Source organism: Aegilops tauschii, chromosome 1, assembly GCF_002575655.3.
Source record: "Aegilops tauschii subsp. strangulata cultivar AL8/78 chromosome 1, Aet v6.0, whole genome shotgun sequence".
NCBI classification, from domain to species: domain Eukaryota; kingdom Viridiplantae; phylum Streptophyta; class Magnoliopsida; order Poales; family Poaceae; genus Aegilops; species Aegilops tauschii.
Window position 1 is genome coordinate 361573873 of NC_053035.3, and position 72089 is coordinate 361645961.

At 44.9% G+C, this 72089-nt stretch overlaps 1 long non-coding RNA gene across 1 annotated transcript; it reads right to left on the reverse strand.

Annotated features, from left to right (window-relative positions):
• Positions 1 to 36746: 36746 nt before the first annotated feature.
• LOC141027624 (uncharacterized) lies at positions 36747 to 40328 on the reverse strand. The gene is made up of 2 exons (XR_012189321.1): positions 39980 to 40328; positions 36747 to 38640 (listed from the first exon to the last, which is right to left on the reverse strand). It is a non-coding gene; the product is annotated as an uncharacterized lncRNA (long non-coding RNA).
• Positions 40329 to 72089: the final 31761 nt, after the last annotated feature.

A 72089-nucleotide genomic window follows, 5' to 3' on the forward strand; every position in this document is an offset into this window, starting at 1 on the left:
ATGCAACGGATGCACTAGAGCTATAAGTGTATGAAAGCTCAACAAGAAACTAAGTGGGTGTGCATCCAACTTGCTTGCTCACGAAGACCTAGGGCATTTTGAGGAAGCCCATCATTGTAATATACAAGCCAAGTTCTATAATGAAAAAATCCCACTAGTATATGAAAGTGACAACATAGGAGACTCTCTATCATGAAGATCATGGTGCTACTTTGAAGCACAAGTGTGGTAAAAGGATAGTAGCATTGTCCCTTCTCTCTTTTTCTCTCCCTTTTTTGGGCCTTTCTCTTTTTTTATGGCCTCTTTTTTTCGTCCGGAGTCTCATCCCGACTTGTGGGTAATCATAGTGTCCATCATCCTTTCCTCACTGGGACAATGCTTTAAAAAGGAAGATCATCACACTTTTATTTACTTACAACTCAAGAATTACAACTCGATACTTAGAACAAAATATGACTCTATGTGAATGCCTCCGGTGGTGTACCGGGATGTGCAATGAATCAAGAGTGACATGTATGAAAGAATTATGAAAGTGGCTTTGCCACAAATACAATGTCGACTACATGATCATGCAAAGCAATATGACAATGATGGAGCGTGTCATAATAAACAGGACGGTGGAAAGTTGCATGGCAATATGTCTCGGAATGGCTATGGAAATTCCATAATAGGTAGGTATGGTGGCTGTTTTGAGGAAGGAAAATGATGGGTTTTTGATACCGGCGAAAGTTGCGCGGTATTAGACAGGCTAGCAATGGTGGAAGGGTGAGAGTGCGTATAATCCATGGACTCAACATTAGTCATAAAGAACTCACATACTTATTGCAAAAAATCTATTAGTTATCGAAACGAAGTACTACGCGCATGCTTCTAGGGGAATAGATTGGTAGGAAAAGACCATTGCTCGTCCCCGACTGCCACTCATAAGGAAGACAATCAATAAATAAATCATGCTCCAACTTCATCACATAACAGTTCACCATACGTGCATGTTACGAGAATCACAAACTTTAACACAAGTATTTCTCAATTTCACAACTACTCAACTAGCATAACTCTAATATCACCATCTTCATATCTCAAAACAGTTATCAAGTATCAAACTTCTCATAGTATTCAATGCACTTTATATGAAAGTTTTTATTATATCCATCTTGGATGCCTATCATATTAGGACTAATTTTATAGCCAAAGAAAATTACCATGCTGTTATAAAGGACTCTCAAAATAATATAAGTGAAGCATGAGAGTTCAACAATTTCTATAAAATAAAACCACCACCGTGCTCTAAAAAGATATAAGTGAAGCACTAGAGCAAAATTATCTAGCTCAAAAGATATAAGTGAAGCATATAGAGTATTCTAATAAATTCCGATTCATGTGTGTCTATCCAAAAGGTGTAGCAAGGATGATTGTGGTAAAATAAAAAGCAAAGACTCAAATCATACAAGACGCTCGAAGCAAAACACGTATCATGTGGTGAATAAAAATATAGCCTCAAGTAAAGTTACCGATAGACGAAGACAAAAAGAGGGGATGCCTTCTGGGGCATCCCCAAGCTTAGGCTTTTGGTTTTCTTGAATTTACCTTGGGATTCCTTGGGCATTCCCAAGCTTAGGATCTTTCCACTCCTTGTTCCAAAATCCATCAAATCTTTACCCAAAAACTTGAAAACTTCACAACACAAAACTCAATAGAAAATCTCATGAGCTCCGTTAGTATAAGAAAACAAACCACCACTTTAAGGTACTGTAATGAACTCATTATTTATTTATATTGGTGTTAAACCTACTGTATTCCAACTTCTCTATGGTTCATACCCCCCGATACTAGCCATAGATTCATCAAAATAAGCAAACAACACACGAAAAACAGAATCTGTCAAAAACAGAACAGTCTGTAGCAATCTGGATCAAACGTATACTTCTGGAACTCCAAAAATTCTGAAATAAACTGGTGTACGTGAGAAATTTATCTGTTAACATCTGCAAAAATAATCAACCTAATAGCACTCTCCAGTAAAAAAAATGGCAGCTATTCTCGTGAGCGCTAAAGTTTCTGTTTTTTACAGCAAGATCATAAAAACTTCCCCCAAGTTTTCCCAAATATTCTACTTGGCACAAACACTACTTTAAAACATAAAACCACATCTAAACATAGGCTAGATGAATTATTTATTACTAAACAGAAACAAAAAGCAAGGAACAAAAATAAAATTGGGTTGCCTCCCAACAAGCGCTATCGTTTAACGCGCCTAGCTAGGCATTGAGATTTCGATGATGATCACATGAAAGACAAGAATTGAAGCGCAAAGAAAGCATCATGAAACACGTGACAAACACATCTAAGTCTAACATACTTCCTATGCATAGGCATCTTATAGGCAAACAAATTATCATAGCAAGCAAAAACTAGCATATGCAAGGAAGCGGAAAGAAACAATAGCAATCTCAACATAACGAGAGGTAATTTATTATCATGAAAATTTCTACAACCATATTTTCCTCTCTCATAATAATTACATGTGGGATCATAAGCAAATTCAACAAAATAGCTATCACATAAAATATTTTCAACACGATCCACATGCATGCAAAGTTGACACTCGTCCAAAATAGGGGGATTAACATTAACTAAAGTCATGACCTTTCCAAACCAACTTTTATAAAAAAAATTATAAGATTGAACATTCTCCGAATATGTGGGATCTAAAGTTGAAACTGTTCCAAACCCACTTCAATATTATTGCAAACACTATTATCAATGTCATATTCATCATGGGGCTTAAATAAATTTTCAAGATCATAAGAAGAATCACCCCAATCATGATCATTGCAACAAGTAGTGGACATAGAAAAACTAGCATCCCCAAGCTTAGGGTTTTGCATATTATTAGCACAATTGACATCAAGAGAATTTATAGTAAAATCATTGCAATCATGCTTTTTATTCAAGGAGCTATCGTGAATCTCTTCATAAATTTATTCATCACAATTTTCAGATTCACGAATTTCAAGCAAAACCTCATAAAGATAATCTAGTGCACTCAAATCACTAGAAATTGGTACATCATAATTGGATCTCTTAAAAAGATTAGCAAGGGGATGAGGATCCATAAACTTTTAGCAAGCGAAGATGCAAGTAAAAAGAAGGCACATGGTAACACAAGATCGAACGGAAGGAGGGCGAAGAAAAGGCAAAGGTTTTCGAAAATCGTTTTAGAAGTGGGGGAGAGGAAAACGAGGGGCGAATGGCAAATAATGTAATGCGAGGGAGAAGAGTTTATGATGGGTACTTGGTATGTCTTGACTTGAGTGTAGATCTCCCAGGCAACGGTGCCAGAAATCCTTCTTGCTACCTCTTGAGCATGGGTTGGTTTTTCCCTTGAAGAGGAAAGGGTGATGCAGCAAAGTAGCGTAAGTATTTCCCTCAGTTTTTTGAGAACCAAGGTATCAATCCAGTAGGAGACTACACGCACATCACCTAGTACCTGCACAAACAAATAAGAACCTTGCAACCAACGCGATAAAGGGGTTGTCAATCCCTTCACGACCACTTGCAAAAGTGAGATCTGATAAAGATAATAACATAATATTTTTGGTATTTTTGTTGTATAGATTGGAAAAGTAAAGATTGCAAAATAAACGGCGACAGAAATTGGCTAGTTGACGGGAGAATAATATGATATAAAATAGACCCGGGGGCCATAGGTTTCACTAGTGGCTTCTCTCAAGATAGCATAATTTATGGTGGGTGAACAAATTACTGTCAAGCAATTGATAGAAAAGCACATAGTTATGAGAATATCTAGGCATGATCATAAACATAGGCATCACGCCCGTGACAAGTAGACTGAAATGATTATCTACTACTATTACTCCACACATCGACCGCTATCCAGCATGCATCTAGAGTATTAAGTTCATAAGAGCAGAGTAACGCATTAGGCAAGATGACATGATGTAGAGGGATAAACTCAAGCAATATGATATAAACCCCATCTTTTTATCCTCGATGGCAACAATACAATACATGTCGGTTCCCTTTCTGTCACTGGGATCAAGCACCGCAAGATTGAACCCAAAGCTAAGCACTTCTCCCATTGCAAGAAAGATCAATCTAGTAGGCCAAACTAAACCGATAATTCGAGGAGACTTGCAAAGATATCAAATCATGCATATAAGAATTCAGAGAAGAATCAAATATTGTTCATAGATAATCTTGATCATAAACCCACAATTCATCGGATCTCGACAAACACACCACAAAAGAATTACATCGAATAGATCTCCAAGAGAATCGAGGAGAACTTTGTATTGAGATCCAAAGAGAGAGACGAAGCCATCTAGCTAATAACTATGGACCTGAAGGTCTGAAGTAAACTACTCACACATCATCGGAGAGGCTATGGTGTTGATGTAGAAGCCCTCCGTGATCGAATCCCCCTCCGGCAGATCGCCGGAAAAGGCCCCAAGATGGGATCTCACGGGTATAGAAGGTTGCGGCGGTGGAAAAGTGGTTTCATGGCTCCCCTGATGTTTTCAGGGTATGAGAGTATATATAGGCGCAAGAAGTAGGTCGGCGGAGCCACGAGGGGCCCACGAGGGTGGGGGCGCGCCCTCTTACCTCGTGGCCGCCTCCTTGCTTCCTTGACGTCCACTCCAAGTCTCCTGGATTGCGTTTGTTCCAAAAAAGTGTTGGGGAACGTAGTAATTTCAAAAAAAAATCCTACGCACACGCAAGATCATGGTGATGCATAGCAATGAGAGGGGAGAGTGTGTCCACGTACCCTCGTAGACCGAAAGCGGAAGCGTTAGCACAACACGATTGATGTAGTCGTACGTCTTCAAGATCCGACCGATCAAGTACCAAACGTATGACACCTCCGAGTTCAGCACACGTTCAGCTCGATGACGTCCCTCGAACTCCGATCCAGCCGAGCTTTGAGGGAGAGTTCCGTCAGCACGACGGCGTGGTGACGATGATGATATTCTACCGACACAGGGCTTTGCCTAAGCACCACTACGATATTATCGAGGTGGATTATGGTGGAGGGGGCACCGCATACGGCTAAGAGATCCAAGGGATCAATTTTTGTGTCTAGAGGTGCCCCCCTGCCCCCATATATAAAGGAGCAAGGGGGGAGAGGCAGCCGGCCAGGAGGAGGTGAGGGAGTCCTGGATTAGGGGGTCCTCGGACAGCCGGACTATATACTTTTGCCGGACTGTTGGACTATGAAGATACAAGACTCAAGACTTCGTCCCGTGTCCGGATGGGACTCTCCTTGGCGTGGAAGGCAAGCTTGGCAATACGGATATGTAGATCTCCTCCCTTGTAACCGATTCTGTGTAACCCTAGCCCCCTCCGGTGTCTAAATAAACCGGAGGGTTTAGTCCGTAGGACAACAACAATCATACCATAGGCTAGCTTCTAGGGTTTAGCCTCTATGATCTCGTGGTAGATCAACTCTTGTAATACTCATATCATCAAGATAAATCAAGCAGGAAGTAGGGTATTACCTCCATCGAGAGGGCCCGAACCTGGGTAAACATCGTGTCCCCCGCCTCCCGTTACCATCCGCCTTAGACGCACAGTTCGGGACCCCCTACCCGAGATCCGCTGGTTTTGACACCGACATTGGTGCTTTCATTGAGAGTTCCACTGTGCCGTCACTGTAAGGCTAGATGGCTCCTTCGATCATCGGCAACGATGCGATCCAGGGTGAGGTTTTCCTCCCCGGATAGATCTTCGTATTCGGCGGCTTCGTACTGCGGGTCAACTCGCCTGGCCATCGGGAGCAGATCAAGAGCTACGCCCCTGGCCATCAGGTCAGGTTTGGAAACTTGAACTATACTGCCGACATCCGCGGAGACTTGATCTTCAACGGATTCGAGCCCATGTCAGGTGCGCCGCACAATCACGACGAGCATGACTTAGCTCTACCGTCGGACAGTGTTCGGGAGATCACACCTGCAACTACTCCGGCCCTTAATCCGGAACAAATTGCGCCATCCGAGGATGGGTGGATGGACCCCGCCACGGAGGCCGCACAGCGGCGATAGAGCCAAATACTGACTTCACCTCCTACGAGACCTGTGTTGCCGAACCATTGGATTCGTCCCCGGCCATGGGCTCCGAGCCGCCTGCGTCCGTGCCTATCGAATCCGATTGGGCACCGATCATGGAGTTTACCTCCGCGGATATCTTTCAGCACTCGCCCTTTGGCGACGTGCTAAACTCGTTGAGGTCTCTCTCCCTGTCAAGAGACCCTTGGCCGAACTATGTCCGGCTAGAATGGGATGCGGACGACGAAGAAATTCGCTCCCCACCCACCACCCACTTAATAGCCACTGTCGACGATTTAACCGACATGCTCGATTTCGACTCTGGAGACATCGACGGTATGGACGACGATGCAGGAGAGGAACAGGAACCACCGCCCATAGGGCGCTGGACAACCACTTCATCACATGATATATATATGGTGGATACACCCAAAGAAAACAATGACGAGGAACGGAAGGATGCAGCGAAGGATAGCTCCCTCGAGAAGCAACCAAAGGGACGGCGTAGGCGCCGCTCCAAATCCCACCTCGGCAAGAACAGCGATAACAGCGCAAGAAAAAATAACACCCCGGTCGACTCCAGAGGAAGCGACGACCACATTGACCCAGCGACAGAACAGGATGAACCAGCGGACGTCGAACATAGTACGGAGCCGCTGTCCGATCACGGCGACGCCGAGGATAAAGCTCATCAACCTCTCTCCGGAGAGGAAAATAGTCTGCACGACGATGCACACATCATCCCAGAAAGGCACTTGGAACAAGAAAACCTCCGTAGAAGGCTTATTGCCACCGCGAGGAGCCTGAAGAAGCAGAAGCAAAGGCTTAAGGCCGTGCAGAATACGCTCAACAGTAGATGGAATAAAGTGCTTGACACTGAAGAAAAGTATGGTGGCAGTCGCCACACAAAGAGCTACCCAAAGCGCAAGCTGTTGCCTGAATTCAATGATGAGGCCTTAGAGCCCACACAATCGAAAAATAAAATGGCCGACCGGTCAGATCGACCACCTCGTGGCCGCGATAGGGCGGCTAACGAGGCCGCACATAAGTCAGCACACGATCCAAGCAAGAGCTTGCATCAAAAGGCCGGCGTGACCAGATCCATCTATGGATCTAGGAAGCGCGCTCCAGCACATAATTAAAACCGAACACTACAACCGTCAGAACGCCATGACACATCCAAATACAGGGGTGCCGCACACCCCCTATGTTTCACCGATGAGGTGCTGGATCATGAATTTCCAGAGGGATTTAAACCCGTGAACATAGAGGCGTACGACGGAACGACAGACCCTGGGGTTTGGATTGAGGACTTCATCCTCCACATCCATATGGCTCGCGGAGACGATCTCCACGCCATCAAATACTTGCCCCTCAAGCTGAAAGGACCAGCTCGACACTGGCTGAAGAGCCTCCCCGAAAATTCAATTGGAAGTTGGGAGGAGCTTGAGGATGCCTTTAGGGCTAACTTTCAAGGGACCTATGTCCGACCTCCGGATGCAAACGATCTAAGTCATATAATTCAACAGCCCGGAGAGTCAGCCCGAAAGCTTTGGAACAGATTTCTAACTAAGAAGAACCAAATCATTGACTGCCCAGACGCCGAAGCCTTAGCAGCTTTCAAACACAACGTCCGAGACGAATGGCTCACCAGACACCTCGGCCAAGAAAAACCAAGGACAATGGCGGCCCTAACAAGCCTTATGACCCGCTTTTGCGCGGGCCAAGATAGCTGGCTGGCCCGTAGTAGCACCAGCGACCCAGGCACATCTGAAGTCAGGGATGGTAATGGAAAACCACGACGCAATAAAAGCAAGCGTCAAAATAACGAAGACAACCCAGAAAACACGGCGGTAAACGCCGGATTTAGGGGCTCTCGACCCGGTCAACGGAGAAAGCCTTTCAAAGGCAACACAGATGGACCGTCCAGCCTCAACAAGATTTTGGACAAATTATGTGAGATTCACGGCACCTCCGATAAACCTGCAAATCACACCCACAGAGAATGCTGGGTCTTCAAGCAGGCCGGCAAGTTAAACGCCGAACACAAGGGGAGGGAAACACCAAGTGAAGACGAGGATGAGCCTCGTCAGCAAAACGCCGGGGGACAGAAAAAGTTCCCACCAGAGGTCAAAACAAATCAACACGATTCACGTGACGAAGAGGGGGAGCAAACATGCACTCCGCGACATACGCGTCGTAGAGCCCGTCACCCCTAAGTTCAACCCTTGGTCGGCCTGCCCGATCACTTTTGATTGCAGGGATCACCTGACAAGTATCCGGCACGGAGGATTGGCTGCCTTGGTGCTAGATCCAATTATCGATGGATACCATCTCACCCAAGTCCTCATGGACGGCGGCAGTAGTCTTAACCTGATATATCAGGACACAGTCCGCAAAATGGGGATAGACCCGACAAGAATCAGCCAAAGCAATACTACCTTTAAAGGAGTAATACCAGGCCCAGAGGCCCGCTGTACGGGCTCTCTAGTACTAGAGGTTGTATTCGGTTCTCCCGACAACTTCCAAAGTGAAAAGTTAACCTTCGACACCGCTCCATTCCGAAGCGGCTATCAAGCACTACTCGGAAGAACAGCTTTCGCTTGTTTTAATGCAGTACTGCATTACGCTTCTCTCAAGCTTAAGATGCCCGGTCCATGTGGCATCATCACAGTTGGCGGAAATGTTGAGCGTTCCTTACGTGCGGAAGAATGTGTGGCGGCTTTAGCAGCCGAACACTAAACGGCCTCTCCAACCAGAATAAACGATCGGTCGTCAAGACTGCGGACACGGCTAGATGAGTCCGGCGCATCACTAGCTGTAACAGCTTTGATAAACCTGAGATTGGTTTGATGGATATACCCCCATAGTCGGCACCAGGGGCTTCCCGCATGTAAAAAGGACTACAACTCGGCTCGACCTTACTTATCTTGAATTTTAATGGTTTATTGAGAATAACCATTTTTTCGCACGACAACTTTCACCTAAGTTCTTCTCTTTTACAGATGATGATCATGGTACACCCTTCCAGGATACGGCACAATGGAGACACATGCACAGACGTGCAGCAGGGCCCCGCTCAAAGGTTTCTTTTTAGATTAAGACCCTGTGTAAACCTTTTTTACTATCTCTTGTTGCTTCACATCCTCCGGATACTCAGTATAACCGAGAGGGATGCTGACGTTATTGGCATTTCGCCATGTCAGAATAATGCACGTACCTGGACACTTGGGGTTCATTATCAAGGGCGTTACTCAGCCCGGTATATGTTGTAAAGACCGAATACCTTAGGGAGTGTTCGGCGTCGCGAGTTTGGCCTTATATGCATCAGCTCTGAATCATGTCTTTTGTCAAATGTTGGGTTTGCCCGGCTCCCGCGTTTTGCTACCTTACGTTCTGCTCTATCGGCTAAGGTGGCACCGGGAGAACTACTGTGATTGTGCCCTGGTTCATCCGGACGAGCACCTTAGTAGAGAAAGCGGAAACTGACTATCATGATAAAGCGTGAGACTGGTCAACCACTCGATGACTCATCGGAATCTTCGGGATTCCTCCGCATTAACGAAGGACCGGTTTCCCCGGTCATGTACGTACGCGCATGATACGTCTCCAACGTATCTATAATTTTTGATTGCTCCATGCTATATTATCTACTGTTTTGGACATTATTGGGCTTTATTATTCACTTTTATATTATTTTTGGGACTAACCTATTAACCGGAGGCCCAGCCCAGAATTGCTGTTTTTTGCCTATTTCAGAGTTTCGCAGAAAAGGAATATCAAACGGAGTCCAAACGAAATGAAACCTTCGGGAACGTGATTTTTAGGAAGAATATGATCCAGGAGACTTGGACCCTATGTCAAGAAACAAAAGAGGAGGCCACGAGGTAGGGGGGCGCGCCCTCCACCCTCGTGGGCCCCCTGTTGCTCCACCGACGTACTCCTTCCTCCTATATATGCCTACGTACCCCCAAACGATCAGATACGGAGCCAAAAACTTAATTCCACCGCCGCAACCTTCTGTACCCACGAGATCCCATCTTGGGGCCTGTTCCGGAGCTTCGCCGGAGGGGGCATTGATCACGGAGGGCTTCTACATCATCACTATAGCCCCTCCGATGAAGTGTGAGTAGTTTGCCTCAGACCTTCGGGTCCATAGTTAGTAGCTAGATGGCTTCTTCTCTCTTTTTGGATCTCAATACAATGTTCTCCCCCTCTCTCGTGGAGATCTATTCGATGTAATCTTCTTTTGCGGTGTGTTTGTTGAGACCGATGAATTGTGGGTTTATGATCAAGTTTATCTATGAACAATATTTGAATCTTCTGAATTCTTTTATGTATGATTGGTTATCTTTGCAAGTCTCTTCGAATTATCAGTTTGGTTTGGCCTACTAGATTGATATTTCTTGCAATGGGAGAAGTGCTTAGCTTTGGGTTCAATCTTGCGGTGTCCTTTCCCAGTGATAGTAGGGGCAGCAAGGCACGTATTGTATTATTGCCATCGAGGATAACATGATGGGGGTTTTATCATATTGCATGAATTTATCCCTCTACATCATGTCATCTTGCTTAAGGCGTTACTCTGTTTTCATGAACTTAAATACTCTAGATGCATACTGGATAGCGGTCGATGAGTGGAGTAATAGTAGTAGATGCAGGCAGGAGTCGGTCTACTTGTCTCGGACGTGATGCCTATATACATGATCATACCTAGATATTCTCATAACTATGCTCAATTCTGTCAATTGCTCAACAGTAATTCGTTCACCCACCGTAAAATACTTATGCTCTTGAGAGAAGCCACTAGTGAAACCTATGGCCCCCGGGTCTATCTTCATCATATTAATCTTCCAACACTTAGTTATTTCCTTTGCTTTTTACTTTGCTTTTATTTTACTTTGCATCTTTATCACAAAAATACCAAAAATATTATCCTATCATATCTATCAGATCTCACTCTCGTAAGTGACCGTGAAGGGATTGACAACCCCTTATCGCGTTGGTTGCGAGGATTTATTTGTTTTGTGTAGGTGCGAGGGACTCGCGCGTAGCCTCCTACTGGATTGATACCTTGGTTCTCAAAAACTGAGGGAAATACTTACGCTACTTTGCTGCATCACCCTTTCCTCTTCAAGGGAAAACCAACGCAGTGCTCAAGAGGTAGCAGCGCACCGTATTCGGATAGCCGCAGAAATACCAGGGGCTATATCGTAGCCCCACTGTCAAACTCCTATGGTTAAGTGAAAGTGTTAAAGCAATATAGTTCGATTGCCTCGTTCGCCGTGCTACCACCTCCTTAATGGACCAAGATGTTGGATCAAGTGTGAAGACGCGCTTTTGCGAACACCCCCGCAAAGCCGATGACTGCAAACTTTCAGGATATATATACATAAACGTCCGCACAGGAGGCATAATAATACTTTCAGGCAAAAGTATAAACACAGCCTTTATTATTCAAATAACATTGTTCTTACAATTGGGATACATGTCACTAGAACATGATACTCTTCGAGCACTGGGCCTCTATTAAATGAGTGCCTTCTAAGACTTCTTTGAAATAGTGCTCGGCCGATATCCGGCCTACGGCCGAACTCTGGGTTGCAATAGCGATGGCCTCCATCTCTGCCCAGTATGTCTTGACACGGGCAAGAGCCATCCGCGCACCCTCTATGCACGCCGACCTTTTCACAGCATCGATATGCGGCACAGCACCAAGGAATTGTTGCACTAAGCCAAAATAACTATTCGGCCTTGGTCCTTCCGGCCAAAGATGATCCACGACAGACCTCATGGCAAGCCCGGACAACCTATGGAGCTCGGCCCACCCGGCCATTTGCTCATTTAACAGCAGCGGACGCGCCGGAGCATTGAACTGCGACCAGAACAACTTTTCCACTTCGTGATCTTTTTGATCTTCGAAAAACTTGGTCGCATCAGCAGCACTTGTTGCCAAATCTAGGTACGCGTCCGCAGAACTCCATAATTGATCCAGAAGGGCATACTTAGGATCTCTGAATTTCGTCCGCAACAAAAAGGGCTTCCCAGCCGCGATATCTCCGGCTTGACGTATCTCCTCCTTCGCCGCTCTGATTTTAGAGCGGGCTTCCTTGGCTGCTACCGTGGCCTTCTCCAGGTCCGCCGTCTTCGTTTGGCTTTCCTTTTCAAGAAGCTTATAACGGCCGGCGGCATCTTTCAGCTCAACAGCCATCTTGGCTATTTTCTCTTTGCTCTGGCAATGCGCAGCCTGTTCGGCTCTTAGCTCTTCGACCGCCTTTAGGGCGGCCGCATCACTCTTCCTGGCTTGTTCCTTGGCTCGGGCAAGTTCCGCCCGAAGGGTCTCCACGGCGACAGCTCCATCTGCAGTCACATCATATGACAGATACTAGCATCATGCTCCTCTTAATATGTGTTGATCATAGGAGAATACATACCCCGTGCCTCGTCAAGCCGCTTGTTTACAAGCACGATGTCGGCATCTGCCGCATCAAGTTGCCGCTTCAATTCGGCAAACTCACCAGTTCGGATAGCCACCGGACCCTCAGCCGCCTGCACGTGAAAGCAGCACGGTTATTACCTGGGACTATGATCCTCTATTCGCCGTCTTTTTCGACAGCAACCAGAGTCTCAGGGGCTACTATCTGCATAGGGCACACCTAGCGTGTGCGGTACCGTCAAAAAATATATATTACTTTGCTTACCTCAAAGCCTCTCAGCAGGCCCATAAAAGCTTCATGCAACCCACTTTCGGCGGATTAAATCTTCTCAACTACTGTACCCATTAATGTACGGTGTGCTTCTGAGATAGCCGCTTGCTCCAAAAGATTCCGCAGTGAGTCTGGTCGCGCACCGGACAGTTCCGGACTCTTTTTGTTGATCTCCCTAGGAGCCGAATACTCCGGGCTTTGGGTGGCCGAAGGGTTACCTTCTGGCCTTGGCGGATCTGGAGAAATCCTCCTTGAAGACACCTCAGGGTCGTCCGCTTCATGAGGCGGGGAGGCACGGGGAGGCGTTTCGCTCTCCATCATCTCCGGAAGAAGATCCCCCGAAGACGAACTCTGTCGAGAAGGGCTACGATCCGAACTACAAGACATACGTCTCAGTTATTGTTCTCAGAAATGAAGCAGGGTATATATACTATAAAGTACTTTTCTTTACTTACAGCTCGGTGGAGGGCTGGTCCCCTTGCGGGTACTGTGCGGTAAGGATGCCCTCCGGGGTAGGGCCCTCTGACAAAGGTTTCTTCCCTCGTTTGAAAACCATTGTTTCCAAGTCTTCAGAGGCGGCCCTCTTCCTTCCTTGGGGAGAGGGAATTTTAGATTCTTCTCCCCGGTTATCCTCCTTCGCGGACGCACTAATCCCCCCGGTTTGGACGAATAATGAGTGAGGCTCGCTTTCGGCTTCTTTGTTCCTCCCTTTATCTTCCCCTGATGGCGCTTGATAAGGCGCAAGCTCAAGCATCCTGGCTAGTACAGGATCCGGTGAGCCTTCGGGAAGGGGGGCCGAACACCTGATCATCTTTGCCCTTTTTATCCAGCCCTGATCAGAAGGCGACTTTTCATAATGATGTTGTGGTAAATTAAAAGGCAACGTGTTCGGCCGCGAAATTACTTACTTGGGTGTCTGGACGATTGTAGTTCAGACCCGCATCCTCGGTGGTGTCCGGACACTTTATTCGTGATCCGAAGAACAATCCATACATCTCTTCGAGCGTCGCGCCGAAGAATTGCTGAATAGTTCGCGGTCCTTCCGGGTTGAACTCCCACATACGGAGAGGTTGACGTTGGCATGGCAGGACCCGACGAACTAGCATGACTTGCATTACCTTGACAAGGCTGACATCTCCCTTGAAGAGATCTCGGATGCGGCTCTGCAACGTCGGCACATCATTAGCTGGCCCCTAGTCCAGCCCTTTGTTGACCCATGACGCCAATTGTGGCGGGGGGCCCGGACGGAAGGCGGGGGCAGCTACCCACTTAGCGCTTCGAGGAGCGGTGATGTAAAACCACTCCCGCTGCCATAACTTGGATGTCTCCGGGAAGGAACCCTTTGGCCATGGAGCATCGGCGCCTTTGTTTATTATGGCGCCTCCGCACTCTGCATGTCGCCCCTCAATCATCTTCGGCTTCACATTGAAGGTCTTGAGCCATAAGCCGAAGTGTGGGGTGATGCGGAGGAAGGCTTCACACACAACGATGAACGACGAGATGTGAAGGATGGAATCCGAAGCCAGATCATGGAAATCGATCCCGTAGTAGAACATAAGCCCTCTGACAAATGGACCAAGACTAAAGCCTAGCCCTCGGAGGAAGTGGGAAATAAATATGACACTCTCGTTGGGTTCGGGAGTGGGGACGACCTGCCCTCGAGCAGGCAGCCTGTGAGAGATTTCGGCGGTCAGATACCTGGCTTCTCTTAGCTTCTTGATGTCCTCCTCTGTGACAGAGGAGGGCATCCACCGACCTTGAAGGTTGGATCCGGACATGACTGAAGGTCCGAAGCGCCTAGCCTGAGCCTTGGGTGTTGGAACTCGAGGTGGGGGAAGGATTCGATTGAGTGTGAGAAGAAAAAGACAGGCCTCGGCCCCTTTATAAAGAGGGTGAATATCAAGCGTCCTCCGCGTGGCCGTTTGGAACTTGCTTAAAATCGAGGAGTCATACCAACAGGCCCGATTGAGTTACCCACACCCGTATTGATGAGAATCCCGTGAAAAGAGGGACACGATCTCTGCTTCGACAGGACGTGCCAATAAAACCGCCTCGCAACACGTGCAGTGGCAGGCTCGGAAAAACGGTTCGTCATGACCAGACCACGGCATTACGTCACGTTATGAAAAGCTGTCAGCAGATTAGGTTTGTGGAAATATTATTCTCTCTACGATGGTATGTGGAATTTGTTTTGCAGAGCCGGACACTATCCTCGTGTTCAAAATCTTCTATGGAGTATTCAGAGGAGGAACCCGCCTTGCAATGCCGAAGACAATCTGCGCGCCGGACTCATCGTCATTGAAGCCTGGTTCAGGGGCTACTGAGGGAGTCCGGGATTAGGGGGTCCTCGGACAGCCAGACTATATACTTCTGCTGGACTGTTGGACTATGAAGATACAAGACTCAAGACTTCGTCCCGTATCCGGATGGGACTCTCCTTGGCGTGGAAGGCAAGCTTGGCAATACGGATATGTAGATCTCCTCCCTTGTAACCGACTCTGTGTAACCCTAGCCCCCTCCGGTGTCTATATAAACCGGAGGGTTTAGTCTGTAGGACAACAACAATCATACCATAGGCTAGCTTATAGGGTTTAGCCTCTACGATCTCGTGGTAGATCAACTCTTGTAATACTCATATCATCAAGATCAATCAAGCAGGAAGTAGGGTATTACCTCCATCGAGAGGGCCCGAACCTGGGTAAACATCGTGTCCCCCGCCTCCCGTTACCATCCACCTTAGATGCACAGTTCGGGACCCCCTACCCAAGATCCGCCGGTTTTGACACCGACAGGAGGCGCGCCAGGGAGGAGTCCTACTCCCACCGGGAGTAGGACTCCCTCCTTTCCTAGTTGGAGTAGGAGAAGGGGGAAGGAGGAGGGAGAGAGGAAGGAAAGGGGGGCGCCGCCCCCCCTCCTTGTCCAATTCGGACTAGAGGGGGAGGGGGGCGCGGCCTGCCCTGGCCGCCCCTCCTCTTCCACTAAGGCCCATCTTGGCCCATTAAACCCCCGGCGGGGTTCCGGTAACCCCCGGTACTCCGGTAAAATCCCGATTTCACCCGGAACACCTCCGATATCCAAATATAGGCTTCCAATATATCAATCTTTATGTCTCGACCATTTTGAGACTCCTCGTCCTGTCCGTGATCACATCCGGGATTCCGAACTACCTTCGGTACATCAAAACACATAAACTCATAATATAACCATCATCGAACTTTAAGCGTGCGGACCCTACGGGTTCAAGAATTATGTAGACATGACCTAGACATGTCTCCGGTCAATAACCAATAGCGGAATCTGGATGCTCATATTGGCTCCCACATATTCTACGAAGATCTTTATCGGTCAAACCGCATAACAACATACGTTGTTCCCTTTGTCATCGGTATGTTACTTGCCCGAGATTCGATCGTCGGTATCTCAATACCTAGTTCAATCTCGTTACCGGCAAGTCTCTTTACTCGTTCCGTAATACATCATCCCGCAACTAACTCATTAGTTGCAATGCTTGCAAGGCTTATAGTGATGTGCATTACCGAGTGGGCCCAGAGATACCTCTCCGACAATCGGAGTGACAAATCCTAATCTCGAAATACGCCAACCCAACAAGTACCTTCGGAGACACCTGTAGAGCACCTTTATAATCACCCAGTTATGTTGTGACGTTTGGTAGCACACAAAGTGTTCCTCCGGTAAACGGGAGTTGCATAATCTCATAGTCATAGGAACATGTATAAGTCATGAAGAAAGCAATAGCAGAATACTAAACGATCGAGTGCTAAGCTAACGGAATGGGTCAAGTCAATCACATCATTTTCTAATGATGTGATCCCGTTAATCAAATGACAACTCATGTCAATGGCTAGGAAACATAACCATCTTTGATCAAGGAGCTAGTCAAGTAGAGGCATACTAGTGACACTCTGTTTGTCTATGTATTCACACAAGTGTTATGTTTCCGGTTAATACAATTCTAGCATGAATAATAAACATTTATCATGATATAAGGAAATAAATAATAACTTTATTATTGCCTCTAGGGCATATTTCCTTCAGTCTCCCACTTGCACTAGAGTCAATAATCTAGATTACACAGTAATGATTCTAACACCCATGGAGCCTTGGTGCTGATCATGTTTTGCTCATGGAAGAGGCTTAGTCAACGGGTCTGCAAGATTCAGATCTGTATGTATCTTGCAAATTTCTATGTCTCCCACCTGGACTTGATCCCGGATGGAGTTGAAGCGTCTCTTGGTGTGCTTGGTTCTCTTGTGAAATCTGGATTCCTTTGCCAAGGCAATTGCACCAGTATTGTCACAAAAGATTTTCATTGGACCCGATGCACTAGGTATGACACCTAGATCGGATATGAACTCCTTCATCCAGACTCCTTCATTTGCTGCTTCCGAAGCAGCTATGTACTTCGCTTCACACGTAGATCCCGCCACAACGCTTTGTGTAGAACTGCACCAACTTACAGCTCCACCGTTCAATGTAAACACGTATCCTGTTTGTGATTTAGAATCGTCCGGATCAGTGTCAAAGCTTGCATCGACGTAACCATTTACAACTAGCTCTTTGTCACCTCCATAAACGAGAAACATATCCTTAGTCCTTTTCAGGTATTTCAGGATGTTCTTGACTGCTGTCCAGTGATCCACTCCTGGATTACTTTGGTACCTCCCTGCTAAACTTCTAGCAAGGCACACATCAGGTCTGGTACACAGCATTGCATACACGATAGAGCCTATGGCTGAAGCATAGGGAACATCTTTCATCTTCTCTCTATCTTCTGCAGTGGTCGGGCATTGAGTCTTACTCAACTTCACACCTTGTAACATAGGCAAGAACCCTTTCTTTGCTTGATCCATTTTGAACTTCTTCAAAACTTTGTCAAGGTATGTGCTTTCTGAAAGTCCAATTAAGCGTCTTGATCTATCTCTATAGATCTTGATGCCCAATATATAAGCAGCTTCACCGAGGTCCTTCATTGAAAAACTCTTATTCAAGTATCCCTTTATGCTATCCAGAAATTCTATATCATTTCCAATCAGCAATATGTCATCCACATATAATATCAGAAATGCTACAGAGCTCCCACTCACTTTCTTGTAAATACAGGCTTCTCCAAAAGTCTGTATAAAACCATATGCTTTGATCACACTATCAAAGCGTTTATTCCAACTCCGAGAGGCTTGCACCAGTCCATAAATGGATCGCTGGAGCTTGCACACTTTGTTAGCTCCCTTTGGATCGACAAAACCTTCCGGTTGCATCATATACAACCCTTCTTCCAGAAATCCATTAAGGAATGCAGTTTTGACATCCATTTGCCAAATTTCATAATCATAAAATGCGGCAATTGCTAACATGATTCGGACAGACTTAAGCATCGCTACGGGTGAGAAAGTCTCATCGTAGTCAATCCCTTGAACTTGTAGAAAACCTTTTGCAACAAGTCGAGCTTTATAGACAGTAACATTACCGTCAGCGTCAGTCTTCTTCTTGAAGATCCATTTATTCTCAATGGCTTGCCGATCATCGGGCAAGTCAACCAAAGTCCACACTTCGTTCTCATACATGGATCCCATCTCAGATTTCATGGCATCAAGCCATTTTGCGGAATCTGTGCTCACCATCGCTTCTTCATAGTTCGTAGGTTCGCCATGGTCTAGTAACATAACTTCCAGAACAGGATTACCGTACCACTCTGGTGCGGATCTTACTCCGGTCGACCTACGAGGTTCAGTAACAACTTGATCTGAAGTTTCATGATCATCATCATTAACTTCCTCACTAATTGGTGTAGGTGTCACAGGAACCGGTTTCTGTGATGAACTACTTTCCAATAAGGGAGCAGGTACAGTTACCTCATCAAGTTCTACTTTCCTCCCACTCACTTCTTTCGAGAGAAACTCCTTCTCTAGAAAGGATCCAAATTTAGCAACAAAAGTCTTGCCTTCAGATCTATGATAGAAGGTGTACCCAACAGTTTCCTTTGGGTATCCTATGAAGACACATTTCTCCGATTTGGGTTCGAGCTTATCAGGTTGAAGCTTTTTCACATAAGCATCGCAGCCCCAAACTTTAAGAAACGACAACTTTGGTTTGTTGCCAAACCACAGTTCATAAGGCGTCGTCTCACCGGATTTTGATGGTGCCTTATTTAACGTGAATGCAGCCGCCTCTAAAGCATAACCCCAAAAAGATAGCGGTAAATCAGTAAGAGACATCATAGATCGCACCATATCTAGTAAAGTACGATTACGATGTTCGGACACACCATTAAGCTGTGGTGTTCCGGGTGGCGTGAGTTGTGAAACTATTCCGCATTGTTTCAAATGAAGACCAAACTCGTAACTCAAATATTCTCCTCCACGATCAGATCGTAGAAACTTTATTTTCTTGTTACGATGATTTTCCACTTCACTCTGAAATTCTTTGAACTTTTCAAATGTTTTAGACTTATGTTTCATTAAGTAGATATACCCATATCTGCTTAAATTATCTGTGAAGGTGAGAAAATAACGATACCCGCCGCGAGCCTCAACATTCAACGGACCACATACATCTGTATGTATGATTTCCAACAAATATGTTGCTCGCTCCATAGTTCCAGAGAACGGCGTTTCAGTCATCTTGCTCATGAGGCACGGTTCGCAAGTACCAAGTGATTCATAATCAAGTGGTTCCAAAGGTCCATCAGTATGGAGTTTCTTCATGCGCTTTACACCAATATGACCTAAATGGCAGTGCCACAAATAAGTTGCACTGTCATTATCAACTCTGCATCTTTTGGCTTCAATATTATGAATATGTGTATCACTACTATCGAGATTCAACAAAAATAGACCACTCTTCAATGGTGCATGACCATAAAAGATATTACTCATATAAATAGAACAACCATTATTCTCTGATTTAAATGAATAGCCGTCTCGCATCAAACAAGATCCAGATATAATGTTCATGCTCAACGTTGGCACCAAATAACAATTATTCAGGTCTAAAACTAATCCCGAAGGTAGATGTAGAGGTAGCGTGCCGACCGCGATCACATCGACTTTGGAACCATTTCCCACGCGCATCGTCACCTCGTCCTTAGCCAATCTTCGCTTAATCCGTAGTCCCTGTTTCGAGTTGCAAATATGAGCAACAGAACCAGTATCAAATACCCAGGTGCTACTGCGAGCATTAGTAAGGTACACACCAATAACATGTATATCACATATACCTTTGTTCACCTTGCCATCCTTCTTATCCGCCAAATACTTGGGGCAGTTCTGTTTCCAGTGACTAGTCTGTTTGCAGTAGAAGCACTCAGTCTCAGGCTTAGGTCCAGACTTGGGTTTCTTCTCCTGAGCAGCAACTTGTTTGCTGTTCTTCTTGAAGTTCCCCTTCTTCTTGCCTTTGCCCTTTTTCTTGAAACTGGTGGTCTTGTTGACCATCAACACTTGATGCTCCTTCTTGATTTCTACCTCCGCAGCTTTTAGCATTGCGAAGAGCTCGGGAATCATCTTATCCATCCCTGGCATGTTATAGTTCATCACGAAGCTCTTGTAGCTTGGTGGCAGTGACTGAAGAATTCTTTCAATGACGCTATCATCCCGAAGATTAACTCCTAGTTGAATCAAGTGATTGTTATACCCAGACATTCTGAGTATATGCTCACTGACAGAACTATTCTCCTCCATCTTACAGCTGTAGAACTTATTGGAGACTTCATATCTGTCAATCCGGGCATTTGCTTGAAGTATTAACTTCAACTCCTGGAACATCTCATATGCTCCATGACGTTCAAAACGTCGTTGAAGTCCCAGTTCTAAGCCGTAAAGCATGGCACACTGAACTATCGAGTAGTCATCAGCTTTGCTCTGCCAGACGTTCATAACATCTGGTGCTGCTCCTGCAGCAGGTCTGGCACCTAGCGGTGCTTCCAGGACGTAATTCTTCTGTGCAGCAATGAGGATAATCCTCAAGTTATGGACCCAGTCCGTGTAATTGCTACCATCATCTTTCAATTTTGCTTTCTCAAGGAACACATTAAAATTCAACGAAACAACAGCACGGGCCATCTATCTACAATCAACATAGACAAGCAAAATACTATCAGGTACTAAGTTAATGATAAATTTAAGTTCAATTAATCATATTACTTCAGAACTCCCATTTAGATAGACATCCCTCTAATCCTCTAAGTGATCACGTGATCCAAATCAACTAAACCATGTCCGATCGTCACGTGAGATGGAGTAGTTTCAATGGTGAACATCACTATGTTGATCATATCTACTATATGATTCATGCTCGACCTTTCGGTCTCAGTGTTCCGAGGCCATATCTTCAGATGCTAGGCTCGTCAAGTTTAACCTGAGTATTCCGCGTGTGCAACTGTTTTGCACCCGTTGTATTTGAACGTAGAGCCTATCACACCCGATCATCACGTGGTGTCTCAGCACGAAGAACTTTCGCAACGGTGCATACTCAGGGAGAACACTTATACCTTGATAATTTAGTGAGAGATCATCTTATAATGCTACCGTCAATCAAAGCAAGATAAGATGCATAAAAGATAAACATCACATGCAATCAATATAAGTGATATGATATGGCCATCATCATCTTGTGCTTGTGATCTCCATCTCCGAAGCACCGTCATGATCACCATCGTCACCGGCGCGACACCTTGATCTCCATTGTAGCATTGTTGTCGTCTCGCCAACTTATGCTTCTACGACTATCGCTACCGCTTAGTGATAAAGTAAAGCATTACAGGGCGATTGCATTGCATACAATAAAGCGACAACCATATGGCTCTTGCCAGTTGTCGATAACTCGGTTACAAAACATGATCATCTCATACAATAAAATATAGCATCATGCCTTGACCATATCACATCACAACATGCCCTGCAAAAACAAGTTAGACGTCCTCTACTTTGTTGTTGCAAGTTTTTACATGGCTGCTACGGGCTGAGCAAGAACCGTTCTTACCTACGCATCAAAACCACAACGATAGTTCGTCAAGTTAGTGCTGTTTTAAACTTCTCAAGGACCGGGCGTATCCACACTCGGTTCAACTAAAGTTGGAGAAACTGGCACCCGCCAGCCACCTATGTGCAAAGCACGTCGGTAGAACCAGTCTCGCGTAAGCGTACGCGTAATGTCGGTCCGGGCCGCTTCATCCAACAATACCGCCGAACCAAAGTATGACATGCTGGTAAGCAGTATGACTTGTATCGCCCACAACTCACTTGTGTTCTACTCGTGCATATAACATCTACGCATAAAACCAGGCTCGGATACCACTGTTGGGGAATGTAGTAATTTCAAAAAAATTCCTACGCACAGGCAAGATCATGGTGATGCATAGCAACGAGAGGGGGGAGTGTGTCCACGTACCCTCGTAGACCGAAAGCGGAAGCATTAGCACAACGCGGTTGATGTAGTCGTACGTCTTCACGATCCGACCGATCAAGTACCGAACATACGGCACCTTCGAGTTCAGCACACGTTCAGCTCGATGACGTCCCTCGAACTCCGATCCAGCCGAGCTTTGAGGGAGAGTTCCGTCAGCACGACGGCGTGGTGACGATGATGATATTCTATCGACGCAGGGCTTCGCCTAAGCACCGCTACGATATTATCGAGGTGGATTATGATGGAGGGGGGCACCACACACGGCTAAGAGATCCAAGGGATCAATTGTTGTGTCTAGAGGTGCCTCCCTACCCCGTATATAAAGGAGCAAGGGGGAGAGGCGGCCGGCCAGGAGGAGGCGCACCAGGGAGGAGTCCTACTCCCACCGGGAGTAGGACTCCCTCCTTTCCTAGTTGGAGTAGGAGAAGGGGGAAGGAGGAGGGAGAGAGGAAGGAAAGGGGGCGCCGCCCCCCTCTCCTTGTCCAATTTGGACTAGAGGGGGAGGGGCGCGCGGCCTGCCCTGGCCGCCCCTCCTCTCTTCCACTAAGGCCCATCTTGGCCCATTAAACCCCCGGGGGGTTCCGGTAACCCCCGGTACTCCGGTAAAATCCTGATTTCACCCGGAGCACTTCCGATATCCAAATATAGGCTTCCAATATATCAATCTTTATATCACATCCGGGACTCCGAACTACCTTCGGTACATCAAAACACATAAACTCAGAATATAACCGTCATCGAACTTTAAGCGTGCGGACCCTACGGGTTCGAGAACTATGTAGACATGACCGAGACATGTCTCCGGCCAATAACCAATAGCGGAACCTGGATGCTCATATTGGCTCCCACATATTCTACGAAGATCTTTATCGGTCAAACCGCATAACAACATACGTTGTTCCCTTTGTCATCGGTATGTTACTTGCCCGAGATTCGATCATCGGTATCTCAATACCTAGTTCAATCTCGTTACCGACAAGTCTCTTTACTCGTTCCGTAATACATCATCCCGCAACTAACTCATTAGTTGCAATGCTTGCAAGGCTTATAGTGATGTGCATTACCGAGTGGGCCCAGAGATACCTCTCCGACAATCGGAGTGACAAATCCTAATCTCGAAATACGCCAACCCAACAAGTACCTTCGGAGACACCTGTAGAGCACCTTTATAATCACCCAGTTACGTTGTGACGTTTGGTAGCACACAAAGTGTTCCTCCGGTAAACGGGAGTTGCATAATCTCATAGTCATAGGAACATGTATAAGTCATGAAGAAAGCAATAGCAGACTACTAAACGATCGAGTGCTAAGCTCACGGAATTTGTCAAGTCAATCACATCATTTTCCTAATGATGTGATCCCGTTAATCAAATGACAACTCATGTCAATGGCTAGGAAACATAACCATCTTTGATCAACGAGCTAGTCAAGTAGAGGCATACTAGTGACACTCTGTTTGTCTATGTATTCACACAAGTATCATGTTTCCGGTTAATACAATTCTAGCATGAATAATAAACATTTATCATGATATAAGGAAATAAATAATAACTTTATTATTGCCTCTAGGGAATATTTCCTTCAAAAAATCCTCGCGAAGGTCTCGTTCCGTTTGGATTCCGTTTGATATTCCTTTTCTGCGAAACACTGAAATAGGCAAAAAAAAACTGCAACTGGCACTGGGCCTCCGGTTAATAGGTTAGTCCCAAAATAATATAAAATAGCATATTAAAGCCCATTAAACATCCAAAACAGATAATATAATAGCATGGAACAATAAAAAATTATAGATACGTTGGAGACGTATCAACACCACGCCTGGCAGGTGCTCGTCAAATTCCATTAAGCTTATTTTCGAACTTCATGTTGTTTTTTAGAGTAAGCATGATGGCGGGCACTCGGTGAAGGAGGATGAGTTTTTGTGCAATGGGTGGTTGGCCATATTTGCGGAGTTTGTAGGCAGGAGCGCAAGGGGCGGGATCTTTTGGCAGCATGTGCATGGTTTTTTTCATGCATGAAACCATATTGCGCCCTACGACATGAACATCATCCATAAACGCAATGTGAATTCATTGGGGGCATCGTTGGTACACCATCCAAAACTCCGTCACGAAGTTTTGTGGCGCCATTGAACGGCTCGAGGCACTGTGGTCATTGCGCGCGGTAACCATGGAGGTCGTAAGTTTTGCTTCTCCTTGCTCTGCATGTTGATTTAACTCATTCAATCAATGTTGCTCTACACGTTGTGTAGTCTGCATGCGCCGCCGTGATGTACTACAGGTCAGAGGGCAGGCCATTCACGCACATCCTTTGTTGGATGAAGCTCAAGGGGTAGTATGTGACCATGTGTGGGACAACCTGTGTAGGCTCTTATTATTCTAGTATCGTTGAATCTGATATGTACATGAAAAACTTGTTGAACATCTTGTTATCTCATTGAATTTGAACTATTGTTCTACTAGAGATATTTACGTGTTATCTTCTATAACACTAAGCTCCCTAGTTTTAAAGAGCCCACATTCAATTAAGGTCTCCAATTGGAATTGGGTCACCCAATTTTGACCAGGTCAACAATTTCTCAAAGCTCTCTCATTCAATTATTTTATACTATACACTATGCCTCCTAATTTTTAAGGTGTCATATTTAATTAAGGTATTCTATTTGGAATTGGGTCATCCGATTTTGACCAGGTCAACAATTTCTCAAGGTTTCCCATTCAATTATTTTAATTCACTATGTTCCCTAACTTTGAAGCACTTTCATCCAATTGAGGTATTCAATTTTGGATTTGGTTTATGATTTTAACTAGAACAACAATTTTTCAAATCAATCAGCAGCAACCGACGTATAAAAATATATCAATCCCGTGCACTCTCGCACCACCTAAAAAAAAGAAGCACGATCATATGATATAGCAGCAATATAGTATAAGCAACCACTCACACAGAAATTTTCCCACATAAATATAGGTTGGTTAGCGGATAACATAGAATCACACCACAAAATGCCCACCAAACCAACACATTATAAATAAAAATAAAACACACTCTATCATCAACCCACTTGCCAAACTAAATAGTCCATCACTTTCAAAATATAAGGGATATTTGTTTTTCAGAAAGTCAAATTTCTTAAACTTTGACCAAGTTCAGAGCAAAAATATCGACATCCGCAATATTAAACAAAAAAATATGAAAATTCATTTCATGATGAATCTAAAAATACCGATTTGATATTATAGATTTTGATATATTTCTCTACAAATTTAGTCAAACTTAAAAGATTTGCCTTTTCAAAAAAGTAATACACTTTATATTTTAAAACAAAGTGATTATTTTTTTAAGAAACCCAACAACACTAACGGCGTGGCAAAGCGCGCAAAACCCTTCTAGTTTATGGATGAATTGTGCTATGTTCTATCTGAACTTTGATAAATTCCGTCGTGTTTCAGGAAAATCGTTCGGTTTGTAGAAATCATTTTCAAATGTATGCGGCTGCGGTTGGATGGTCGGCTCCCACAACAGTGTCCATGAACTGGTCCCCACTGGTCCGCAGACGGATGTGGTGTCTAGTTCGGGGTCAACCTTGGAGATGCCCTAACGTCTTGGTTTGGGTTGTGTGGCGGCGGTGATGCCACTCGTTAGAAATAATCTCTCCCACATTCGATCCCCGTCCCGATGGTGGGTCAAGCGACATCGGAGGGGCGTGTGGAGGTGTGTTTCCGTCAGATCACACGAGATTCAGTTGGTGCTGGTCTCTGGTGGATTAGTTTGCATCTGATCTTTGCTTGCCTTCGTTTGGTTGTTTACAGGTTTGATTCTTCCGATTTACAACTATCTTCATTGTCGATGGTTGTTGTTCTGCTGCTCTGGTTCTCTGTGCACGACGACTTCCTGACTGTTTATTACAACAAGATTTACCACACTCTAATGAGGAAGGGGTGATGACGATGGCACGCCTTCGGCTCGATCATACGATTGTAGTCGTCGATAGATGGTCCATGGACCTGATTGTAATTTATGTGACCTTCTTTATACCGTCATGTTTGATTATGACTAGATTGGAAGTTTCTTAAAGAAAAAAGCCTACCGATCATGGAAAAGTATGCACAACTTGAATTGATGGTACGCATAGCATAATGATCGCTGGCAGCACATTAATTGGGGATAACATTGGCACCAATAATAGGTTTCAAAACTGTACCATCGTTTATCCCAACATCTACACGTTCTAACTTGAAAAAAAAGTGATATTTTTCCATAGGCTTTCCCCCAACGTGACGGCCTCCAATACATGGAATAAGTGCGAGTGGACAGACGGGTGTGACCGCCATTGGAATGTTCTCGCTTCCGTAAGTGGTATAGTACCTGAGCGTTCTAGAACCACACGATTCCTTGATGCCTCAGGAGCGAGAGACACATGTCTGGGCACACAAAGATAATAAGAGGGGGTGGATGAAGATCATTATTGGCTAGTCATGGCCAACAGCTACTAAGAAAACTGGCATCTGCCCACGAAAAAGTAACCGAATGATAAGTTCAATCAAAGTCATTGAGGTTATGGCTCTTGTTTTGCTTTTTTCTGAGCAGCAAGAGCTCATTTTCATATACAAGAAGATAATCAACTAGCTACTCATAGTTAGGGAAAAATGGCCAGAAACCGACTATGACTTTTGTTTTTTGGCTAATATAACATCGACCTTAGTTAAGTGCATTGAAGTATTATTGTTTTGACAAATAAAAGTAAATGATAGTATAAAGGAAGTTTTTTTTCTCGCAAAAAAAGAAAAGATAGTATAAAGGAAGTTACGGTCAACGCTTGCAAAAGAGGGCCAAAGGCAACGGATCGACTAGCTTCCGGTCACAAGAGAGTATACTATTGGCCCAGAGAAGAATCTAGCCATAAGTTTTCATGTGACCACTTTTCCCCCAAAATATATCTAGCATATCATTCTCATAAAACAATTTTCGGTCGACGGCGAATCTTCACCTCCCCGACTAAACAAGGCCAATTCGGCACTGTATTTATCTTGACAAGTCATGCGTTGATCCTTTTGTTTGTTCCGCCTTATCATCATGACCATAATTGATTATACAACTCGGGGGGGAGATCGGGCGTGGCCGTTATTTTAAGAGCTGCTACATGTAGGTACGGCGGTGTTCGTGTTGGGAAAAGCCAGCCATAGATAGATTGATTAACAATCATGCCAACGATTGCTTTGGCAGTGATAAACAAAGCGGAAGCCGGAGATTTCCGGGCTATCAGCTAGCATGGAGATTGCATAATGACAGCGATTCTGTCCGGCGATGGCGACCTTGAGATTCTTTCCATTATATTTCGGTGAGAGGGACATGGTGGCTTTGACGCCACAGAGCTGTTGGTTTAGCTGCCTGTACAAGGTAAGGTATTGATGTGGCAGATCTGAAACCTCTCCCCCACCAAACCATCATTTCTTCTATTATCATCTTCACATGTTTTCACCAACAGCAGGATTTTCACATAGGACAAAACAGACCTGTCCTGCTTACTATTCCCTCTGTTCACAAATCTCCTATAGGTACCCTCTGTAAAGAAAAACACACCTGTCCTGCTTACTACTTCCTCTGTTTCACAAATTTCCTTTATATTTCTTTACAGAGGGAGTACTATCTTTATTAGGGCATCTCCGACGCCGACTCATAAACCTCTCGCAATCGTCCGGACCGCGGAAGCCATCCAACACCGAGCTGTATCGGTTCACGGGACGGTCCGGACACGATTTCTCCCGCAAACCGGAGACAAATGTGGAAGAGGTTTGCGGAGTCCGGACACGCGAAACGTCGCTCTCCTTCCCCTAGCCCACCCAAAAGGAAGGCCGAGCCCGCGCTTTTGTAACATCTCACACTGTTTTCGCGCCAAAATCCCCCACTTTTTTCTTCCACTCCCGCCCGCTCTCCTTCCCTCCGCCGCCGACGCATGGAACCGTCGGAGAACCTGCCGAAGATGGAGGCGCGGAGGTGCCGGAGGATCCGAGCATCGCGCTCGCCCGGAAGATCAGCTCGGAGACCCGGCAAAATCGCCGCTTCAAAGCGAAGGACGCAAAGGATGAAAGGATGAGGAAGCGTCTGGCTGCCGGTGGGGCTGGTGGTGGCGGGCGGGGCGGATGGCGAGGCTGTGGTGGACGCCGCCAGACGGGCGCGCCCATAGGATTGATGGCGCAATTATCGTGCAATCCGTCTGCTATCAGATGCTGAAGCAGCAGAAATATCCGTTGGCGGTGGCGCAAGATGAGGACAGGGCGGAGGCGGAGGTGGACATGGACGCGGAGGCTACTTACACGGCGGCGACGACACCTCCTTGATCGGGAAGCATCTTGCTGGGATGGCCGGCCCGGCAGGCAGAAATGCACGGACTGTCGGACTGATGTTCTTTTGGATTCGGACATGTAAAAACTAATCATATTGCCTGCTTTTGGTTGTGATCGAAGATGCGATCCGGCGTGGTGTGATCCGGCGCGTTGTGTGGATTAGCGTAGATTTGAATTTAAATTTGCTGGCGGACAGAATGCGGCTACGGTTGGATGGCTGCCTCCCGCATCTGTGTCCGCGGACTGGTCCCCTGTCTGCTGATGGATGCGGAAGGTTTTTTGCGGGTTGCCGTTGGAGATCTCCTTAAATCATCAAAAATAGAAGTAAAGAATACTAATTTTGTCTTGTGACCAACCATTTTGTTTTGGTTTGATGCTGTTTAGTACGCATTCCCCAGTTCCCATCTTGTACTAATTGCTAATAACTTTGGATTCTTGGCTTTTTGAAGGAGGGCCTAGATCACCGAGATAGAAGTAGCTTTCTGAATTTATATTCTGTCTGCTCTAGGATAGTAGTTATTGGTGGGCACAGCATCTGCAGATTCGTCTAGAAAATCTAACTCGTGAAAAGCAGCTCGCAAATTCCCTGGAGTTAGGCAGGCCCAAAGTTACACGCACAAGTGATCTATCAGTACTAGCAGCTAAGCTAGGTCCGGTCAAACTACGGCCACCACTATCTTTCTTTCACCACTGCCGCTTAGGTTCTGCTGATGGAATCATCAATAATAAACTAGAGCAGACATGCTTGCTTTGTGATGCCAAGAAAGTAACATTCCCTTGCTAATCCCTTGTAGTTTAATCCAAAGGCTGGCGCCCCTCTAGAGGAGAGGATAAAAAGTTGACTGGGAGCTAAGCATTGCCTAGCACTCAAGCCACTCTTATTACTAGTGTAAGTAGTTGGCAATTGTTAATTACTAGTCACCATCATGGCAAGCAGCTGAAAGCTCTTTCATGGACTGCCCAGGCTTTGCTGCTGCCGTTTGCTTGCTTGCTTGCTTGTTTGTTTGTTCCTCTCACACCTCCAAGTGGTCCAGATGTGGGTGGTGATGTACTGATGTGAACAGTGACAGCACTTGGTGGTGGGATTTGAATTAGCTCTCACTTACTTGTGCACATCTGCACTTGCTGAGTTTAACTAAAGCAGTGACAGAGACGGCTATAAATCAATCTGGGACGTGATACACTACACAGATGGTGAATTTTGGGCTCCAGATGTTGATTAGTCTTGTGACCAATGGACATGACTGGAGTGGGTTTTTGCTGAACTGTCTTGTTGTGGAATAAAAAGGAGTATACAAGTGTTGAGGCCAGTCTTCTGGCATGACAGCATCACCTTTGGATGTTTGTTGCTGACTCAAGTTCCCAACCACAATCAGGACCAGAACCAGATAGATAACAACTCCATTTCCCAGACAGTGAACCGCTTTTATTCCCTCATAGAACCATGGGGTGGGTAACAGTGGCGCCAAGATCAATCCCAACCCACTCACAAAAGGCCCCGAGGATGTATCCAAGCTGCAAATCCTTGTGCTGCTGTTTCAACAGGAGATGAACTCAGCCGGGAAAGGGGAGATAGATAGCTTCCAAGACCAAGAGTCCAAGAGAGAGAACAGCTATTATAGACAGTAAGATATGGTTGCATCACATCAAGGCACATGCTTAGATGTCAACTGGATTTTAGTAAGTGCTACTCCAACTTGGGTGTTTTTGTGCATCAGAAACCAGAAGATCTGATCCCTGGTCACGACGCATACCATATGTTTATTGGCAGCACCCATTTTGATTTCAGCCTATATTAGTAGTAGTACAGTTGGTGTCAGGGAAACTTTCTAATGCTGCGTGTCAGCATGTGTGGCGTCAGTGAGCGCACATCCTGATCCAGCTGCTAGCGCTTAGTGGTGTACTGCTGTACTGTTTGTTGTAAGGTCATGCTCCTATTGTCGGTCCAGGATATATATATTCTCCTGGACGGACGCTAATCAACTACTAGTAGCGTTAGAAGAAGAATACTCTAATCACCGTGCCATGCCTCCTCCGTTGGCAGGTTAGCGCTCGACCTACCTGCAGCCTGCAGGTTGAAGGAATTCAGATGTAGGGTCATTTGGGCAGGCAGTCCCAAGGGAAAGTGATTTCGGAGAGGAAATTCAGTTACTTCTAGCTCTGTGGCTTGACTAATTCTGTATAATATACTATGTGGAGTTCATTTCCATACGGAGGGAGTACATATGTAGCAGGACAGAAGGAAGGTTCAGAGGATCTGGAGGGCGGAGGGCACTCATATGCATCCATCATCGTCGCACCCACCCACGCACCAAGATCTTGGAGTAGATCAGGACGTATGCAAAACACAGACAAGAGATGCTTCTTGCTGGGGATACATGAACCGGGAGATGCTGCCATTACATATCTTATTTGGCCCCAGCTCCTCCATCAACACCTATTTTATTGTTCAACGACCAAGATCTCTCTCTCTCTCTCTCTCTCTCTCTCTCTCTCTCTCTCTCTCTCTCTCTCTCTCTCAAACACACACACTGCATGATTAGTTAGTGGCTAATTTAATTTGTTTACAACGAACGAATATGTACACACACACTGATACACCTATCCACGAGGCGAGGAGATAAGTTATACTAGTACGGGGCCCCAATCATGGCTGCCATTCCATTGGTGCAGCCGAGAGAATCTGATTGCGTTTTAAAATGCGCGCCACTTGGTGGCAGTGAGCTCATGCCCTAATGCGATCACGGGGGGAGGTGACTAATCTAATCCTGTAGATATGGGCTCAAACTGTTTTTATATCCGTGGGATGTAGAGAATGTGGTGGGGCTGGCTGAGGTTGAGGTTGAGGTCCGCCCCGAATGTGCTGTACCGTAGGTACACTGGATTCTGGTCTGGGGGGCAGAGCTCGGTTGCAGTTTACTATGTGAGCTTTTTCCTTTTTCTTTTTCTTTTTTGAGACAAGAGACATGAGATTTTCTTAGGGAATGGTGCGAGTGGTTTCGGTTGGGTGGGAAATATACTGTCCGAGTTTAATTATGTCTGGGCTTTCTTTAGCACAATTATGGCTGGGCTGCGAGAGAGGACGGGCTGGCCCGCGGGCGGCGGCCGAATGGGCCTGGCCTATTTCCAAGTCTCCCCGCTTTATCGGTTTCTCCATGGTTTTCCTCTGGTATTTTTGTTATTTGGTTTTAAGGCGTCTTTCTGGTTTCTGTCGGTTTTCAATTGTTTACTTTTATTTTTATGTTTATTGGACGTTTTATGCAAACTTATTTGATCTTTAATATGTTATTATACATTATCCAGACAATATAAATATATATATATATATATATATATATATATATATATATTCGTATATGTATTGTTTTAAAATAATTGGTAATACTCGATGGTCTCACTTAATTATACGTGATAAGTCCAAGCAATTTTTTATGATTAACAAGTCAAAAGAGAAAAGAAATTAAAAAAAAGAAGTCAACAAAGAGGACAACAAGCAATGGGGCCCACGCTAGAAGGGCCCAAGAATACAAAGGCGTGTCTATGTCTCGCTTATTGCGACACAGAAGACTGCCTTGCCTCAGGGAGCCGGTTAGTGGACTAGCCCAGTAACTTTTGTTATGTTGACGTCATTCACGTTTTATTATTAGTATTATTACTACTAGTATTATTATTATTATTATTATTATCATCATCATCATCATCATCATCATCATCATCATCATCATCATTTCATTGTTATTATTATTATCTAAAAATTTGATTAATCATTTATGATTAAATTTAAAAATGGCAAAAATAAATAATAAATTTCATAACATAAGTTTTATCAAATAGTATAAAAATCCGTGATTTTAAAAAGTGAAAGTATTGTACAAAAACTGTTACCTTAGTTTTTTTTAAATTTTTTTGATAGTGTTAAATTTTTTTAACAAAGAAAATATTCATGTATTTCAAGACAAATGTAAATGGCATTATAACATATGTAAGTAGCATTACAAAAAATGTTACTCATATTTTAAAAATATTAAATGTGTATAAAAAATGGTCCTGGTGTGTATGAAAAATGTACAACATGTATGAAGTAAAAGTAGACGTTAAAACATATGTTGCAAAAAAGTTAATCATGTATTTAAAATTTTAAACATGTATGAATAATGTTCCTGGTGTGTAGTAAAAATGTATAACATGTATGATGATAAAGTAAACATTAAATATATATATTAAAAATGTTAACCATGTATAAAAAATGTTACTGATGTATACAAAAAATGTAAAACATGCATGAAAATCTACACATCAAAACACATATTTGAAAAACAAATATTTGGAAAAATCAATATGTCTCGAAATAAAATATTTTGATGTATATGAAAAATCTAGACATTTAAAACATATAATGAAAAATGTTAATCGTGTATTTTGAAAATGTTAAACGTGTTAAAAAAATGTCCCTAATGTATATGAACAATGTATATTGTGCGTGAAAAGGTAGACACGTACTTACAAAGGAACAAGCAAAATTGGCAAGAAAATGAAAAAATAAAAAAAATGAGAACTAAATAAAGAACAAAGAAAACCAAAAGAAATGCGAAAAAGAGAAAACTGAAAACGGAGGAAAATGCAAAAACAACCTAAATGTTGTAGTGTTGAGCCTGCCCGATAGCTCCCGCATGTGGCGATTCCAAATAGGAATCGGTACGGGCGAGACATAGCCTTTGTGTTGGCGGATGGCACATCATGGACAATGGACCTCCCCCCCCCCCCTACTAGTTCTCATGTGCAAATGATATGTAACCCTTGCTGTAATACATATGCGGCACGTCGACTACATAGCACGTATAGTGGTCCGACTATTAGTGGAGCGCAGCTAAGCGATTTAGCGTTTTGTGAAGTTTCCACCACCGGTTTTGGGAAGCTTTTGGTTAGTTTTCTGGACCTTTATTCAGGTGTTTGGACGGTTTTATTTTCTGTTTTCATTTTCTTCTTTATTTTTATTTTAAAAATTTATGAACCTCTTCAAAAAATATGAAAATTTTAAACTTGTGAATAGTATTGAAATTTACAAACATTATTTTAACTTTTTTTTTCAAATGTGTGCAGATTCTTTGAGTCCATGAACATTTTAGCATCCGCCAACATTTTTAAATTTTGTGAGCATTTTTTTTCTGAATTCACAATTTATGAATATTTTTTCAAATTCAAGATCATATTTTAGTTCATGAACATTTTTGGAACCCACGGACTTTTTCAAATCCAGGAATATTTTTTGAATTCATTGACATTTTTTAAATTCTTGAATAGTTTTTAGGTAACTTGATGAGTGCTATTTTTACACTCATTCACCCTTAGTTTAAACCGAGATATTTCATTTAAATCAAGATATTCGCTCCCATATTGCTACCCTTTGATGCAAAGAATTTCACAAATCCTCTCTTTGATGTATTTCCACAGGAAATGGGCTAAAAAGGGAAGAAATCACGTGAGAACATAGGAAGGAGTGGAAATGAAGAAAGAAGCAAACACTAGGAGGCGCACCAATGGCCACAGACCAAAAGACGACATTTCATACAGGCACGTGGACTCCGATGCATCTCATCTACCTGAACAACTTTTATAAAGGGGACCACGCCAAAATGTGAACATGAGGTTGTTGAGTGAAGCCGGAACAGAACCATCTTCATCCCCTCTCACAAACCCTAGTCGCCGCCATTTCCATCTCCGTAACCGCCATCACCACCATAGTCCAACTACTCTAGTTCATACTTGTAATCGTGCATCGCACAAGGCACCCACTGTAAGACATATTTGCAATCAATCAATCTTCAAGATGTGTTCTTCAATATTTTGTTCTTGCGATCTGATCTTCATGTGTGAGTAGCTCGGTAAGGTATGAGTTGAGGCATAGGCCTTGCAACCCTTTGTATTTGTTGTGGGGATCAATGGAAGGGCTTTGAATTAACATCTCGTATGTGTGAAATAAAATTGTTCCGTAGATGTACCTTGTCTTGTCTGCGATCTTCATCCCTGCACGTACCCAGGATCATGGAGATCAAGTAATGGTGAGGTTAAGTGCAAGGAGAACATGAAGTGTTATTCTGAACACCAGCGACAGAAGGGTTTAGTATGGTAAAACGGATCCAATCCTTGAGGATTCATGAGGTGTAGTCATTAAACGGCCAAAGCTCTTGTCTGATTATTTATAATCTTAATTATCAAGGCAATCCCGCGCGCTTCTAAAGATGTCGGTATGCACTTGCATAATAGTACTGAATTGTGCAGCATGACACGCATTAGAGATTATGACCCATATGCTTTGAAGTTATGTCTATTTCCTTTCTCTTGGAGAGAAAAAGCAAAAGAATGGCTTCTAGCTCTACCTAGAGGCAATATAACTTCTTGGGCTGATTCTCGCAGCAAATTTTTATCTAAGTTTTGTCCACCTGCAAAAATTATGCAACTACGTTCTCAGATTACAGGTTTCAAGCAGGAAGAACGTGAGCCACTAGCGCTTGCTTGGGATAGAATGAAAGAAACCACAAGGAACTGTCCTAATCATGGAATGGCAGAATGGTTAATCCTTCATACGTTTTATAATGGTGTAAACATGTCAATAACTATGCTTGCACTACTGCAGGATGCTGCTAATGCGACATTACGATTAGAGACCCTTTGGCGAAACTGTGTGCGATGCATTAATCACAAACGCCGATGTAAAAAAGTCAAAAAAGACGCAAAACGTTTGCGATGGCGGATACATCAAACACGGTTTAGATTTTAGTTGCGTGTGCGATGAGGGGCATACGGTTGATCCATATGAACTGTTTACGATGAGACAGAACAACAGAAACGGGCAGCCATATCAGGGTGTGTGCGATATACGGCATACAGTTCGCTCCGATGAACTGTTTGCTATTAGGGAATGCAACAGAAAAGGTTAGCCAGATCAAGGTGTGTGTGATATACGACATACGGTTCACTCAGGTGAACTGTTTTCGATTAGGGAACACAACAAAAAAGGTCAACTTAACAAGATGTGTGTGTTATGCGTCATACAGTTCACATAGATGAACTGTTTGCGATGAGCCAAAAGAATACAAAGGATTTCTGTAAACAAGATGTGTGTGATACGCGGCAAACAGCCCACTCAGATGAACTATTTGCGATGAGAAAATATAACATAGGCGGTTACTACAGTTATTTCGTGTGTGATTCTGTGTGTACAAAAAACTTAAAAAATGCAAACTAGTTGCTTGCGGTGGCTAGGAGTATCGCACACGATGTGTCTGCGAGTACTCATGTGCGATGATTAGTAAGTTACACATATGTTTTCCTTATGTTAACACGTGTGTGGTAGATAACACGTGACACCACATACGGTAGTCGGGTTGTGTGCTCCACTTAGTCTTCCCGCGCTCCAGGGAAGGCTTCCGCGCTCCAGCGAATGCTTCCCGTGCTCCATATGGGTGAATTGTAAAATCCCCGCCTCTTCCCTCATCGGTTTCCCGCCACCAGCTAATGGCTTGCTGCATATGACCCAGGCAGCAACGCACCATTGCGGCACTGTGCGCAGATCTAGTCCTCACTCATCTACCATTAGTTATTCCAAACATGCCAGGTAACGACCAAAGCTTCGACATCGACCCCTACCTGTGTTACATCTTCAGCGAGGAGAACGAGCCGGAGCAGGTCGGGGAGCAAGAGCTTCATCGGCCGGTGCAGGCACCATGGCCCATCGGCAGCGATACCGCCGTGAAAGTCCTTGGGCGCACAATCGACATATTGCAGAGGAAGTGTGATGAGCAGTTTGCCATCCACCGTGCACAAGATCCAGAGCTGCTAGGCGGCATGATCGACGACCCATCCAAAGAGCCGCCGTCACTGGTGCTCATCGAGAGCTTGATGCCCCGCCAGGAATGGGCACAGGACCTCTGCAACTCAGTTATGAGACAGCCAGTCTGCGGCTTCATCATTGCTGGCGGCGGCCGTGTCAACCTCGATCCCGACGATGTGTTGGCCAGGCTCGAGCGCACCCTTGGCGGAGTTGACGTCACCGACGAAGTAGAACATTGCCAACATGGTATCTTGAGGATGCAGGTGATGGATGCAATTTGCTACCAGGTGTGACGCCCCTGATTAAATCGTACACTAATCATACACGCAAATGTGTACGATCAAGATCAGGGACTCACGGGAAGATATCACAACACAACTCTAGACACAAATAAAATAATACTAGCTTTATATTACAAGCTAGGGGCCTCGAGGGCTTGAATACATAGCTCAATACACAAGAGTCAACAAAAGCAACAATATCTGAGTACAGACATAGGCTAAACAAGGATGCCATAAGAAGGCAAACACACAAAAAAACGATCGAAGAGGCAAGGCCTCCTGCCTGGGACCTCCTAACTACTCCTGGTCGTCGGCAGCCTCCACGTAGTAGTACGCACCCTCGGGGTAGTAGTTGTCGGCGGGGGTGACATCTGGCTCCTGGGATCCATCATCTGGTTGCAACAACCGGAAAGAAGACAAAAAGGGAAAAAGGGGTAGCAAAGCAACCATGAGTACTCATCCAAAGTACTCGCAAGCATCAGATCTATACTAAGTATGCATTGGTATCGAATGGAAGGGTTGTATTTGTGGAATGAACTGCAGAATGCCAGAATAGAGGGGAAGGTCGAGCCTATCGAAGACTAGCATCTTCAAGCAGCTGCAAGTATCTTGCAGCATTCAGAAGAGTAAAGAATAGCAATTTAATTTTTAACAAGCATGTTGTAACATTAATGCCCAGAGATCCTTCCTCGACTCCCTGCGAGGAAGCAATCCCGGAGCGACATATCCATCTCATGTCTCAAGTATCCATTTCTAGTTATAATAGATTAGGATACAAGTCTGAACGTCCGTTACCGTGGACACGACTATTCGAATAGATAATCTTCCTTGCAGGGGTGCACCATGTTTTCAAACACACTTGATTACTCTGGCCGGACACACTTTTCTGAGTCAATGCCCGACCTCGAAAGATCAACACGTTACAGCCCTACCTAGGCTTAGCAGAGAGGTCCCCGCCGGTCTACATCCTAAGCACTCTTGGGTCTTGGGCCCATCGCCGTTTGCACTCCGGGTCGTTGCGTGTAGGGCGGGTCCGGGCTCCACCCCTATAGGATGGTGCCGGCCCAGCCGTGCCGCAATGCTGAACTGAACGTCTGACAAAGCTTTGGCTGATACTACGACGTCGAGGCCCATAACTATTCTCGCGTGGTGGTTAGTGCGTAAAGGCCAAAGACTAATTCAGAACAAATACCGAAACCATTAGTGTATTAGGAGTTTGTGAAGACGAGCAGAGACTCACGATCGATGTGACCCCATCGCCCCGTCTTGTGGACTTACGACAAGGGCCCAGAAGCCCGGCCGTGCCACGTAATTATCTTGCGGGTGCTCTCCGGGCCCGCCCGACTTTCACAAAGGTCTCAAGTAAAGCCAAGGTAACCGTGTGTCCAAACATTAAGGGGGAAACCCCGAGGAATCACCCTTGGTGGATTCCACTCGATGTAATCATCAAGGTGAACATAGGAGGAATCACCCTCAAGGTTCACACATGAGGGGCTGCACGACAGAGTCATATCAGGAGTGGTGAAGGAGGAATCACCCTCGGTGAACACGACCGAATAGCTACACTACAAAGTTATCATCAGGAGTGCGTTACGATGTATCACCCTCGACACTCGATAGTAACTATGCAGAGTCGTACAACTAAGGGGGTTGATGTGTTGGTCTCTGGTCGTCGATCACATTGATCGAGTCATCGATGATGAAGCAGGGGCAACAAGGACAAGGTGGTGGTCACTGATGGATCACCAACCAACCTATACTAAGCAGTTTAGGATAAGCAGGTAGGTAAAAATAACAGGTACAAAAGCAGGCTATGCATCAAAATAGGAGCAATCAATTACAGTAGCAAAATCTAATGCAAGCAAGAGAGAGAATGAAATGGGAGATATCAGGATGATCAAAGGGGGGGCTTGCCTGGAAGCTCCGCTGATAGGGAAGAAGGGTCGTCGTCGACGTAGTCGATCACAGCGGCATCAACATTGGCCTCGGGGTCTACCGGAGAGAAGTGGGGGAAGAAACAGTAAATACAAAGCAAATTGGTGCATTACATGACAGAGCTAACGGTGCTCTAACGCAGTGCTACACAATACCGGCAAAGGGGGAAACATCCGAGAATGTTTTCCCGAAGTTTTGCAGTTTTCGGACAGATTAAACGGAGGGGGACGGTTGCATGTTTGCTATGATAGGGGCATGTGGCAGATGAACAGACCTTGTATTCGGATTTTTCACATTTTTCTGAGCAACGTTCATGTATAAAACGTTTTCATCCGAGTTACGGATTAATTTATATGAATTTCTAAAGTTTTAATAGTATTCTAAAATTAATTTTAATTCGAAAATAAAGATTAATACGCTATCGGTACCCAGCCTTGTGTACACAAATTGTACACAGAGGCTGACAGTGGGCCCTAGTTGACCAGTCAACGTTGACTGGTCAATAGGGGGTGGGCCCCCTGTCATAGGCTGTTTAACTAACAAACAAAATTAATTAGGTTTAAGTTAACTAATTAACCTACTAAGTAATTAATTAAATCATTATTTTAATTATTAAAAAACATTTTTCTTTTACAGGGAGGGCCCCCAGCTGCCAGTGGCACAAAGGCCACTGGAGCGGGCTTAACGGGCGCAGGGGCATGGGCGCCCGCCCGAACGGGACACGGGCGAGGGGATGCGCCAGGGCGCCGGTGCCGGATGCCGGAGGTGGCCACGGGGAGGGTGGTTGCCGGCGGGTGAGGGCGCCGGACCCGGGCGCGGGGCGGTGTGTGGCGCGATGACGACGACGCGTAGGAGCGGCAGCGGCAGGCGGTGAGCAGCGGGCAGCACAACGGGAAGGGGCAGCCCAGGTGCGGCGACCGGAGTCGGCGGGGCGACAGCCGGAGGCTGGAAGCGGGCTGGGGTAGGGGCGGCGGAGTAGCGCGACAGCGGGGCGACAATGGTCGGGAGCGAGCGGCTGCAAGGCGCGCCAGGGCGCGAAGCAGAGGGCGGAGGCGAGGCGCGGTGGCCGGCACGGGGCGCAGGAAGGGCAGCAGGGCGCGGGGCTGGCGCGAGCAGGGCACGGGGGCAAAGGCGACGCGGGGCTGGGCGGTTTCGGGGATTGGCTGGCGCATCGGTGCGGCGTACGGCGAGGCGAGGCGAGGCTCGGCACACACTGCGGGCTGGTGCTACGGCGTACTATGATGTCGATGAGCACGGCCGAGGGCGCAGGTGAGCTCAACGTCGATCGATCGAGGCCGACGAGCAGCGCGGCGGAGACGATCTTCGACCATGGCGGCTAGCTAGCCAGAGGGGCGGAACCGGAGCACGGGGAGGAGGAGGAGGAGCGGAAGCTCACCGGGAAGGCACACGGGGGTCCGGCGGTGGCTTAGTAGCAGCAGAGCAGAGGGAACCGTAGAAGATCGCCGGCGGAGCCCGTGGAAGAAGACGAGGTCGATCCAATCCACAGAGGGGCGATGATCTCGAACTGGCGCTTGCAGTTGACTTGGACGAGGTCGTCGGAGCCCCTGGTGCAGACCTAGGTGGCGTGGATGACGATGGGCGCGAGGTTGGCGACGGCCATGGCGACGGAGCTTCGGCTTGTCGCGTGGAGGAAGAGAAACAACGCGAGGGAGAAGAGAATGAGGGCTAGGGTTCGTGCGAGATGGAGAGGGGGCGGTTTTGTAGACGCCGGGGACGCGGGGGATGGACGATGCGTGTCCAGGGGGCGTCCACGGCGAGGGGGAGATGGCGCCATGACCCCCCTGCCTCCGTGTAGCAGAGGAAGGGGACGAGGGGGTGGGCTGCGCCCCTTTTGTCTAGATGGGCCAATTGGCCCAGGGTGAGGGGGGAGGTTGGATCTTTTATTTATTTTATTTTTTGTTTTATTTGGTTTTTCTTTTTATTATATTATGTTTCTACTATTTTAGTAGGCAGAATTGTTTTACTAAAATATAAAACTGGCTCCACAAATTGATCTACAAAATAACCCACAGCCACAAAAAGTTTCACACAAAATTAAAATAGTTTGATATTTTAGAAATTATAAAAGGCATTTATTTAATTGTTTTTGCCACTGTTGTATTCACAAAAGGGCATTTAAATACTTTACAAATGTGTTGGGTCACCACTATAATTAGTTATGGAATATTTGCCACACTTTGAACATTTTATTTTGCATATTTGAGAAATTTGAATTATGATTTGGATCAAGTGAGGATTAGCAACAGTAATGTGATGACATGGCACCATTAATGAGGGATTACTGTAGCTTAATCATCCGGGCGTTACAGTTCTCCTCCACTACAAGAAATCTTGTCCCGAGATTTAAGGGGTGGAGTAAGGGGGGAAGACTTGGGAAGGACGGAGCTCAACACAAGATAGGTACCTGGGGGCTATCTTAGTGAACGTGGCATAGAGGCATCTCTCGAGTTGAAATTCAAGAAAGTCATCGAGAGCAAGGTAAGGAGGTGCAATAATAAGCTTCAACTAGGTAGGCAATCGGTCGTTGCCTGAAATAGAGGGTGAATGGGGTTCAGAGCAATGGGAATAAATATTGCGTCTGATACCAGAATAGATCACTAGGTAGGTGGCTCGTGATTTACATACGAAGCCAAGCGCGAGGAACAATTTTGGAAAATAGGGATGTACATGAGAGTCAGTTTTCAATCCTGTGGAACTGTGGGTTATGGGCCCACCAAGTGGGTTAGAAGTAGCAAAGGGCGTTGATATTTTTGCACAGTCATGATAGCAAGGCAGGTCAGAGTATTGCATGTCAGTTATGTCGGCAACAACGTCGGTACCAAGGGTGAGGGACAAAGAGAACCATTTTCCTGCTCTTTAAAGGAGGCGGACCAATAGGCAAATTTCTCATCCATCAGTGGCTACCGGAATGTCATCAACAATAGTGACAAGGTCTTACTGACAGAGTTTGCACATCGAGGTGTTTACATATGAAGGGAATTACCACTGCTCAGATATGTTAGGTTACAAGAAAGGTTAAACAAAACAATGGAAAGGAAAGTGTAGACTCGAATAAGTTATCGGCGTTCTCGAGTGTCTAACAACTCAGAACCCGTGGAAACTTGGAATGGCGAGAAATAGCAGTTGATGAAGAATTCATAAGAAGTTATGTAGTTCTATGATATTCTCGAGATACCATACGGTAATAATCGATGGTAGATCAAAGTAGAGGTTGGACAGGTGAGATGATCTGAAGAAGACATGTACTTTAACTTGTCCGAGAAATGGGATCAAAGAAGAACAATATGATCGAAACCACGGTTGCAAAGGACCAAATATAGATACTAGATGAACTTATCACAAGGGGATTGTTATTATAACAAGAAGTTTACATGATAAGTTCCGCATCGGGTCCATGGGCATGAACACAAAGGCTCAAGGTCGACTCCCACTTCTTCAATGCCTAATCTTTCATTCGCTTCTCGTCTTCGACGAGGTTGTAGAATTGAAAATTTATCTGAAGAAACGCTTGTAGATATAACCCGCATAATCTTCGGGTTCACACAGATTAGGGAAGGTATAGGTTCAACCCTCTGGGGCATCTTAGGAACATATACCACAAACTTTAGGAATAAATAACTCAAGCCCAGAAGCAGAGTATGGTTGACAGGAGCGGGGGATACAATTTACCGAAGGCATTATGTATCCGAGTAAAGGCTCACAAGGTTAGTGAATATGAAGGACGCTGTCGGATAAAACCCAACAAAAGATCTGGTGGTCCACAAGGGCTCTGATGTGAGCAACGGTACTCAACGAGAAGAAGAAAGAATGCAAGGAGATCAGATTATAGAAACAACTGACTAATTCAAAGCTCGAATGCAAAGGAATTATGATTTCCAAAACAATGGATCGGAAGCATACACTCTGATTAAGGATGGATAAGTTGAATAGACTTAGAATGACAATCAATCAAGGCTTGATTCACCGAACACCAGCTCATGTCCAGAGTGACGTCTGAACCAAGGGAAGAATTTTAAATAGGACTGATGATTGCGATCATTGACAAACAAATCGAATCAAATGCTCGAAATTGCGATGACCAAGGATGTTAATGAGTATTGCTAGACATATGGAAGTAACCATAATGCAAGAATATAGGTATTTGCAGAGCAATAGTTGGAGAGGATTATCGAAAGATCAGATAGTACTTCAAAGTATCTTGTGAATCACTTGATCAACTAGGAATGAACAAATCCCTGAAAAGTGTGAGGAATTATTCATAGGAGTATTCATGCGGCAAGGAACTGCAGGGCAGTAAGCAAAAAGGATTCTAGGGAACATCAGAGAGTATTTCAGGACATTTTGTAATAACAAGAGCAACTGGGGATGAAGGTATGAACGACAATGTAGGTCGTTACCCATAAGGATTTATCAGTGGTAGGGATCGCAACGGCGAAGGGTACAAGGGTCTCGGGAAAACATCAGAGAGTATCTTCAGAATCTTCTAGTGCACCAAGCAATCATCTGGAGTGAGGGGCTCTCCAGGAGAAAGTATTTACGAGAACCTAGAGTTAGAGTTAACAAAATCATTTAACCCGAATAGAAGACAGGCCAGAGTCCCAGAGTATAGACGAGGAATAAAAGATCCTAATACCACCCAATGGCGACATGGGCCCGTAAGCCACACAGCCATGTCAATAAAACAATTTTTCATTGACTAGACTCAACTTCGGCTAAGGAGTTGGAAAGGGGGTTCCTATAGGCAGTCGGCTCTGATACCAACTTGTGACGCACCCGATTCAATCGTACACTAATCATACACGCAAATGTATATGATCAAGATCCGGGACTCACGGGAAGATATCACAACACAATCTAGACACAAATAAAATAATACAAGCTTTATATTACAAGCCAGGGGCCTCGAGGGCTCGAATACATAGCTTGATACACAAGAGTCAGCGGAAGCAACAATATCTGAGTACAGACATAGGCTAAACAAGGATGACATAAGAAGTCAAACACAAAAACAACAACGATCGAAGAGACAAGGCCTCCTGCCTGGGACCTCCTAACTACTCCTGGTCGTCGGCGGCCTCAACGTAGTAGTAGGCACCCTCGGGGTAGTAGTAGTGGGCGGGGGTGACATCTGGCTCCTGGGATCCGTCATCTTGTTGCAACAACCGAAAGAAGACAGAAGGGGGAAAAGGGGTAGCAAAGCAACCGTGAGTACTCATCCAAAGTACTCGCAAGCATCACATCTATACTAAGTATGCATTGGTATCAAATGGAAGGGCTGTATCTGTGGACTGAACTGCAAAATGCCAGAATAGAGGGGAAGGTATAGCCTATCAAAGACTAGCATCTTCAAGCAGCTCCAAGCATCTTGCAGCATTTATAAGAGTAAAGAATAGCAATTTAATATTTAACAAGCATGTTGTAACATTAATGCCCAGAGATCCTTCCTCGACTCCCTGCGAGGAAGCAATCCCGGAGCCACATATCCATCTCATGTCTCAAGTATCAATTTCTAGTTATAATAGATCAGGATACAAGCCTGAACGTCCGTTACTGTGGACAGGGCTATTCGAATAGATAATCTTTCCTGCAGGGGTGCACCACCTTTTCCAACACGCTTGATTACTCTGGCCGGACACACTTTTCTGAGTCAATGCCCAGCCTCGGAAGATCAACACGTCGCAGCCCTACCTAGGCTCAGCAGAGAGGTCCCCGCCGGTCTACATCCTAAGCACTCCGAGGTCTTGGGCCCATCGCCCGTTGCACTCCGGGTCGTTGCGTGCAGGGCGGGTCCAGGCTCCACCACTACAGGATGGTGCCGGCCGAGCCGTGCCGCAATGCTGAACTGGACGCCGACAAAGCTTCGGCTGATACTACGACGTCGAGGCCCATAACTATTCTTGTCGTGGTAATCTCACGTCAGATGTCAGGGGGTGGCTTATCATGGGTGGAGCCATGAGGACGTCGTCGGGTTCCGGAAGCGAGAGTGAGCACGAGCTCGGTAGCACACGAGACGTACCCAGGTTCGGGGCTCTCCGGAGAGATAACACCCCTACTCTTGCTATGATGACTATGATCAAGTGTATACAAGGTTGCTCCTTGAGCTGTGTTGCTAGAGGAGGAAGAAGGGCAGAGCTACCTCTCTTCTCCTAGCTATGGTGTGTGGAATGAGGGCTGAACCCTTTGCATGGGGTGAGCCCTGGGGAGTTTTATAGGCCAACCCCCTAGGGGTACAATGGTAATATGGCTGGGTGTAGGACCCGGATGCCAGTGCCTAGGTTCGTCGGGTTCCCCGCCGGCTGCTGGGGCCCACCTCTAGTGGGCCCCGCCAGCTGCCGAGAATCCGGCCGACAGGTAGGGCCCGCCGCCTGTGGGCCCAGCTGATTGCCTTTCGCTGTAGCTCTGTCCTTGATGACGGAGGCCACGTCAGGAGTCGTATGGCTACAGTCCCGCGTCAGGCGGGTTGGTGGCCGCTTGGTCAGCGCACACTATAGCCACGCTCCGTCTTGTCGTAGTGGGTGAGTGCGGACTCCGAGGGAAGGGAAGGGCCAGCTGCTGGAAGTCGGCCCGCCCCCAAAGCCGCCTTCTAGGGGTGCGCCGTCTTCTAGAAGCCCATGGACAGGTAGGGCCTGCCGCCTGCGGGCCGTACTAATTGCCGTTGGCGGTAGCATGACCCTTGCTGACGAGGGTCGTGTCATGAGTCGCATGGCTGCAGTCCCGCGCCAGGCGGGTAGGTGGTCGCTTCGTCAGCTCGTACTGTAGCCACGCTCCTCCGGGATTCAGGGGAGCAGGTGGCCCTTTTGCTTCACCCTGTCTCGTCAGAGCAGGTGAGTGCAGACTCCGAGGGGAAGAGGGGCCGTCTGCTGGGAACCGGCCTCCCCCAAAGCCGCCTTCTAAGAGTGCATCGTCTTTTGGAAACCGGCCGCTTGGTCCTAGCTGGCCCAAGGAACTGGCCGCATGTCCAGAACGCATGAGGGGCTTTGCTAGCCCCGATGTCTTGAAACTTTACTAGGTGCGGATGAGGCTACCCGGTGTCCATCCCCCCGACAGTAGTCCCCGAAGCTGGTGAGGCGCCACGGATCGAGAACGAGGTGCCTCAGAAGTTTCCCCTCAAAGAGATCCTATGCCCTCGCTACGTCCGGCTGGTGGAAGCCGCGTGCCAGAAACCGGCAAAGGCGAAGCCAGCCGCTTGGTGAATTTGAATCGTCGAGGCGGGAGCCGGGTGGCGCGCCGCCGAGCGGCTGGCCTGCTGCCCATTGCTCGCATGCCACGTGTCGCCAGCAGGCCAAGCCGGCCAGCCAGCCCACTAATACGTCTCCATCGTATCTAATTTTCCAAACACTTTTGCCCTTGTTTTGGACTCTAACTTGCATGATTTGAATGGAACTAACCCGGACTGACGCTGTTTTCAGCAGAATTGCCATGGTCTTATCTTTGTGCAGAAACAAAAGTTCTCGGAATGACCTAAAACTTCACGGAGATTATTTTTGGAAATAATAAAAAATATTGGCGAAAGAATCAAGGCCAGGGGGCCCACACCCTTTCCACGAGGGTGGGAGGCGTGCCTGCCCCCCAGGGCGCGCCCCTGCCTCGTGGGCCCCCTGGAGCTCCACCGACCTCAACTCCAACTCTATATATTCGTGTTCGGGGAGAAAAAATCAGAGAGAAGGATTCATCGCGTTTTACAATACGGAGCCGCCGCCAAGCCCTAAACTCTCTCGGGAGGGCTGATCTGGAGTCCGTTCGGGGCTCCAGAGAGGGGAATCCGTCGCCATCGTCATCATCAACCATCCTCCATCACCAATTTCATGATGCTCACCGCCGTGCGTGAGTAATTCCATCGTAGGCTTGCTGGACGGTGATGGGTTGTATGAGATTTATCATGTAATCGAGTTAGTTTTGTTAGGGTTTGATCCCTAGTATCCACTATGTTCTGAGATTGATGTTGCTATGACTTTGCTATGCTTAATGCTTGTCACTAGGGCCCGAGTGCCATGATTTCAGATCTGAACCTATTATGTTTTCATGAATATATGTGAGTTCTTGATCCTATCTTGCAAGTCAATAGTTACCTACTATGTGTTACGATCCGGCAACCCCGAAGTGACAATAATCGGGACCACTCCCGGTGATGACCATAGTTTGAGGAGTTCATGTATTCACTATGTGTTAATGCTTTGGTACGGTACTCTATTAAAAGGAGGCCTTAATATCCCTTAGTTTCTGCTAGGACCCCGCTGCGACGGGAGGGTAGGACAAAAGATGTCGTGCAATTCCTTTTCCATAAGCACGTATGACTATATTCGGAATACATGCCTACAACCTTGATGAATTGGAGCTAGTTCTGTGTCACCCTATGTTATGACTGTTACATGATGAACCGCGTCTGGCATAATTCTCCATCACCGATCCAATGCCTACGAGCTTTTCACATATTGTTTTCCGCTTATTTACTTTTCCGTTGCTACTGTTACAATCACTACAAAACCAAAAAATATTACTTTTGCTACCGTTACTGTTACTATCATACTACTTTGCTACCAAATACTTTGCTGCAGATACTAAGTTATCCAAGTGTGGCTGAATTGACAACTCAGTTGCTAATACTTGAGAATATTCTTTGGCTCCCCTTGTGTCGAATCAATAAATTTGGGTTGAATACTCTACCCTCGAAAACTGTTGCGATCCCCTATACTTGTGGGTTATCAAGACTATTTTCTGGCGCCGTTGTCGGGGAGCATAGCTCTATTCTTTGAGTCACTTGGGATTTATATCTGCTGGTCACTATGAAGAACTTGAAAGACGAGAAAACTAAAATTTATCCCTCAACTACGAGGGGAGGTAAGGAACTGCCATCTAGCTCTGCACTTGATTCACCTTCTGTTTTGAGTAAGCTTGCGACACCTAAACCTGCTTCTGCTATTAATTCTGATATGTCGCATGTTATTGATGATGCCACTTCTGCTATGCATGATACTTATGATGAAACTACTTCTATGCTTGATACTACTGTGCCACTTGGTGAATTTCTTGATGAACAACTTGCTAGGGCTAGAGAGAATGAAATTATTGAAACTGATAATATTGATGAAAGTGATGATGAAGATTCTCCCCCTAGATATGAATTGCCTGTTGTGCCTGAGGGCTATGTTATGGATGAAGAAACTGCTAGAGACTTTCTTGCTTGCAATGATAGAAGTGATCTTAAGAAATTATTAGCTAAGCCGAAACAAAAAACTCTGAATGCTAGAATGAAATATGATCCTGCTTATGCTACTTCACCTATCTTTGTTACTGATAAGGATTATGAATTCTCTGTCGACCCTGATATAATTACTCTGGTTGAATCTGATCCCTTCTATGGCTATGAATCTGAAACTGTTGTGGCACATCTTACTAAATTAAATGATATAGCCACCCTATTCACTAATGATGAGAAAACCCGCTACTACTATGTCCTTAAAATATTTCCGTTCTCATTAAAGGGTGATGCTAAGATATGGTTTAATTCTCTTGATCCTGGTTGTGTGCGTAGTCCCCAGGATATGATTTATTACTTCTCTGCTAAATATTTCCCTGCTCATAATAAACAAGCTGCTTTAAGGGAAATATGTAATTTTGTGCAAATTGAAGAAGAGAGTCTCCCACAAGCTTGGGGGAGGCTTCTCCAATTACTTAATGTTTTTCCTGATCATCCTCTTAAGAAAAATGAAATACTTGATATCTTTTATAATGGACTAATCGATGCTTCCAGAGACCACCTGGATAGTTGTGCTGGTTGTGTTTTCAGGGAAAGAACACCAGATGAAGCTGAAATTCTACTGAATAATATGTTGACAAATGAAAATAATTGGACACTTCCTGAACCAACTCTTAAGCCAACTCCGAAGAAAAGGGGTGTTCTATTTCTCATTCCTGAAGATATGCAAGAGGCAAAGAAATCTATGAAAGAAAAAGGTATAAAAGCTGAAGATGTTAAGAATTTACCTCCTGTTGAAGAAATACATGGTCTTAATGTACCGCCTGTTAAAGAAATACATGATTTTAATCCATCACCTATTGAAGAAACACATGGTCTTGATAACCCGACACAGGTAGTAAAGGTAAATTATCTCTATAGATATGATAAAGCTGAAATCCCTCCTACTAAGTTTGCTAGCCAATGTTTGGATGAGTTTGATAGCTTTATGGTTAAGCAAGAAGATTTTATTGCTTATTTTGGTAGACAATTAAAACAAAATGCTTATATGATTGAACACATGGGTGATTATATGTCTAGAGTTAAAGGTGAACTTAAGCTCATTAGTAAACATGCTTCTATGGTTACCACTCAAGTAGAACAAGTACTTAAAGCTCAGAATGATTAGCTCAATGAATTGAATAGTAAGGATAATGATTTCGCTGTTAGAGTGGCTACTAGAACTGGTAAAATGACTCAGGAACCTTTGTATCCTGAAGGCCATCCTAAGAGAATTGAGCAAGATTCTCAGAGAAGTAATGTAGATGCACCTAGTCCTTCTAAAAAGAAGAAAAAGAAAAATGATAGGACTTTGCATGCTTCTAGTGAACCTGTTGTTGACACACCTGAGAATCCTAATGATATTTCTATTTCTGATGCTGAAACCCAATCTGGTAATGAACATGAACCTAGTGATAATGTTAATGATGATGTTCATGTTGATGCTCAACCTAGCAATGATAATGATGTAGAAATTGAACCTGCTGTTGATCTTGATAACCCACAATCTAAGAATCAACATTATGATAAGAGAGACTTTGTTGCTAGGAAGCATGGTAAAGAAAGGGAACCTTGGGTTCAGAAACCCATGCCTTTCCCTCCCAAACCATCCAAGAAAAAGGATGATGAGGATTTTGAGCGCTTTGCGGAAATGATTAGACCTATCTTTTTGCGTATGCGTTTAAATGATATGCTCAAAATGAATACTTATGCTAAGTATATGAAAGAAATTGTTACTAATAAAAGAAAGATACCGGAAGCTGAAATTTCCACCATGCTTGCTAATTATACTTTCAAGGGTGGAATACCTAAGAAACTTGGAGATCCAGGAGTACCCACTATACCATGCTCCATTAAAAGGAATTATGTTAGAACTGCTTTATGTGATCTTGGAGCTGGTGTTAGTGTTATGCCTCTCTTTATATCGTAGACTTGATTTGAATAAGTTGACACCTACTGAAATATCTTTGCAAATGGTTGATAAATCAACTGCTATACCTGTCGGCATTTGTGAGGATGTGCCTGTTGTGGTTGCAAACGTTACTATTTTAACGGACTTTGTTATTCTTGATAATCCCGAGGACGATAGTATGTCTATTATTCTTGGAAGACCCTTTTTGAATACTGCAGGGGCTGTTATTGATTGCAACAAAGGCAATGTCACTTTTCATGTTAATGGTAATGAGCATACGGTACACTTTCCGAGGAAACAACCTCAAGTTCATAGTATAAATTCTATTGGAAAAATTCTATCGATTATTTTTGGAGGTTTGAATTTCCTCTTCCTACTGTCAAGAAGAAATATGATATTCTTATTGTTGGGGATGTGCATATCCCCGTTGAGGTAACATGGTGTTATTCGAAATTTCTCTGGTTCCATGTTATTCGGAATGAGTTTGTTAACAAGACTTGATCAACCTTGTTAGTGGATTCCTTTTGATGAGCATGAGATGGATGAAGTTAGAAAGCACAACCTTCTATACCCTCCTTTTACTTTCTGTTATTTAGAATGAATAAAGTAAAAATAGTATTTTCTGTCATTTTTCTGATTTATCCGTGCAATAAAAAATACCCCGAAAATAAAAGTTCTCCAAATGCCCCGAAATTGAAATATGATTTTTCTGGAATATTTGAGAATATCTGGCACTGAGAACACAGCAGGGGGAGCAAGCACCTGGCCACGAGGGTCCAGGGCGTGCCCCCTGCCTCGTAGGCCCATGGTGGCTCCCCTCCACTTATTCCAGCCACCACACACTCCTTCCTCCCAAAAAAAATCACCAACCAGCTCAAGCACGAGTTCTTGCTCATTTTACTGCGATTTTCGATCTCCTTGCTCAAAGCATCTCTCACAAAACTACTTTGGGGGATTGTTCCTTGGTATGTAACTCCTCCAATGGTCCAATTAGTTTTTGTTCTAGTGCTTTATTCATTGCAAATTTGTGCTGCCTAGGTGACCATGTTCTTGAGCTTGCATGTCAAATTTATATGGTTCCAAGTAGTTCTAATGCATGATATAGTCTCTAGGCACTTGAGGGAGTAGTTGCTATCAATTTTTTTGAGTTTGGTTCACTTTTATTTGAAGTTACTAAAATTTTCAGAAATTTTTTCAGAGGAAGAAATATGTTTAGGAAAATGTACCAAGGTGGCCCTTCAAGGAAGCAAGGACCCAGGCTCGTAATGCGCGATGCCGACGATGAACAACCAAGGGAAGCTCAAGTGCGGGCTTGTGAATGGCCTTCAGAGGACTTCATGGATCGAGCATGAATTAAGGAAGAATTTAACGCATATGTGCATAACACTGATCTTGTGAGCTTCGAGGCAGATAAGTGTCGCCAGTACCACTATCTCACTGATTCCTTTGTGAGAAGGTTTGAATTTTCGTCTTCACGTAATTCTCAAACTGTCCTGTTTGATCTTTATGAAAATTCTTATACTATGGATTTAGAGGATTTTAATACTGCTTGCAAGCTTCCACAATGGGGTAGTACTAGTGAACCTCGCAAATCTGAGTTTAGAGATTTTCTTGCTAGTATAACTGTGGGGGAGTCTAGAGATATAACACAAGCTACCATAGGGAGCATTCATTTTCCTGCTATACATTATTTTGCTCTCTTCATAGGTAGGTGCATAAATGGTAAGGATGAAGCATGTCACATGTGTGTCCCTGATTTCAGTGTTCTCAGGAGTGCTGTATTAGGAGATAAACATTATAATTTTGGAGCCATTGTTGCACGTAGGTTGCATAATAATAGATTTAATGGAGATTTCTTTGGTGGAATTTATGCAACCCGTTTAGCTAATTTTCTTGATATACCTATTCGTGATTATGATATGGAATTGCCTCCTTCTTATCTGGATTTTAATGCCATGGTTCACCATCAGTTTGTTGAGAGGAATGAACCGCCTCTCCAGTACCGACTAATCTTTGACAGGCGTCACGCCGTCAATATTGTCCTCCCTGCTCCTACTCTCTTTTACTTTCAGGCAAAGGGGAGATATTTTATAACCAGGGAGGAGGCAAATGAGTATGAGAGGAGGACGAGGGCAGCTCGCCTCCAAGCTGCAGCCCACGATGCAATAGCCGCTGCATCTCAGTACGACCCCAGTTACAACTTTGGATATCCGCCAGGCCATCCGTGGCTGTAGACCAACTTAGGCCAAAAGCCTAAGCTTGGGGGAGTACGTATTTCTCACTGACATTACATTTATGTTCACACATTCATTGCTAGTTGTCGGTGCTCGTACTCTTTCACTGTAATATCCATGCTAGTTTATTTTCCTTTTATGCTTTCTTCTTGTGTGTTTGAAAAACTTTAAGAAAAACCAAAAAAATTAGTAGTAGCTTTTAGCTAGTTTACTTTCTTGCTGTAGTAGTAATAATTAAAAGAAAACCCCAAAAGATTTCATGTTCTTCTTTTGTTTGTTGGGAGCTTTCCCGTGTAAATAGTTTTATTTATTTTCTTTTCTTTGGGGGTCGATAGGAGAAGACCATAATGAAAATATTGAAGTGGCTCTTATATGCATTATTGTTGATTTAACCAAGAGGCTATATTGCCTTGTCTTCTCCTGTTTATTGAATGCCTGCAGATTCCAGCTTAGTCCAATGCACGTGCACTATTATTATTATTATTATTATTATTATTATTCACATTGTTCGGTCATGCAAGTGAAAGGCAATTATGACGATATATGATGGACTGATTGAGATGAGAGAAGCTTGTATGAACTCGACCTGTTTTGTTTTTGTAAATATGATTAGTTCATCGTTCCTGGTTCAGCCTATTATGAATAAACATGTTTGCAATGACAATTAGAGATTGTAGTTGCTTATGCCATGCTTAATTAGCTAGGAGTTTATAATGGTTTACCTTGCGTGCCAACATGCTATTAAAATGGTTGTGATGTGGTATGATAGGGTGGTATCCTCCTTTGAATGATTCAAGTGACCTGACTTGGCACATGTTCACACATGTAGTTGAAACAAAATCAACATAGCCTTCACGATATTTATGTTCATGGTGGATTATATCCTACTCATACTTGCACTCAATGTTTATTAATTTTAATGCATGTTCATGACTGTTGTCGCTCTCTAGTTGGTCGCTTCCCAGTCTTTTTCTATCCTTCACTTGTACTAAGCGGGAATACTGCTTGTGCATCCAATCCCTTAAACCCCAAAGTTATTCCATATGAGTCCACTATACCTTCCTATATGCAGTATCTACCTGCCGTTCCAAGTAAATTTGTATGTGCCAAACTCTAAACCTTCAAATGAAATTCTGTTTTGTATGCTCGAATAGCTAATGTATCAACTAGGGCTGTCTGTATCTTCCATGCTAGGCGGGTTATTCTCAAGGGGAGTGGACTCCGCTCCTCACTCACGAGAAAATGGCTGGTCACCAGGATGCCCAGTCCCATGCTTTATGCAAATCAAATCAAAATAATTGCAAACAAAACTCCGCCCGGACTCTTGTTAGTTGGAGGCACTCGTTGTTTCGAGCAAGCCATGGGTTGATGCTTGTTGGTGGAGGGGGAGTATAAACTTTACCATTCTGTTTGGGAACCGCCTATAATGTGTGTAGCATGGAAGATATCGCCATCTCTTGGTTGTTATGTTGACAATGAAAGTATGCCGCTCAAAATATTATTTATCTCTTCAAAAATCAAGCTCTGGCACCTCTACAAATCCCTGCTTCCCTCTGCGAAGGGCCGATGTATTTACTTTTATGTTGAGTGATCACCCTCTTATTAAAAAGCACCAGTTGGAGAGCACCGCTGTCATTTGCATTCATTACTATTAATTTATATTGGGTATGACTATGACTGGATCTCTTTTACCATGAATTACAATGTTTAGTCAATCCTTGATCTTTAAAGGTGCTCTGCATTTATGTTTTGCGGTCTCAGAAAGGGCTAGCGAGATACCATCTTGTTATATCATATCATGATTGTTTTGAGAAAGTGTTGTCATCCGAGATTTATAGATCAGGATACAAGCCTGAACGTCCGTTACTGTGGACAGGGCTATTCGAATAGATAATCTTTCCTGCAGGGGTGCACCACGTTTTCCAACACGCTTGATTACTCTGGCCGGACACACTTTTCTGAGTCAATGCCTAGCCTCGGAAGATCAACACGTCGCAGCCCTACCTAGGCTCAGCGGAGAGGTCCCCGCCGGTCTACATCCTAAGCACTCCGAGGTCTTGGGCCCATCGCCCATTGCACTCCAGGTCATTGCGTGCAGGGCGGGTCCAGGCTCCACCACTACAGGATGGTGCCGGCCCAGCCGTGCCGCAATGCTGAACTGGACGCCTGACAAAGCTTCGGCTGATACTACGACGTCGAGGCCCATAACTATTCTTGTCGTGGTAATCTCACGTCAGATGTCAGGGGGTGGCTTATCATGGGTGGAGCCATGAGGACGTCGTCGGGTTCCGGAAGCGAGAGTGAGCACGAGCTCGGTAGCACACGAGACGTACCCAGGTTCCGGGCTCTCCGGAGAGATAACACCCCTACTCCTGCTATGATGACTATGATCAAGTGTATACAAGGTTGCTCCTTGAGCTGTGTTGCTAGAGGAGGAAGAAGGGCAGAGCTACCTCTCTTCTCCTAGCTATGGTGTGTGGAATGAGGGCTGAACCCTTTGCATGGGTGAGCCCTGGGGGGTTTTATAGGCCAACCCCCCAGGGGTACAATGGTAATATGACTGGGTGTAGGACCCGGATGTCAGTGCCTAGGTTCGCCGGGTTCCCCGCCTGCTGCTGGGGCCCACCTCTAGTGGGCCCCGCCGGCTGCCGAGAATTCGGCCGACAGGTAGGGCCCGCCGCCTGCGGGCCCAGCTGATTGCCTTTCGCTGTAGCTCTGTCCTTGATGACGGAGGCCGCATCAGGAGTCGTATGGCTACAGTCCCGCGTCAGGCGGGTTGGTGGCCGCTTGGTCAGCGCACACTGTAGCCACGCTCCGTCTTGTCATAGTGGGTGAGTGCAAACTCCGAGGGAAGGGAAGGGACAGCTGCTGGAAGCTGGCCCGCCCCCAAAGCTGCCTTCTAGGGGTGCGCCGTCTTCTAGAAGCCCACGGACAGGTAGGGCCTGCCGCCTGCGGGCCATACTGATTGCCCTTGGCGGTTGCATGACCCTTGCTGACGAGGGCCGTGTCATGAGTCGCATGGCTGCAGTCCCGCGCCAGGCGGGTAGGTGGTCGCTTCGCCAGCTCGTACTGTAGACACGTTCCTCCGGGATTCGGGGGAGCATGTGGCCCTTTTGCTTCGCCCCGTCTCGTCAGAGCAGGTGAGTGCAGACTCCGAGGGGAAGAGGGGCCGTCTGCTGGGAACCGGCCTCCCCCAAAGCCGCCTTCTAAGAGTGCACCGTCTTTTGGAAACCGGCCGCTTGGTCCTAGCTGGCCCAAGGAACCGGCCGCATGTCCAGAAGGCATGAGGGGCTTTGCTGGCCCCGATGTCTTGAAACTTTACTAGGTGCGGATGAGGCTACCCGGTGTCCATCCCCCCGACAGTAGTCCCCGAAGCTGGTCAGGCGCCACGGATCGAGAACGAGGTGCCTCAGAAGTTTCCCCTCAAAGAGATCCTATGCCCTCGCTACGTACGGCTGGTGGAAGCCGCGTGCCAGAAACCGGCAGAGGCGAAGCCAGCCGCTTGGTGAATTTGAATCGTCGAGGCGGGAGCCGGGTGGTGCGCCGCCGAGCGGCGGGCCTGCTGCCCATTGCTCGCATGCCACATGTCGCCAGTAGGCCAAGTCGGCCAGCCAGCCCACGCGCGCATGGGACGCCACCACAGGCCCGGGCCCACCACTACACAACCTCGGCGTGCGAGCGGATCCGCTGCGACCGAGGCAAACGGTTGCCCTTCCGATGTGTAATGATCACGCGCCATAATGGCGCGGGATTTGCGGGGGCATCCGGGGCATGGGCGCAGTTAATCCCACGCCCTCACGAAGCGTCGCCCCGACCCCATCGTCGTTGCCGTATAAATAGGGAGGGAGGGGGGCGGCCAAATGCATGTGCGCCATGGATGTACTACATAACATGATGCAACTATTATGCATGATATCAACATGAGCATGGATGTACAACATAATCATAAATCATATGAACAACAATAAATCATATCCAACTGAGCATGACATACTGACGAGCATGAATAACACAAGTATAACACTACACATAAGCATAACATAACCACTAGTATCGGAAATAACCACCATCCAAGAACATAACGGCAATACTACCAGGTAAGCATATAACCAGCTAGATGAAAAGGAAACATGCATATCAACGGTACCCGGTAGCAGACGATGGTCATGCACCAAAGAACATGACCAACCAACATGTACTACTATGAAAGAAATACTAGCAAGAATACATGATAACCAGATGCATAGAAACATAGCACAAAGGTGAACATGAAACTATAAGCATTAACAAAACAACAATAGCAGTTGCAAAACAAACAGACATTTATTAATTATTCAAGTTGAAAACCATGGCTAATGCATGACTATCATGCAAGTTGTTGTCGTGGCTTGCCTGGGGATGAAGGATACACCGGGGAGAAGCGCAGAAAGATCGCGGAAAGATTCGCCGAAAGGGTTCTCCCTTGGAGGGGGCTGATTAGGGACAAGGGAAATAAGGTCATTTTCAGTATGTGAACACATAGTGAAAGTGTTACCAATAGGTAGGGCTCGACGAGACGAAGACATGGGCTTTGGATTCACCTCAAACGGAGTCTCGGTTGAAAAGATATAGCCCGACGAAGTTCAGGGACCAATCTGTAAAATAACTTCTACAAATAGGCCCCTGGCTGGAAAATCAGAAAGCGCCTTTTAGAAGAATACGCCTTCGCTGCGGGAAAACGCGTTCTGAGTCAAAGAAGAACTGAAGTACGTTTTTAGTAAACCAAAAGCGTAGTTTACCGAATGCACTTCCACTTGCCACGGTGGCAGGGGCGGGGTCAACGCTGAGGGGCTGATGGGCGGGGCCTGCTGGCAGGTCTTCTTCTTCCACCTCACCATTCGCCCGATGCGGAGGAGGGGCTCACGCTCCGGTGGCGATTGCCGGCGAACCAGGCCACATCTCGGGGCGGGCGACCTACCAATCCGTTCAGGAGGCCGAGACGCATCGGTCGGTGGTGAGCTTCGCCGCCAAGGAGCTTGGAAACGGGCACGGTCATGCCCACGACGGAGGAAGGATTCGGTCACCAGAGGAATCGCGGCTAGAGGCCACCGGAGGAGAGGGATGGGTGCTGGAGTGGCTCTGGAGGGGTGGTGTAGATCTCTAGAGGTGGTGGAACAAAAGAAAGAGCTCGGGATGGCTCGGGTATAAGCCGAGGGGAGGCGGCGACTATGGTAGCAGAGGGAGGACAGGAGGGCTCCTCGAGCTCGATTAGGTGGTTGGGGCGGCTAGAGGGAGAGTGGTGAGTAGGCTGATGAGCTCAGAGAGGGTCGGGTGTGCTTATATAGGCGGGGCGAGGCGGTTCGAGCTGAGTGCCGCCATGGTGACGTGTCGCCGGTGCCCTGGCGCGAACAGAGCGCTCGTGAGGCGAGGAAGACAACAGGAGGAGCAGCTGGCATGCCTCACGGGGAAGAAGCGGTCGAGGGGCACGAGGGAGAAGCGGCCGAGGCACGAACAGAGCCGGTCGGCTACAGTTCGCCCATGGACGCTTGCTGTTCGGCGACGGGGACGGGTCACCGGAGAAGCAAACAAAGGGGAAATGGCTTCGGGGAAATGGCGACAATGCGGGAAACACGCTATACATGCCTGTGCTCGCTGGAACGATGAGTAGACAGAGGGAGAAGAGGACAGAGGCACCAGAGCGCGAAGATGTCATGCCAAAACGGTGGTCACCGCGCAGACTGGCATGAAGAGGACAAGAGGGGCTGCCGTGATATGTCTGGTGGTGAGTCCCTGCATCACGGAGTCTGAGAGAGGTGCTGGATCAAGCAGAGGTGCTCTGGAGAGATGTGAGGCTTCGAGTAAAGTTTGCTGCAGCAAACTTGGCTGTGCACTGGTGATGAACAGAGGATTGATTGGGGCCAATGGAGTTGTCTCGGATGATTATCTTAGTAAGGACTATAATCCTGGGGGTTTTGGAGGGAAATGGACCAAGGCTTAATATAGTTGCTTTGCAACTGGCCAAAATGGTCCAGAAACTTTAGCATGATGATGCACTCACATGGAGTATCAACTTGAGCTCAATTTTGGCAAGGCAGGGTTATTTGGTCATATGAAGGTGCTATAAAAGTTTCATACCAAATGGACATGCCAAAATAGTACTTGTGTTGGGGAACGTAATATTTCAAAAATTTCCTACGATCACGCAAGATCTATCTAGGAGAAGCATAGCAACGAGCGGGGAGAGTGTGTCCACGTACCCTCGTAGACCGAAAGCGGAAGCGTTTAGTAACACGGTTGATGTAGTCGAACGTCTTTGCGATCCAACCGATCAAGTACCAAACGCACGACTCCTCCGCGATCTGCAGACGTTCAGCTCGGTGACGTCCCTCGAACTCTAGATCCAGCTAAGGCCGAGGGAGAGTTCTGTCAGCACGACGGCGCGGTGACGGTGATGATGAAGTTACCGGTGCAGGGCTTCGCCTAAGCACTACAACGATATGGCCGAGATGTAAAACTGTGGAGGGGGGCACCGCACACGGCTAAGAGATTGTCTGTTGTACCTTTGGGTGCCCCCCTCCCCACTTATATAAAGGAGGGAGGGAGGAGGAGGCCGGCCAGGAGGAGGCATGCCCAAGGGGGGGGAGTCCTACTCCAAGTAGGATTCGCCCCCCTTTCCTACTTCCACAAGGAGAAGGGAGGAAGGAGAGGGAGAAGAGAAGGAAAGGGGGGCCCGGCCCCCCTAGCCCTAGCCAATTCGGTTTGGGCTAGGGGGCGCGCGCCACACCTTGGCATGCCTCCTCTCTTCCACCACTAGGCCCATGAGGCCTAATAACTTCGGGGGGGGGGGGGGTCCGGTAACCCCCGGTACTCCGAAACTTATCCGAAACGACCAGAACCATTCCGGTGTCCGAATGTAACCTTCCAATATATGAATCTTTATGTCTCGACCATTTCGAGACTCCTTGTCACATCCGCGATCTCATCTGGGACTCCGAACAACCTTTGGTACATCAAATCAGATAAACTCATAATACGAATCGTCATCGAACGTTAAGCGTGCGGACCCTACGGGTTCGAGAACTATGTAGACATGACCGAGACACATCTCCGGTCAATAACCAATAGCGGAACCTGGATGCTCATATTGGCTCCTACATATTCTACGAAGATCTTTATCGGCCAAACTACATAACAACATACGTTGTTCCCTTTGTCATCGGTATGTTACTTGCCCGAGATTCGATCGTCGGTATCACCATACCTAGTTCAATCTCGTTACCGTCAAGTCTCTTTACTCGTTCCATAATGCATCATCCTGCAACTAACTCATTAGTCACATTGCTTGCAAGGCTTATTGTGATGTGCATTACCGAGAGGGCCTAGAGATACCTTTCCGACAATCGGAGTGACAAATCCTAATCTCGATCTATGCCAACTCAACAAACACCATCGGAGACACCTATAGAGCATCTTTATAATCACCCAGTTACGTTGTGATGTTTGATAGCACACTAAGTGTTCCTCCGATATTCGGGAGTTGCATAATCTCATAGTGAGAGGAACATGTATAAGTCATGAAGAAAGCAATAGCAATAAACTAAACGATCATACTGCTAAGCTAACGGATGGGTCTTGTCCATCACATCATTCTCTAATGATGTGATCCGGTTCACCAAATGTCAACACATGTCTATGGCTAGGAAACATAACCATCTTTGATAAACAAGCTAGTCAAGTATAGGCATACTAGGGACACTCTGTTTGTCTATGTATTCACACATGTACTAAGTTTTCGGTTAATACAATTCTAGCATGAATAATAAACATTTATCATGATATAAGGAAATATAAATAACAACTTTATTATTGCCTCTAGGGCACAATTCCTTCAGTCTCCCACTTGCACTAGAGTCAATAATCTAGATTACATAGTAATGATTCTAACACCCATGGAATCTTTGTGCTGGTCATGTTTTGCTCGTGAGAGAGGCTTAGTCAACAGGTCTGCAACATTCAGATCCGTATGTATCTTGCAAATCTCTATGTCCCCTTCTGACACTTGATGACGGATGGAATTGAAGCGTCTCTTGATGTGCTTGGTCTTCTTGTGAAATCTGGATTCCTTTGCCAAGGAAATTGCACCAGTATTGTCACAAAAAATTTCATTGGACCCGATGCACTAGGTATGACACCTAGATCGGATATGAACTCCTTCATCCAGACTCCTTCATTCGCTTCTTCCGAAGCAGCTATGTACTCCACTTCACACGTAGATCCCGCCACGACGCTCTGTTTGGAACTGCACCAACTGACAGCTCAACCATTCAATATAAACACGTATCTAGTTTGTGACTTAGAGTCATCCGGATCAGTGTCAAATCTTGCATCGACGTAACCATTTACGACGAGCTCTTTGTCACCTCCATAAACGAGAAACATATCCTTAGTCCTTTTCAGGTATTTCAGGATGTTCTTGACCGCTGTCCAGTGATCCACTCCTGGATTACTTTGGAACCTCCCTACTATACTTATAGCAAGGCACACATCAGGTCTGGTACACAGCATTGCATACATGATAGAACCTATGGCTGAGGCATAGGGAATGACTTTCATTTTCTCTCTATCTTCTACAGTGGTCGGGCATTGAGTCTCACTCAACTTAACACCTTGTAACACAGGCAAGAACCCTTTCTTTGACTGATCCATTTCGAACTTCTTCAAAATCTTATCAAGGTATGTGCTTTGTGAAAGTCCAGTTAAGCGTCTTGATCTATCTCTATAGATCTTAATGCCCAATATGTAAGCAACTTCACCGAGGTCTTTCATAGAAAAAACTCTTATTCAAGTATCCTTTTATGCTATCCAGAAATTCTATATCATTTCCAATCAGCAATATGTCATCCACATATAATATTAGAAATGCTACAGAGCTCCCACTCACTTTCTTGTAAATACAGGCTTCTCCAAAAGTCTGTATAAAACCATATGCTTTGATCACACTATCAAAACATTTATTCCAACTCCGAGAGGATTGCACCAGTCCATAAATGGATCGCTGGAGCTTGCACACTTTGTTAGCACCCTTTGTATCGACAAAACCTTCTGGTTGCATCATATACAACTCTTCTTCTAGAAATCCATTCAAGAATGCAGTTTTGACGTCCATTTGCCAAATTTCATAATCATAAAATGTGGCAATTGCTAACATGATTCGGACAGACTTAAGCATCGCTACGGGTGAGAAAGTCTCATCGTAGTCAACCCCTTGAACTTGTCGAAAATCTTTTGCAACAAGTCGATCTTTGTAGACAGTAACATTACCGTCAGTGTCGGTCTTCTTCTTGAAGATCCATTTATTTTCTATGGCTTGCCGATCATCGGGCAAGTCAACCAAAGTCCACACTTTGTTCTCATACATGGATCCCATCTCAGATTTCATGGCCTTAAGCCATTTCGCGGAATCTGGGCTCATCATCGCTTCCTCATAGTTTGTAGGTTCGTCATGGTCAAGTAACATGACGTCCAGAATAGGATTACCGTACCACTCTGGTGCGGATCTTAATCTGGTTGACCTATGAGGTTAGGTAGTAACTTGATCAGAAGTTTCATGATCATCATCATTAGCTTCCTCACTAATTGGTGTAGGAATCACTGGAATTGATTTATGTGATGAGGAACGTAGTATTTCAAAAATTTCCTACGATCACGTAAGAGCTATCTAGGAGAAGCATAGTAATGAGCGGGGAGAGTGTGTCCACGTACCCTCGTAGATCGAAAGCGGAAGCGTTTAGTAGCGCGGTTGATGTAGTCGAACGTCTTCGCGATCCAACCGATCAAGTACCGAATGCACAACACCTCCGCGATCTGCACACGTTCAGCTCGGTGATGTCCCTCGAATTCTAGATCCAGCTGAGGCCGAGGGAGAGTTCCATCAGCACGACGGCGTGGTGACGGTGATGATGAAGTTACCGGCGCAGGGCTTCGCCTAAGCACTACGACGATATGACCGAGGTGTAAAACTGTGGAGGGGGGCACCGCACACGGCTAAGAGATTGTCTGTTGTACCTTTGGGTGCCCCCCTCCCCACGTATATAAAGGAGGGAGGGAGGAGGCCGGCCAGGAGGAGGCGCGCCCAAGGGGGGGGGATTCCTACTCCAAGTAGGATTCGCCCCCCCTTTCCTACTTCCACAAGGAGAAGGGGGGAAGGAGAGGGAGAAGAGACGGAAGGGGGGCTGGTGGTGATGACCCACAAGTATAGGGGATCTATTGTAGTCCTTTCGATAAGTAAGAGTGTCGAACCCAACGAGGAGCAGAAGGAAATGATAAGCGGTTTTCAGCAAGGTATTCTCTGCAAGCACTGAAATTATAGGTAATAGATAGTTTTGTGATAGGATAATTTGTAACGAGCAACAAGTAACAAAAGTAAATAAAGTGCAGCAAGGTGGCCCAATCCTTTTTGTAGCAAAGGACAAGCCTGGACAAACTCTTATATAGAGAAAAGTGCTCCCGAGGACACATGGGAATTATTGTCAAGCTAGTTTTCATCACGTTCATATGATTCGCGTTCGGTACTTTGATACTTTGATATGTGGGTGGACCGGTGCTTGGGTGCTGTCCTTACTTGAACAAGCATCACACTTATGATTAACCCCTGCAAGCATCCGCAACTACAAAAGAAGTATTAAGGTAAACCTAGCCATAGCATGAAACATGTGGATCCAAATCAGCCCCTTACGAAGCAACGCATAAACTAGGGTTTAAGCTTCTGTCACTCTAGCAACCCATCATCTACTTATTACTTCCCAATGCCTTCCTCTAGGCCCAAATAATGGTGAAGTGTCATGTAGTCGACGTTCACACAACACCACTAGAGGAGAGACAACATACATCTCATCAAAATATCGAACGAATACCAAATTCACATGACTACTAATAGCAAGACTTCTCCCATGTCCTCAGGAACAAACGTAACTACTCACAAAGCATATTCATGTTCATAATCAGAGGAGTATTAATATGCATATAGGATCTGAACATATGATCTTCCACCAAATAAACCAACTAGCATCAACTACAAGGAGTAATCAACACTACTAGCAACCTACAGGTACCAATTCCAGACTTAGAGACAAGAATTGGATACAAGAGATGAACTAGGGTTTGAGAGGAGATGGTGCTGGTGAAGATGTTGATGGAGATTGCCCTCTCCCGATGAGAGGAGTGTTGGTGATGACGATGGCGATGATTTCCCCCTCCCGGTGGGAAGTGTCCCCAGCAGAACAGCTCTGCCGGAGCCCTAGATTGGTTCCGCCTCGTGGCGGCGGAGTCTCGTCCCGAAAGCTTGCTTATGATTTTTCTTCGGACCAAAGACTTCATATAGAAGAAGATGGGCACCGGAGGGCCAACAGGGGGCCCACAAGGCAGGGGGCGCGGCCAGGGGGTAGGGCGCACCCCCACCCTCGTGGCTAGGGTGTGGGCCCCCTTTGATATTTCTTCCGCTCAGTATTTTATATTATTTCCAAAAATAACGTTCATGGAGTTTCAGGACTTTTGGAGTTGTGCAGAATAGGTCTCTAATATTTGCTCCTTTTCCAGCCCAGAATTCCAGCTGCCGGCATTCTCCCTCCTTATGTAAACCTTGTAAAATAAGAGAGAATAGGCATAAGTATTGTGACATAATGTGTAATAACAGCCCATAATGCAATAAATATCGATATAAAAGCATCATGCAAAATGGACGTATCAACTCCCCCAAGCTTAGACCTCGCTTGTCCTCAAGCGGAAGCCAATAACGATAAATATGTCCACATGTTTAGGGGTAGAGGTGTCGATAAAATAAAATACGGACATGAGGGCATCATGATCATTCTCATAACAGCAACATATATGGATATTGTCATATGATCTCTTATGCTCAAGTAATAATCTATTCACAATGCAAAGTATGAATCAGAAACTTTATTGAGAACCAACAAACTATAATCTCAGTCATTGAAGCAATTGCAATTTATCATAACATCAGAAAGTGTCTATGTCAGAGCTTTTCAGCAAGTCCACATACTCAACTAAAATTTAGTCTTTCACAATTGCTAACACTCATGCAATATTTGTGGTTACGGAGTTTTAATCGGACACAGAGAAAGATAGGGGCTTATAGTTTCGCCTCCCAACCTTTTACCTCAAGGGTAATGTCAACAATAATAACTCATGCTAACTTACATCCAATTAAATATATATATCAGAATCTTTCCAACATACTGTGCTTGCCAAAGGATAAAATGTAAAAAGGAAAGGTGAAGATCACCATGACTCTTGCATAAGGTAGAAAATAAACATAAAAGATAGGCCCTTCGCAGAGGGAAGCAGAGGTTGCCATGCGCTTTCAGGGTTGGATACACAAAATCTTAATGCGAAAGAACGTCACTTTATATTGCCACTTGTGATATGAACCTTTATTATGCAGTCCGTCGCTTTTATTTCTTCCACATCACAAGATCGTATAAAGCTTATTTCCTCCACACCAATCAATCATACATATTTAGAGAGCAATTTTTATTGCTTGCACCGATGACAACTTACTTGAAGGATCTTACTCTATCCATAGGTAGATATGGTGGACTCTCATGGCAAAACTGGTTTAAGGGTTTTTGGAAGCACAAGTAGTATCTCTACTTGGTGCAAAGAATTTGGCTAGCATGAGGGGGAAAGGCAAGCTCAACATGTTGGATGATCCATGACAATATACTTTATCTCAGATATAAGAAAACATAACCCATTATGTTGTCTTCCTTGTCCAACATCAACTCTTTAGCATGTCATATTTTAATGAGTGCTCACAATCATAAAAGATGTCCAAGACATTATATTTATATGTGAAACCTCTCTTTCTTTATTACTTCTTATTAATTGCAACAATGACCAAAGCTATGTTTGTCAACTCTCAACAACTTTTAATCATCATACTCTTTCTATGTGAAGTCATTACTCTCCATAAAATCAATATGATCTATTTGTTTCTTTTTATTCTTTTCTCTTTCTTTTATTCACTCAAAATCATAGCAAGACAATCAAGCCCTTGACTCAACACTAATCTTTATTATATATATAGCTCACGGACTCGATTACATAGAAGGATCATAAAGCAAAACTCAAAACTAGATCATACCAAAACTTTATTCTACCAGATCAAGATACTACTAATAGGATCGAACTAAGAAAAACGGTAAAGAAAGGAGATGTGGTGGTGATACGATACCGGGGCATCTCCCCCAAGCTTGGCAGTTGCCAAGGGGAGTGCCCATACCCATGTGATTATATCTCCTTTGCTGGTGAAGAAGGTGGTGATGGGGTTGTTGATGAAGTAGGCTTGTCGTCCATCTTCCAAGGCATGGGCTCACCATCATAGAAGGATGATCGAGTCTCCGGGATCCTCAAATCTGCAGCCAAACTCATTCTCTTGAATCTATATTCATACTCACAATTTTGGTTTTGCAGGTCATAGATTTGGGCTTGGAGGTGCTCGATTTTCTCGTGGAGCTTGAAGATGGCCTCCCCAATGTCCTTGGCATCCAGCTTGTGGTTGTTGGTGAACTCCGCGATCATCATGTGATTGGAATCAAGTCCACGCTCCACCATCTCCTGGCACTTGAAAACTTGTTGCTCCATTGCCTCGAGCCTTGTCTCCACGCTTCCGGTCTTCCTTGGTCCCTCAACATCACGGATGTACAGCACCCCCTCATGCATCTCAATGGTTTGAGGGTGTTGCAGCACCTCCGCGAAGTAGGGATTGATGACCTTCTCGAAGAACTTGTCCTTGGGGGCACTTGGAGACGTCATGATGATTTAGATCTATCAGAAAAACAGCTCGAAACAAGAACAGAGGATATTTGCGTGATACAGGAGTCAAAACCTTCGGGAGATTATATAATGAATTTTTACCGACCAAAATACGTATCGTGCAAGAAAACAGAGTCCGGAGAGCACACGAGGTGCCCACGAGGTAGGGGGCGCGCCCAGTAGGGTAGGGCGCGCCCTCCACCCTCGTGGAGGCCTCGTGTCCTTCCCATACTGCTTCTTATTTTTCTATTTTTCTAAATATTCCAAAACGGAGAAAAATTGCCATTAGAACTGTTTTGGAGTCGGTTTACTTACCGTACCACATACCTATTCCTTTTCGGAGTCTGAAACGTTCCGGAAAGTGTCCCTTATGTATTCCTCCGGGGTTATGGTTTCAATAACATTGGTTTCCACATTTATAGGATTACCTGAGATATAATGTTTAATTCTTTGACTGTTCACCACCTTCGGATTTGTGCCTTCGAAGTTATTGATTTTTATGGCACCGGAACGATAGACCTCCTCGATAACGTAAGGGCCTTCCCATGTAGAGAGAAGTTTTCCTGCAAAAAATCTTAAACGAGAGTTGTATAGTAATACATAATCTCCTACATTAAACTCACACTTTTGTATCCTTTTGTCATGCCATCTTTTAACCTTTTCTTTAAACAATTTGGCATTCTCATAGGCTTGGGTTCTCCATTCATCAAGTGAGCTAATGTCAAATAACCTCTTCTCACCGGCAAGTTTGAAATCATAGTTGAGCTCTTTAATAGCCCAATAAGCCTTATGTTCTAGTTCGAGAGGTAAGTGACATGCTTTTCCATAAACCATTTTATACGAAGACATACCCATAGGATTTTTATATGCAGTTCTATAAGCCCATAATGCATCATCCAGTTTCTTGGACCAATTCTTTCTAGATCTATTAACAGTCTTTTGCAAAATTAATTTGAGCTCTCTATTGCTCAATTCTACTTGACCACTAGACTGTGGGTGATAAGGAGATGCAATTCTATGATTAACATCATATTTAGCAAGCATTTTTCGGAAAGCACCATGAATAAAATGTGAACCACCATCAGTCATTAAATATCTAGGGACTCCAAACCTCGGAAAAATAACTTCTTTAAGCATTTTAATAGAAGTGTTATGACCAGCACTACTAGTTGGAATATCTTCTACCCACTTAGTAACGTAATCAACAACAACTAAAATATGTGTGTATCCATTAGAGGCAGGAAAAGGTCCCATATAATCAAAGCCCCAAACATCAAATGGTTCAATAACAAGTGAATAATTCATAGGCATTTCTTGACGTCTACTAATATTACCAATTCTTTGACATTCATCACAAGATAAAACAAACTTATGTGCATCCTTGAAGAGAGTAGGCCAATAAAAACCGGATTGCAATACCTTATGTGCAGTTCTGTCTCCAGCGTGGTGTCCTCCATAAGCCTCGGAGTGACACTTGCGTAGGATCTGTTCCTGTTCATGCTCAGGTACACAACGTCTAATAACACCATCTACTCCTTTATAAAGGTGTGGGTCATCCCAGAAGTAATGTCTTAAATCATAGAAAGACTTTTTCTTTTGTTGGTATGTGAAACTAGGTGGTATGAATTTAGCAACGATGTAATTAGCATAATCAGCATACCATGGAGTAGTACGAGAGGCATTTATGACATTTAATTGTTCATCAGTAAAGCTATCATCAATAGGTAGTGGGTCATCAAGAACATTTTCTAACCTAGACAAGTTGTCTGCAACGGGGTTCTCAGCTCCCTTTCTATCAACAATATGTAAATCAAATTCTTGTAGCAGGAGAACCCATCTAATAAGTCTAGGTTTAGCATCTTTCTTTTCCATAAGATATTTAATAGCAGCATGATCCGTGTGAATAGTTACTTTAGAATCAACAATATAAGGTCTGAACTTATCACAAGCAAATACAACTGCTAAGAATTCCTTTTCAGTAGTAGCATAATTTCTATGAGCATTGTCTAGAGTTTTACTAGCGTATTGAATAACATTTAATTTCTTATCAACTCTTTGCCCTAGAACAGCACCTACAGCATAATCACTAGCATCACACATAATTTCAAAGGGTAAATTCCAATCAGGTGGCTGAACAATAGGTGCAGAAATCAATGCTTTCTTAAGTATTTCAAATGCTTCTACACAATCATCATCAAAGACAAATGGTATATCTTTTTGTAGCAAATTAGTCAGAGGTCGAGAAATTTTTGAGAAGTCCTTAATGAACCTCCTATAAAAACCGGCATGACCAAGGAAACTTCTTATACCTTTGATGTCCTTGGGACATGGCATCTTTTCAATAGCATCGACCTTGGCTTTATCAACTTCAATACCTCTTTCAGAAATTTTATGCCCCAAGACAATACCTTCATTAACCATAAAGTGGCACTTCTCCCAATTCAAGACAAGGTTAGTTTCTTCACATCTCTGCAAAACTCGATCAAGGTTGCTCAAGCAATCATCAAAAGAGGATCCATAGACGGAGAAATCGTCCATGAAAACCTCACAAATCTTTTCACAAAAGTCAGAGAATATAGCCATCATGCATCTTTGAAAGGTAGCAGGTGCATTACATAAACCAAAAGGCATACGTCTATAAGCAAAAGTACCAAAAGGACAAGTGAAAGTGGTCTTAGATTGATCATCAGCTGACACAGGTATTTGAGAGAAACCAGAATAACCATCTAGAAAGCAAAAATGTGTATGTTTGGATAATCTTTCTAGCATTTGATCGATAAAAGGTAAGGGGTAATGATCCTTTTTAGTAGCTTTATTCAATTTGCGGAAATCAATTACCATCCTATAACCTGTAATAATTCTTTGCGGGGTCAATTCATCTTTATCATTAGGAACGACAGTAATACCTCCTTTCTTAGGAACACAATGGACAGGACTTACCCACTGACTATCAGCAACGGGATAAATTATACCTGCCTCAAGGAGCTTTAGTATTTCCTTTCTTACCACTTCTTTCATCTTAGGATTCAGCCGTCGTTGGTGATCACGAACTGGTTTGGCATCTTTCTCCAAATTTATTTTGTGTTGACATAGAGTGGGACTAATGCCCTTAAGATCATCAAGAGTATAACCAATAGCAGCACGGTGCTTCTTCAGAGTTTTCAATAATCTCTCTTCTTCATGCTCTGAAAGGTTAGCACTAATAATAACAGGATATACCTTTTTCTCATCAAGATAAGCATATTTAAGAGTATCAGGTAACGGTTTAAGCTCGAACACGGGATCACCCTTGGGTGGAGGAGGATCCCCTGGGATTTCTATAGGCAAATTGTGTTTCAGGATGGGTTCCTGTTTAAAGAATACTTCATCTATTTCCCTTCTTTCATTCATAAACATATCATTTTCATGGTCTAGCAAATATTGTTCCAAAGGATCATTAGGAGGTACGGCAATAGAAGCAAGACCAATAATTTCATCCTTACAAGGCAATTCCTCTTCACGGTGTTGTCTACGAAATTTAGAGAAATTAAACTCATGAGACATATCACCCAAACCAATAGTAACAACATCCTTTTCGCAGTCTATCTTAGCATTAACAGTGTTCAAGAAGGGTCTACCAAATATAATGGGACAAAAGCTATCTTGTGGGGAACCAAGAACAAGAAAATCAGCAGGATATTTAGTTTTCCCACACAAGACTTCAACATCTCTAACAATTCCCATGGGTGAAATAGTATTCCTATTGGCAAGTTTAATTGTGACATCAATATCTTCTAACTCAGTAGGTGCAATATCATGCATAATTTCTTTGTAGAAGTCAATAGGTATTGCACTAGCACTAGCACCCATGTCACATAAGCCATGATAACAATGATCTCCTATTTTAACAGAAATAACAGGCATGCCTACCACAGGTCTATGTTTATCTTTAGCACAAGGTTTAGCAATTCTAGCAGTATCTTCACGGAAATAAATAACATGCCCATCAATATTATCAGCCAAGAGATCTTTAACAATAGCAATATTAGGTTCAACTTTAACTTGCTCAAGAGGTGTATAGGTTCTAATATTGCTTTTACGAACCACAGTTGAAGCTTTAGCGTGATCCTTTATTCTAACAGGGAAAGGTGGTTTCTCAACATAAGTAGTAGGAACAATAGGATCATTATAAGTGATAGTCTTTTCTTCAACTTTAATAGGTGCAGCTACTTTTACTTCTATGGGAGGATGATATTTAAACCACTTCTCCTTAGGGAGATCAACATGAGTAGCAAAAGATTCACAGAAAGAAGCTACTATCTCAGAATCAAGTCCGTATTTAGTGCTAAATTTACGGAAAACATCGGTATCCATAAAAGATTTAACACAATCAAACTTAGGTGTCATACCTGACTCCTTACCTTCATCGAGATCCCAATCTTCAGAGTTGCGTTTAATTCTTTCCAATAAATCCCATTTGAATTCAATAGTCTTCATCATAAAAGAGCCAACACAAGAAGTATCGAGCATGGTGTGAGTGTTATCAGAAAGCCGAGCATAAAAATTTTGAATAATTATTTCTCTTGGGAGCTCATGATTGGGGCATGAATATAACATTGATTTAAGCCTCCGCCAAGCTTGAGCGATGCTTTCTCCTTCGCGAGGCCAAAAATTATATATATAATTGCGATCACGATGAACAAGATGCATAGGATAAAACTTCTGATGAAATTCCAATTTCAATCGTTTGTAGTTCCATGATCCCATATCATCACATAGCCTATACCATGTCAATGCATCTCCCTTCAAAGATAAAGGGAAGACCTTCATCTTAATAACATCATCGGGTATACCTGCAAGCTTAAATAATCCACAAACTTCATCCACATATATTAGGTGCTCATCAGGATGATATTGTTCCGTCTCCTGCAAAAGGATTAGGTAGCAGTTTTTCTAACATACCCGAAGGAATTTCAAAGTAGACATTTTCATTTTCAGTAGGTTCAGTAGGTTGAGGAGCAACTCTTTGCTCTACTGGTCGGGGTGAAGATACCCCGAACAAGCCCCTCAGAGGATTACTTTCCATAGTAACAAGTGACAGTAAATTTCAGCACACTATATAAATTTTTCCTTACCAAATTCCACCTACCAAAGGCGCTTCACTCCCCGGCAACGGCGCCAGAAAAGAGTCTTGATGACCCACAAGTATAGGGGACCTATCGTAGTCCTTTCGATCGTAGTCCTTTCGATAAGTAAGAGTGTCGAACCCAACAAGGAGCAGAAGGAAATGATAAGCGGTTTTCAGCAAGGTATTCTCTGCAAGAACTGAAATTATAGGTAACAGATAGTTTTGTGATAGGATAATTTGTAACGAGCAACAAGTAACAAAAGTATATAAAGTGCAGCAAGGTGGCCCAATCCTTTTTGTAGCAAAGGACAAGCCTGGACAAACTCTTATATAGAGAAAAGCGCTCCCGAGGACACATGGGAATTATCGTCAAGCTAGTTTTCATCACGTTCATATGATTCGCGTTCGGTACTTTGATAGTTTGATATGTGGGTGGACCGGTGCTTGGGTGCTGTCCTTACTTGAACAAGCATCCCACTTAGGATTAACCCCTATTGCAAGCATCCGCAACTACAAAAGAAGTATTAAGGTAAACCTAACCATAGCATGAAACATGTGGATCCAAATCAGCCCCTTACGAAGCAACGCATAAACTAGGGTTTAAGCTCCAGTCACTCTAGCAACCCATCATCTACTTATTACTTCCCAATGCCTTCCTCTAGGCCCAAATAATGGTGAAGTGTCATGTAGTCGACGTTCACACAACACCACTAGAGGAGAGACAACATACATCTCATCAAAATATCGAACGAATACCAAATTCACATGACTACTAATAGCAAGACTTCTCCCATGTCCTCAGGAACAAACGTAACTACTCACAAAGCATATTCATGTTCATAATCAGAGGAGTATCAATATGCATATAGGATCTGAACATATGATCTTCCACCAAATAAACCAACTAGCATCAACTACAAGGAGTAATCAACACTACTAGCAACCTACAGGTACCAATCCCAGACTTAGAGACAAGAATTGGATACAAGAGATGAACTAGGGTTTGAAAGGAGATGGTGCTGGTGAAGTTGCTGATGGAGATTGCCCTCTCCCGATGAGAGGAGCGTTAGTGATGACGATGGCGATGATTTCCCCCTCCTGGAGGGAAGTGTCCCCAGCAGAACAGCTCTGCCGGAGCCCTAGATTGGTTCCGCCAAGGTTCTGCCTCGTGGCGACGGAGTC